We start from the raw sequence: 71295 nt of genomic DNA on the forward strand, positions 1-71295 counted from the left end.
TTCTCATCTGAAATCTGTTTCGCTCTTCCATGTTTTCGCAGAAGAATCGCCGCTGCCATGTTTCCGCCGAGGTGCATTCTGGGAGTTGTGGTCCTGCTCTCCGTGTCCGTCTGGGCAGAGCGAGAGGTGAGAGTTCGTTCTACTCACAACTACTGACTTTAAATAACTGTATGTTTGTTTCCTCCGTGCTCGTCTGAAATCTGCAAAAACACGTGAGTTTGTTTTATTCTTGTCATGAAGCTGATTCTGAAACTGATTAGTTTTTTATCTTTAGGGGAACGAAGGCGCTGTCGACCGGAGAGCGGATCGAACGAGTGAACAGAGGAGCAGGTGAGAAAACACAACATTTCATTTAAATCAATCAGCCACTCTACCACAGTATCAGGTGCTACCACTCTACCACAGTATCAGGTGCTATCACTCTACCACAGTATCAAGTGCTACCACTCTACCACAGTATCAGGTGCTACCACTCTGCCACAGTATCAAGTGCTACCACTCTACCACAGTATCAGATGCTACCACTCTACCACAGTATCAGATGCTACCACTGTACCACAGTATCAGGTGCTACCACTCTACCACAGTATCAAGTGCTACCACTCTACCACAGTATCAAGTGCTACCACTCTACCACAGTAAAAGGTGCTACCACTCTACCACAGTATCAGGTGCTAACCACTCTACCACAGTATCAAGTGCTACCACTCTACCACAGTAAAAGGTGCTACCACTCTACCACAGTATCAGGTGCTACCACTCTACCACAGTATCAGATGCTACCACTCTACCACAGTATCAGGTGCTACCCACTCTGCCACAGTATCAGGTGCTACCACTCTACCACAGTAAAAGGTGCTACCACTCTACCACAGTATCAGGTGCTACCACTCTACCACAGTATCAAGTGCTACCACTCTACCACAGTATCAGATGCTACCACTCTACCACAGTATCAGATGCTACCACTGTACCACAGTATCAGGTGCTACCACTCTACCACAGTATCAAGTGCTACCACTCTACCACAGTATCAAGTGCTACCACTCTACCACAGTAAAAGGTGCTACCACTCTACCACAGTATCAGGTGCTACCACTCTACCACAGTATCAGATGCTACCACTCTACCACAGTATCAGGTGCTACCCACTCTGCCACAGTATCAGGTGCTACCACTCTACCACAGTATCAGATGCTACCACTCTGCTACAGTATCAGATGCTACCCACTCTACCACAGTATCAGGTGCTACCACTCTACCACAGTATCAGGTGCTACCCACTCTACCACAGTATCAGGTGCTACCACTCTACCACAGTATCAGGTGCTACCACTCTACCACAGTATCAGGTGCTACCACTCTACCACAGTATCAGGTGCTACCCACTCTACCACAGTATCAGGTGCTAACCACTCTACCACAGTATCAGGTGCTACCCACTCTACCACAGTATCAGATGCTACCACTCTGCTACAGTATCAGATGCTACCACTCTACCACAGTATCAGATGCTACCACTCTACCACAGTATCAGGTGCTACCACTCTACCACAGTATCAGGTGCTACCACTCTGCTACAGTATCAGGTGCTACCCACTCTACCACAGTATCAGGTGCTACCACTCTGCCACAGTAACAGGTGCTACCACTCTGCCACAGTATCAGGTGCTACCACTCTACTACAGTATCAGGTGCTACCACTCTACCACAGCAACAGGTGCTACCACTCTACCACAGTAACAGATGCTACCACTCTGCTACAGTATCAGATGCTACCACTCTACCATAGTATCAGGTGCTACCCACTCTACCACAGTATCAGGTGCTACCACTCTGCTACAGTATCAGATGCTACCACTCTACCACAGTATCAGGTGCTACCACTCTACCACAGTATCAGGTGCTACCACTCTACCACAGTATCAGGTGCTACCCACTCTACCACAGTATCAGGTGCTACCACTCTACCACAGTATCAGGTGCTACCACTCTACCACAGTATCAGGTGCTACCACTCTACCACAGTATCAGGTGCTACCCACTCTACCACAGTATCAGGTGCTAACCACTCTACCACAGTATCAGGTGCTACCCACTCTACCACAGTATCATGTGCTACCACTCTACCACAGTATCAGGTGCTACGACTCTACCACAGTATCAGGTGCTAACCACTCTACCACAGTATCAGATGCTACCACTCTACCACAGTATCAGATGCTACCACTCTACCACAGTATCAGATGCTACCACTCTACCACAGTATCAGGTGCTACCACTCTACCACAGTATCAGGTGCTACCACTCTACCACAGTATCAGGTGCTACCCACTCTGCCACAGTAACAAGTGCTAACCACTCTACCACAGTATCAGGTGCTACCACTCTACCACAGTATCAGATGCTAACCACTCTACCACAGTATCAGATGCTACCACTCTACCACAGTAACAGGTGCTACCACTCTACCACAGTATCAGATGCTACCACTCTACCACAGTATCAGGTGCTGCCACTCTACCACAGTATCAGGTGCTACCACTCTACCACAGTATCAGGTGCTACCACTCTACCACAGTATCAGGTGCTACCACTCTGTCACATTATCAGGTGCTACCACTCTACCACAGTATCAGGTGCTAACCACTCTGCCACAGTATCAGGTGCTACCACTCTACCACAGTATCAGGTGCTACCCACTCTACCACAGTATCAGATGCTACCACTCTACCACAGTAACAGGTGCTACCACTCTACCACAGTATCAGGTGCTACCACTCTGCCACAGTATCAGGTGCTACCACTCTGCCACAGTATCAGGTGCTACCACTCTGCCACAGTATCAGGTGCTACCACTCTGCCACAGTATCAGGTGCTACCACTCTGCCACAGTATCAGGTGCTACCACTCTGCCACAGTATCAGGTGCTACCACTCTGCCACAGTATCAGGTGCTGCCACTCTGCCACAGTATCAGGTGCTACCACTCTGCCACAGTATCAGGTGCTACCACTCTACCACAGTATCAGGTGCTACCACTCTGCCACAGTATCAGGTGCTGCCACTCTGCCACAGTATCAGGTGCTGCCACTCTGCCACAGTATCAGGTGCTACCACTCTGCCACAGTATCAGGTGCTAACCACTCTACCACAGTATCAGGTGCTACCACTCTGCCACAGTATCAGGTGCTACCACTCTGCCACAGTATCAGGTGCTACCACTCTACCACAGTATCAGGTGCTACCACTCTACCACAGTATCAGGTGCTAACCACTCTACCACAGTATCAGGTGCTACCACTCTACCACAGTATCAGGTGCTACCACTCTACCACAGTATCAGATGCTACCACTCTACCACAGTATCAGATGCTACCACTCTACCACAGTATCAGATGCTACCACTCTACCACAGTATCAGGTGCTACCACTCTACCACAGTAACAGTTGCTACCACTCTACCACAGTATCAGATGCTACCACTCTACCACAGTATCAGGTGCTACCACTCTGTCACAGTATCAGGTGCTACCACTCTACCACAGTATCAGATGCTACCACTCTACCACAGTATCAGGTGCTAACCACTCTACCACAGTATCAGATGCTACCACTCTACCACAGTATCAGATGCTACCACTCTACCACAGTATCAGGTGCTACCACTCTACCACAGTATCAGATGCTACCACTCTACCACAGTATCAGGTGCTACCACTCTACCACAGTATCAGATGCTACCACTCTACCACAGTATCAGGTGCTAACCACTCTAACACAGTATCAGATGCTACCACTCTACCACAGTATCAGGTGCAAACCACTCTAACACAGTATCAGATGCTACCACTCTACCACAGTATCAGGTGCTACCACTCTACCACAGTATCATGTGCTACCCACTCTACCACAGTATCAGGTGCTACCACTCTACCACAGTATCAGGTGCTACCACTCTACCACAGTATCAGGTGCTAACCACTCTAACACAGTATCAGATGCTACCACTCTGCCACAGTATCAGGTGCTACCACTCTGCCACAGTATCAGGTGCTACCACTCTACCACAGTATCAGGTGCTAACCACTCTAACACAGTATCAGATGCTACCACTCTGCCACAGTATCAGGTGCTACCACTCTACCACAGTATCAGATGCTACCACTCTACCACAGTATCAGGTGCTAACCACTCTAACACAGTATCAGATGCTACCACTCTACCACAGTATCAGGTGCTAACCACTCTACCACAGTATCAGGAGCTACCACTCTACCACAGTATCAGGTGCTACCACTCTACCACAGTATCAGGAGCTACCACTCTACCACAGTATCAGGAGCTACCACTCTACCACAGTATCAGGAGCTACCACTCTACCACAGTATCAGGTGCTACCACTCTACCACAGTATCAGATGCTACCACTCTACCACAGTATCAGGTGCTAACCACTCTAACACAGTATCAGATGCTACCACTCTACCACAGTATCAGATGCTACCACTCTACCACAGTATCAGGTGCTAACCACTCTAACACAGTATCAGATGCTACCACTCTACCACAGTATCAGGTGCTAACCCCTCTTTCACAGTGCGTACAGAGGACGAGCCGCTGGTTGAGGATGACGTGGCGTTCGACTCTGAGTCCGAGCGTAACGCCGACCCCTGCACCTCCAGCTCCTGCAAGTGGCCCAAGTCTGCGGACGGGAGAGTCTACGTGCCCTACATCCTCTCCTCCGCCTTCTGTGAGTACTTCTACTACTGCTACTACTACTACTGCAGCATCAGAGTACTTCTACTACTACTACTGCAGCATCAGAGTATAACCACCTATTACCACTGCTGCACCTTTAACTGGGATTGTATTTGGTTTCTTATTGTTGCCCCTGAACCTGAATAAAGCAGAAGTGAATGTCTCAAGTCCAAAGTGTAACTCCAGATGTTTGAACCTCTGTGATCCGCAGCCTCCAGAGAAGTTTCCATCATCGAGCGAGGCCTGTTCTCCTTCCACGACGTGTCCTGCATCCGCTTCGTCAAACGCACCAGTCAGCGGGATTACATCAACATCCAGTCTCTGAACGGGTCAGTGATGGGTTTACTTATATGCAGCTGAGGGAGCGCTGACGTCCCTGTCGTCTCCGCCCACAGGTGCTACTCGTACATCGGGCGCCGCGGGTACTCCCAGAACCTCTCGCTGCAGCGCTCCGGCTGCGTCTACCACGACACGGTGCAGCACGAGCTTCTCCACGCGCTGGGCTTCCACCACGAGCAGAAGAGGTCGGACCGAGACCAGTACATCCGGGTCCGGCTGGAGAACGTCATCTCAGGTACAGAGGCTTTAACGAGGAGGACGGAAACACAATCACAACAAACACAGAGAGAATGGAGGCTTTAACGAGGAGGACGGAAACACAAACACAACAAACACAGAGCTAACGGAGGCTTCAACGAGGAGGACGGAAACACAAACACAACAAACACAGAGAGAATGGAGGCTTTAACGAGGAGGACGGAAACACAAACACAACAAACACAGAGCTAACGGAGGCTTTAACCCCTTAACTCCCACCTGAACCGAGCACATTTTCTTCAGTTTGGCTTTACCCCAATCCAAAAGCTTCTGACGAAAACAATGATGGAAATGTGACAAAAAAGTGAGAAAAAAGTGACAAAAAAATGACAAAAAAATTACAAAAATGTGACAAAAAAATGACAAAAAAATGACAAAAAAATGACAAAAATGTGACAAAAAAGTGAGAAAAAAGTGACAAAAAATTGATGAAAAATAAATAGTCATTTATTATTTTTAGTGACAAAAAATGACAAAAAAAATGACAAAAAATTACGAAAAAGTGACAAAAAAAAAAGACCAAAATGTAACAAAAAAGGAAAAAAAGTGACAAAAAATGTCAAAAAAAAAAAAAGAGACAAAAATTTGACAAAAAAAAATTACAAAAATTTGAAAAAAAAATGATGATAAAATGTACGGAAAAATGACAATAACGTGACAAAAAAGTTACAAAAATGAGTTGAATACCCAACAAAAAAAGAGGTTAACGAGGAGGACGGAAACACAAACACAACAAACACAGAGAGAACGGAGGCTTTAACCCCTTAACTCCCACCTGAACCGAGCACATTTTCTCCAGTTTGGCTTTACCCCAATCCAAAAGCTTCTGGAAAAAAGCTGTGAAAATAGCAACAAAACTGAGACGAAAACAATGATGGAAATGTGACAAAAAAGTGAGAAAACATTGACAAAAAAGTGACGAAAAATGGATGAAAAAGTGGTAAAAATGTCACAAAAATGTCACAAGAAATTGACATAAAATGGACAAAAAAATAACAAAAATGTGATAAAAAATGACAAAAAATTGACAAAATGTGAGAAAAAAATGAAAAAAGTGACAAAAATTTGACAAAAATTTGACAAAAATTTGACAAAAAATTGACAAAAATTTGACCAAAAAAATACAAAAAATTGACAAAAAATGACATAAAATGTGATAAAAAAAAATTGACGGAAAAATGACAAAAAAGTTACAAAAATGAGTTGAACACCCAACAAAAAAATGCTGGGAAAAAAATCTGCTGACGTGAGGAAAAAGATCCTCTAGGTTCAGGCGGGAGTTAAGAGGTTAACGACGAGGACGGAAACACAAACACAACAAACACAGAGCGAACGGAGGCTTTAACCCCTTAACTCCCGCCTGAACCGAGCACATTTTCTCCAGTTTGGCTTTACCCCAATTCAAAAGCTTCTGACGAAAACAATGATGGAAATGTGACAAAAAAGTGAGAAAAAAGTGACAAAAAATTGATGAAAAAGTGATGAAAAAGTGGCAAAAATGTCACAAAAAATGGATAAAAAATTGACGTAAAAATAAATAGTCATTTATTATTTTTAGTGACAAAAAATGACAAAAAAATGACAAAAAAATTACAAAAATGTGACAAAAAAATTACAAAAAAGTGACAAAAAATGTCAACAAAAAAAAAAGAGACAAAAATTTGACAAAAAAAATTACAAATATTTGACAAAAAATGATGATAAAATGTACGGAAAAATGACAATAATGTGACAAAAAAGTTACAAAAATGAGTTGAATACCCAACAAAAAAATGCTGGGAAAAAAATCTGATGACGTGAGGAAAAAGATCCTCTCGGTTCAGGCGGGATTTAAGAGGTTAACGAGGAGGACGGAAACACAAACACAACAAACACAGAGAGAATGGAGGCTTTAACCCCTTAACTCCCACCTGAACCGAGCAGATTTTCTCCAGTTTGGCTTTACCCCAATCCAAAAGCTTCTGGAAAACAGGTGTGAAAATAGCAACAAAACTGAGACGAAAACAATGATGGAAATGTGACAAAAAAATGAGAAAACATTGACAAAAAAGTGACGGAAAATGGATGAAAAAGTGGTAAAAATGTCACAAAAATGTCACAAGAAATTGTGAAAAAATTGACGAAAAAAATGACAAAAAATTGACAAAATGTGAGAAAAAATGTTGCAAAATGTGACAAAAATTGATGAAAACTGTGACAAAAAAAGGACAAAAATTTGACAAAAAATTGACCAAAAAAAACCAAAAAATTGACAAAAATGAGAAAATGTGATTAAAAAAAATTGACGGAAAAATGACAAAAAAGTTACAAAAATGAGTTGAATAACCAACAAAAAAATGCTGAGGAAAAAATCTGATGACGTGAGGAAAAAGATCCTCTAGGTTCAGGCGGGAGTGAAGAGGTTAACGAGGACGGAAACACAAACACAACAAACACAGAGCGAACGGAGGCTTTAACCCCTTAACTCCCACCTGAACCGAGCACATTTTCTCCAGTTTGGCTTTACCCCAATCCAAAAGCTTCTGGAAAACAGATGTGAAAATAGCAACAAAACTGAGACGAAAACAATGATGGAAATGTGACAAAAATGTGACAAAAATTGATGATAACTGTGACAAAAAAATGACAAAAATGTGGAAAAAAAATGACAAAAATTGACGAAAAAATGAAAAAAGTGACAAAATTTGACAAAAATTTGACTAAAAAAATACAAACATTTGATGGAAATGTGACAAAAAAGTGTGAAAAAAGTGACAAAAAATTGATGAAAAAGTGGCAAAAATAAATAGTCATTTATTATTTTTAGTGACAAAAAATTACAAAAAATGACAAAAAATTGACAAAAAAATTACAAAAATGTGACAAAAAAATTACAAAAAAGTGACTAAAAAATGACAAAAAAGTGACAAAAAAATGACCAAAATTGACGAAAAAATGAAAAAAATGACAAAAAAGTTAGAAAAATGAGTTGAATACCCAACAAAAAAATCTGATGACGTGAGGAAAAAGATCCTCTAGGTTCAGGCGGGAGTTAAGAGGTTAACGAGGAGGACGGAAACACAAACACAACAAACACAGAGCTAACGGAGGCTTTAACCCATTAACTCTCACCTGAACCGAGCACATTTTCTTCAGTTTGGCTTTAACCCAATCCAAAAGCTTCTGACGAAAACAATGATGGAAATGTGAGAAAAAAGTGAGAAAAAAGTGACAAAAAATTGATGAAAAAGTGGCAAAAATGTCACAAAAAATTGATGAAAAATTGACGAAAAATAAATAGTCATTTATTATTTTTAGTGACAAAAAATGACAAAAAAATGACAAAAAAAATACAAAAAAGTGACAAAAAAAAAAGACCAAAATGTAACAAAAAATGAAAAAAAGTGTCAAAAAATGTCAACACAAAAATTTGACAAGAAATGATGATAAAATGTACGGAAAAATAACAATAATGTGACAAAAAAGTTACAAAAATGAGTTGAATAACCAACAAAAAAATGCTGGGAAAAAAATCTAATGACGTGAGGAAAAAGATCCTCTCGGTTCAGGCGGGAGTTAAGAGGTTAACGAGGAGGACGGAAACACAAACACAACAAACACAGAGCTAACGGAGGCTTTAACGAGGACGGAAACACAAACACAACAAACACAACAAACACAGAGAGAACGGAGGCTTTAACGAGGAGGACGGAAACACAAACACAACAAACACAGAGCTAACGGAGGCTTTAACCCCTTAACTCCCACCTGAACCGAGCACATTTTCTTCAGTTTGGCTTTACCCCAATCCAAAAGCTTCTGACGAAAACAATGATGGAAATGTGACAAAAAAGTGAGAAAAAAGTGACAAAAAAATGACAAAAAAATTACAAAAATGTGACAAAAAAATGACAAAAAAATGACAAAAAAATGACAAAAATGTGACAAAAAAGTGAGAAAAAAGTGACAAAAAATTGATGAAAAATAAATAGTCATTTATTATTTTTAGTGACAAAAAATGACAAAAAAAATGACAAAAAATTACGAAAAAGTGACAAAAAAAAAAGACCAAAATGTAACAAAAAAGGAAAAAAAGTGACAAAAAATGTCAAAAAAAAAAAAAGAGACAAAAATTTGACAAAAAAAATTACAAAAATTTGAAAAAAAATGATGATAAAATGTACGGAAAAATGACAATAACGTGACAAAAAAGTTACAAAAATGAGTTGAATACCCAACAAAAAAAGAGGTTAACGAGGAGGACGGAAACACAAACACAACAAACACAGAGAGAACGGAGGCTTTAACCCCTTAACTCCCACCTGAACCGAGCACATTTTCTCCAGTTTGGCTTTACCCCAATCCAAAAGCTTCTGGAAAAAAGCTGTGAAAATAGCAACAAAACTTAGACGAAAACAATGATGGAAATGTGACAAAAAAGTGAGAAAACATTGACAAAAAAGTGACGAAAAATGGATGAAAAAGTGGTAAAAATGTCACAAAAATGTCACAAGAAATTGACAAAAAATGGACGAAAAAATGACAAAAATTTGATAAAAATGAAAAAAAAATTGACCAAAAAAATGACAAAAATTTGACAAAATGTGAGAAAAAATTTTACAAAATGTGACAAAAATTTATGAAAACTGTGACAAAAAAAAATACAAAAAATTGACAAAAAATGACATAAAATGTGATAAAAAAAAATTGACGGAAAAATGACAAAAAAGTTACAAAAATGAGTTGAATACCCCCAAAAAAATGCTGGGAAAAAATCTGATGACGTGAGGAAAAAGATCCTCTCGGTTCAGGCGGGAGTTAAGAGGTTAACGAGGAGGACGGAAACACAAACACAACAAACACAGAGCTAACAGAGGCTTTAACGAGGAGGCTTTAACCCCTTAACTCCCACCTGAACCGAGCACAGTTTCTCCAGTTTGGCTTTACCCCAATCCAAAAGCTTCTGGAAAAAGCTGTGAAAATAGCAACAAAACTGAGACGAAAACAATAATGGAAATGTGACAAAAAAGTGAGAAAACATTGGCAAAAAAGTGAGGAAAAATGGATGAAAAGGTGGCAAAAATGTCAAAAGAAATTGATGAAAAATTGATGAAAAAATGACAAAAATGTGACATTTTTTTTTTTTTTATTGACACAAAAAAAGACCAAAAATGTGACCCAAAAAAATGACAAAAAATTGACAAAAATTTGACAAAAAAACACAAAAAATTGACAAAAAATGTGATAAAAACCGACAAAAAAATGTGACAAAAAAATGACAATTTTTTTTTACAAAATTATGAAAAACTGACAAAAAAATGTGACAAAAAAAATACACAAATTTGACAAAAAAAATGACAAAAATGTAACAAAAAAGAGTTGAATACCCAACAAAAAAATGCTGGGAAAAAATTCTGATGACGTGAGGAAAAAGAGGACGGGAACACAAACCCAGAGCTAACGGAGTCTTTCTGTTTCAGGGAAGGAGCATAACTTTGACAAAGTGAACACTCTGAACCAGGGAACCAGCTACGACTACGGCTCCGTCATGCACTACAGCAAGTAAGTCCTTTTGCAGGCTTTACCCAAATCTAACACTTTCATACAGGCAAATCTAACACTTTCTAATCCTGCAAACACAATCAGTCTGTGCACATTTTAGTTCTTAAGAGGAATAAGGGGTAATAATGAATAATTTACCATTTGATGTCGCCCATATTATACATGCCGTTCAGTCATGTGACTTTTGTTGTTATGGCGGCCATTTTGAATACCGAAGTAGAATTATGCAGTACTACAACATGTAACAATATCTCTACTCAGGAAATAAAAGGCTGACAGTGTTATTTTTATGTACTCGTAATCATCGCACGGCTCCAGAGACGCACGTTTATGTGAAGAAACCAGTGAGTCAAGACTATAGCATGCTACCGGTTAGCATTTAGTTTCAACAGCTCAGCTCTGACCTCTGAACCAGACTCCAAAAAATCTAGCCTTGGATACACCATGTGACAGAGGTCTGAGCTGTTACTATAGTGTTTCCTCAGTGTCACACATGTGAGCCACACATGTGTTTATCTTGTTCATTGTCATTAGCATTGACAGTTGCTAACCGGTAGCATGCTAACGTCTTGAGCAGCTTAAACACTGACTCAGACTGCGACTCTGTTGACAGGACAAACTGTAAAGATAATAGAGAACGTTTTTTCCTCTTTGATGACAGTTGCTAACCGGTAGCATGCTAACGTCTTGCAGATTTTTAGTAAATCCTGCTGTGCTACATTTGTTGGTTATATCACATAACAGTGAAAACACGGCCCCAGAGACGCACGTTTATGTGATTTAACCAACAAATGTGTCTCAGACGTATCAGCTCTGTCTGTCGAGCTACAGCAGGATTTACTGAAGCTCTGCAAGACGTTAGCATGCTACCGGTTAGCAACTGTCAATGGCTTCAACACTCTATGAACACTGGTTTTCTCCTGGTTTATTCCTGGTTTAGTCCTGGTTTTCTCCTGGTTTAGTCCTGGTTTAGTCCTGGTTTAGTCTTGGTTTTCTCCTGGTTTAGTCCTGGTTTAGTCCAGGTTTAGTCCTGGTTTAGTCCTGGTTTAGTCCTGGTTTTCTCCTGGTTTTCTCCTGGTTTAGTCCTGGTTTAGTCCTGGTTTTCTCCTGGTTTAGTCCTGGTTTTCTCCTGGTTTTCTCCTGGTTTTCTCCTGGTTTAGTCCTGGTTTTCTCCTGGTTTTCTCCTGGTTTTCTCCTGGTTTAGTCCTGGTTTAGTCCTGGTTTAGTCCTGGTTTAGTCCTGGTTTCGTCCTGGTTTAGTCCTGGTTTTCTCCTGGTTTTCTCCTGGTTTAGTCCTGGTTTAGTCCTGGTTTAGTCCTGGTTTAGTCCTGGTTTAGTCCTGGTTTAGTCCTGGTTTAGTCCTGGTTTAGTCCTGGTTTTCTCCTGGTTTTCTCCTGGTTTAGTCCTGGTTTTCTCCTGGTTTTCTCCTGGTTTTCTCCTGGTTTAGTCCTGGTTTTCTCCTGGTTTAGTCCTGGTTTTCTCCTGGTTTAGTCCTGGTTTAGTCCTGGTTTAGTCCTGGTTTAGTCCTGGTTTCGTCCTGGTTTAGTCCTGGTTTTCTCCTGGTTTTCTCCTGGTTTAGTCCTGGTTTAGTCCTGGTTTAGTCCTGGTTTAGTCCTGGTTTAGTCCTGGTTTAGTCCTGGTTTTCTCCTGGTTTAGTCCTGGTTTAGTCCTGGTTTAGTCCTGGTTTAGTCCTGGTTTTCACCTGGTTTTCTCCTGGTTTAGCCCTGGTTTAGTCCTGGTTTAGTCTTGGTTTTCACCTGGTTTAGTCTTGGTTTTCTCCTGGTTTAGTCCTGGTTTAGTCCTGGTTTAGTCCTGGTTTTCTCCTGGTTTAGTCCTGGTTTAGTCCTGGTTTTCTCCTGGTTTAGTCCTGGTTTAGTCCTGGTTTTCTCCTGGTTTAGTCCTGGTTTTCTCCTGGTTTAGTCCTGGTTTAGTCCTGGTTTTAGTCTTGGTTTTCTCCTGGTTTAGTCCTGGTTTAGTCCTGGTTTTCTCCTGGTTTAGTCCTGGTTTAGTCCTGGTTTTCTCCTGGTTTAGTCCTGGTTTAGTCCTGGTTTTCTCCTGGTTTAGTCCTGGTTTTCTCCTGGTTTTCTCCTGGTTTAGTCCTGGTTTAGTCCTGGTTTAGTCCTGGTTTTAGTCTTGGTTTAGTCCTGGTTCAGTCCTGGTTTTCTCCTTGTTTAGTCCTGGTTTAGTCTTGGTTTTCTCCTGGTTTAGTCCTGGTTTAGTCCTGGTTCAGTCCTTGTTTAGTCCTGGTTTAGTCTTGGTTTAGTCTTGGTTTAGTCCAGGTTTAGTCCTGGTTTAGTCTTGGTTTAGTCCAGGTTTAGTCCTGGTTTTAGTCCTGGTTTAGTCCTGGTTTAGTCCTGGTTTAGTCCTGGTTTAGTCCTGGTTTAGTCCTGGTTTAGTCTTGGTTTAGTCCTGGTTTAGTCCTGGTTTAGTCCTGGTTTAGTCCTGGTTTAGTCCTGGTTTAGTCTTGGTTTAGTCCTGGTTTAGTCCTGGTTTAGTCCTGGTTTAGTCCTGGTTTAGTCTTGGTTTAGTCCTGGTTTAGTCCTGGTTTAGTCCTGGTTTAGTCCTGGTTTAGTCCTGGTTTAGTCTTGGTTTAGTCCTGGTTTAGTCCTGGTTTAGTCCTGGTTTAGTCCTGGTTTAGTCTTGGTTTAGTCCTGGTTTTAGTCCTGGTTTAGTCCTGGTTCAGTCCTGGTTTTCTCCTGGTTTAGTCCTGGTTTAGTCCTGGTTTAGTCTTGGTTTAGTCCTGGTTTAGTCTTGGTTTTCTCCTGGTTTAGTCCTGGTTTAGTCCTGGTTTAGTCCTGGTTTAGTCTTGGTTTAGTCCTGGTTTAGTCTTGGTTTTCTCCTGGTTTAGTCCTGGTTTAGTCCTGGTTTTCACCTGGTTTTCTCCTGGTTTAGTCCTGGTTTAGTCCTGGTTTAGTCCTGGTTTTCTCCTGGTTTAGTCCTGGTTTAGTCCTGGTTTCGTCCTGGTTTAGTCCTGGTTTAGTCCTGGTTTTAGTCCTGGTTTAGTCCTGGTTCAGTCCTGGTTTTCTCCTGGTTTAGTCTTGGTTTAGTCCTGGTTTAGTCCTGGTTTAGTCCTGGTTTAGTCTTGGTTTAGTCTTGGTTTAGTCCTGGTTTAGTCTTGGTTTTCTCCTGGTTTAGTCCTGGTTTAGTCCTGGTTTAGTCCTGGTTTAGTCTTGGTTTAGTCCTGGTTTAGTCTTGGTTTTCTCCTGGTTTAGTCCTGGTTTAGTCCTGGTTTAGTCCTGGTTTAGTCCTGGTTTAGTCCTGGTTTAGTCCTGGTTTAGTCTTGGTTTAGTCCTGGTTTAGTCCTGGTTTCGTCCTGGTTTAGTCCTGGTTTAGTCCTGGTTTTAGTCCTGGTTTAGTCCTGGTTCAGTCCTGGTTTTCTCCTGGTTTAGTCTTGGTTTAGTCCTGGTTTTCTCCTGGTTTAGTCCTGGTTTAGTCCTGGTTTAGTCTTGGTTTAGTCCTGGTTTAGTCTTGGTTTTCTCCTGGTTTAGTCCTGGTTTAGTCCTGGTTTAGTCCTGGTTTAGTCTTGGTTTAGTCCTGGTTTAGTCCTGGTTTAGTCCTGGTTTAGTCCTGGTTTAGTCTTGGTTTAGTCCTGGTTTTAGTCCTGGTTTAGTCCTGGTTCAGTCCTGGTTTTCTCCTGGTTTAGTCCTGGTTTAGTCCTGGTTTAGTCTTGGTTTAGTCCTGGTTTAGTCTTGGTTTTCTCCTGGTTTAGTCCTGGTTTAGTCCTGGTTTAGTCCTGGTTTAGTCTTGGTTTAGTCCTGGTTTAGTCTTGGTTTTCTCCTGGTTTAGTCCTGGTTTAGTCCTGGTTTTCACCTGGTTTTCTCCTGGTTTAGTCCTGGTTTAGTCCTGGTTTAGTCCTGGTTTTCTCCTGGTTTAGTCCTGGTTTAGTCCTGGTTTCGTCCTGGTTTAGTCCTGGTTTAGTCCTGGTTTTAGTCCTGGTTTAGTCCTGGTTCAGTCCTGGTTTTCTCCTGGTTTAGTCTTGGTTTAGTCCTGGTTTAGTCCTGGTTTAGTCCTGGTTTAGTCTTGGTTTAGTCCTGGTTTCGTCCTGGTTTTGTCCTGGTTTTCTCTTGGTTTAGTCCTGGTTTCGTCCTGGTTTTCTCCTGGTTTAGTCCTGGTTTAGACCTGGTTTTTTCCTGTTTTTTTCCTGGTTTTCTCCTGATTATCTCCTGGTTTAGTCCTGGTTTCGTCCTGGTTTGTGTGGCTCTATGAACACTGAGGAAATACTACAGTAACAGCTCTCATGTTTGGAGTGTGGTTCAGGGCTTTCTCTTGGAGAGGTCAGAGCTGAGCTGTTGAAACTAAATGCTAACCGTTAGCAGGCTAGCATCTAACACTGACTCCCTGTTTTTTACTGTTTTCTTCTTGAGTAACGAATACGAGTCCATAAAAATGCCACTGTCGATCAGTCGTCTTTTATTTTCATCCCGAGTAGAGCTATTGCTACATGTCGAAGTACTGCATAATTCTACTTCTGTATTCAAAATGGCCGCCAGAATGATGCGTGATGTCACTGGAAACGCATGTATAATATCAGGCCCCCAAATCTGAAGCGTAATCAAGCACGCTTAGTTTGAATCAGGGCTGGGTACAGAAGGAAACTTTGATTTGATGCCAGTTCGAACCCATTACTACCAATACTACTACTAATACTACTACTACTACTACTACTAACTGCAGTACCGGCTGATTTCTTTGCAGATACGCGTTTTCCAAGAACAACCAGCCGACGATGGTGGCCATTCCCGACTCGAGCGTGGAGTTCGGACGCGCCACGGAGATGAGCAGCAAGGACATCCAGCGCCTCAACAGCCTGTACAAGTGTTAGCTCCAGCGTCAGGCAGCAGGGGGCGCTAAATATCACACGTTTAATGATAATATCTAAACATTTACTTCCCCCAAACACTTTAGAACAAACATTAAACCGAGGAATGAAGCAGAATGTGACACAATGGGCGACTTGTTCAGTATTTTGGACGATTTTCAAATGAAATCTTATCAGGAAGTAAACACAACCTTCATATCCCCCAGGAAACTGTTCAGAGAATAAACATCTGCATTGTTTAATTAAAAAAGCAGTTTGTGCATAAAACCGTGTCCGTGGTTTCTGATTTCACACACTGACACATCTGTAGTTCAGCATTTGTGAAAGTCCCGATCAAACGATTATAGTAAATAGTAAAAAAAACAACTTCTCAAGGTTTGATCTTAAGGCTCCAAGTAGAACTTCAATATTCAACAAGAAGAAGAGAAAAGAAACCTGAAGCTCCTTATGGCGCCCCCTAGGAAACATCTCAGGTGGATCAGTAACCGTTTTTTGATTTCTTATGAACCAAGTTTGAAATCATAAATGCGTAGTTGTAAATTAGTAAAATCAATAAAAAAAATCCCGATTACACGCAACCCAAAAAATGCAATAGCAGGCTGTAAAGTAAATATATAATTTATTCATAATGATGTATTAAGGGTTCCTTTTACTTTCTGTGGCAAATTATTGCATATTTTAATTTTAAAGAATCTTGCCTGGACACTCTTGAGATTTTTGATCTCAACGAGTTTTATCCTGGATAAATAAAGGACAAAAAAAAAAAAAAAAAAGTATGGCACCATTATTAAAGGAATAGGCCACCGTTTTTACATACTGAGATATGTTCTTACCTAACCTTAGTCGAGTTAATATATCCCCGTCTGGTCTTTGTCCGTGCGCTCACACATACGCAGCCTCTCCCACATGTCATATAGCTCCAAAAAAGCTCACGATAGAAGCTACCAAGCTCTTCCACGTGTTCCCTATTTAAATAAAGTTACGTGAAGTGTTTTCATGCGAAGTATATTTACACAGAAATGTAACATGTGGATTTTATAAGCAAATAAAAAGGGGGACTATATTGTGAGGCGTAATGATACGAGGAGCAAAACGTCCGCGCAGTAACTCCTAAAGACTTCCCCGCTCACTTCCGTCAATAACCTTTAGGAGTTACTGCGCGGCCATTGTGCTCCTGTATCATTAGGCTGGACTCTCCATTTTTCTGGAGTTGCCCGCGGGGAGAAGCGGCGGGCTGGGGTGGGTTTGCTCATATCCCCCCAGCTCAGCCGCCACGTGTTGGAGTTCACCCCGGTGGACGAGAGGGTCGCGTCCCTACGCCTTCGGGTCGGGGACAGGTCTCTCACCGTTGTCTCGGCCTACGGGCCCAACATCGGTGCAGAGTACCCGGCCTTCTTGGAGTCCCCTGGGAGGGGTACTACTCTCAGACTTTCTTCACCTTCAGTGTCCCACGTTTGGTCTCAGTTCTGAGGCTCTTTGTGTCTGAAGCTTCAGTCGCAGATGATGAACCTCTGATGGTTACTGAGATCCTCCAGGTCCTTCTGCTCCATCACCCTCAGGATCCGACTGTGTTACTGCGTCTCTCAGCAGCTCAACACCACCACCTGAACCTTCACATCAGGACAAAGGCTTGTGCTCTTTGTTGTTAAGATGTGAATTTTTAACTGGTCTCAAACTCGCTGTAGTTCAGTGAAAGAGTTTTTTTCCTCTTGAACATTTGTGGGTGAGGTTTCCATAAGCTGCCGTCTGCATCCATTTCTTTGATTCCTGACTTATTCATCATAAGAACTTATTTACACAACGACTTTAAAAGACTCCAGACAGATTCAAACACAAACACAGACTCAGGCGTGTGGCTGAAAACCACGTTTTTTTAATGCTCAGGAAAAAAGGAAACTAATTAAGGATTTCAGACACATGCAGTGACTCCCACCACCAGGAGGATTCAAAGGATCAGAATGTTTAGATTATTGAGATTATGGACTTGTTTTCACAGGAGCGACACGGCACAGTCTGGGTTTAGTCCAGACTCAGTGATGCCTTTAAGTTCCTGAAGGCGTGTAAAGACCTGACCCGTGCCGCTCCGTGTAAACATGTTTGACCCGGGGATTATCTGCAGTACAGGCGGTTGACCCGTATGATGTCCCACCGGCTCATCCTCTTGGCTCTTCCGAAAGTCACGTTACGGCGACGAGCCACCAGAGTGGGTCTGCCGTTCTTGGAGAAGCTCGTCCTGAAAAACCCCAGAGGACACGTCAGACCCGGGAACACGAACCCGTGACTGACAGGCTGTGACAGTGTTTACCTTCTGTAGTGCATGACAGAGCTGTAGTCGTACGGAGTCCCCAGGTTCCGAGTGCAGATCTTCCTGAAGTTATGGACGTACTCTGAAACACACACAGACTTTAGGACCTTCTCCAGATCAGGAGGATCTTCTACTTCATACAGATGGGATTATACAAAGACTGGTCGGGATTGTACAGTTGTAGTACTTTGAAGAAGTAGTAGTATCTGAATGGAGCAGCGACACAACAGCCACAAAACTGTTTTGTTTTGTCTGAGACTGTTTTTATGTTCAGTGCATCAAAGATGAGTTTCTTCCTTCCGTAGTAGCAGTAAGTCAGACCTGTTGGCCTCAGGGCTGCCCTTTGTCACCAGTTCTGTTCATTACATTAAAAACAGATTTCTAGGCACAGCCAGAGGCTGCAGAGAGGATACAGGGTCATCTCTGTTTGCAGATGCTTGTTTTGCTCGCTAGTATTAGCAGTAGTATTAGCAGTAGTATAAGCAATAGGAGTATTAGCAGTAGCATTAGCAGTAGCATTAGCAGTAGCATTAGCAGTAGTATAAGCAATAGGAGTATTAGCAGTAGTATTAGCAGTAGTAGCAGTAGCATTAGCAGTAGCAGTAGTATTGGCAGTAGCATTAGCAGTAGCATTAGCAGTAGTATTAGCAGTAGTATTAGCAGTAGTAGTATTAGCAGTAGTATTAGCAGTAGTATTAGCAGTAGTATTAGCAGTAGTAGTATTAGCAGTAGTATTAGCAGTAGCAGTAGTATTAGCAGTAGCATTAGCAGTAGAATTAGCAGTAGTATTGGAAGTACTTCTTTTGATGTTGTTCCACAGGACTCGGACGTATTTGTCGCGGTCAGATCTCTTGTGCTCGTGGTGGAAGCCCAGCGCGTGCAGCAGCTCGTGTTGGATGATTCCCAGGTAAACACATCCGTTCTTGTTCAGAGAGAGCTTCTGTCGCCGTCCTCGCCGCCCGATGTACGACGAGCAGCTGCTCGAGAGAGTCAAAGACGCTCAGTCAGTCAGTTAGCAGAGTCATAATGATACGGGAAAGAAAAGAAGACTTTTAGTGGAGGCGCCGTCGCTGATCGATCAAAACACTTGATCCAATGGAAAGATGATTATTGATTACAGTAATAGTAATGTGACAGTAGTAGCTCATACCCCTTAGAGGAGTGGATGTACAGATAATCCCGTTGCCTGCAGCGGGGGACGAAGCGAATGCAGGTCCTCCTAGTGAAGGATCTGAAGGCTCGATGGATTCTCCTCCGCTGAGCAGACGCTGCAACACAACGTTACAACAACACTCTCAGAGTCAGGCACATTGCACTGCCATAATACACCGTCAGTATTTATGTATTTATTCCACTTTCAAAACCACTGCAGGTCGCACAAAACTGCTCTCAACAAAGCCCTGAAGAATCACTGCATGTGGAACCGAGTTCTCCAGCTGCTGGTTAGGTTTAGGGTGGGGATCAGATAAACTCACAGTGACAGTGTTTGGGTTTTTGATGCCCCTCTTTCGATTTAAGAGCAGAACTTTATCAAAACCAGGCTGGAGATGGACTGCTAATTTACAGCTTTATGAGCATAACCACGGGTCGTCTTTTCAGTCTTTGTCTTCGTGAGCGAAGACCTCGATTCAACAACAATGCAGTGATCAATTAATCGTGTCTCATCTTCTTCCTGATTAGTGATACTGTCGTACATTGGCCCATCCCCATGTGCTCTGTTTTCAGAATGGCTTCCTGAACTCGTGTGTGCCGTTATTGGAAGTATAAAGTCGTAGTCATAGAGTTACTCACAGTAGTGGTTGGCGATGACGTAAGGCACGTAGACTTTCCCGTTCCTCGATCGGCGCCACCTGCAGCCCCGTCTCGTGCAGGGGTCGGCGTTTCTCTTCCGCACATGGGACTTCGGGACCACCACGTCCCCGTCCTCGATCTCACTGCCCTCGTCCCCCACTGGAGCAACAACAACAGCAAAGCTCAGAAACTCTGTGACAACAACCGGCGGGGGTTTAGTTTGAGTATAACTGAGTTTAGTGATGGAGAAGTTTTCTGACCCAGGTTCTTGTTGACCATCTCCAGACGCTCAGACACGCTCAGAACATCCTCGTCCTCTTCCTCTGCAGAGGCGTCGTCCTCTGGGGGATCGTCGGTCTCCTCTGGGGGCTCGTCGGTCTCCTCTGGGGGCTCGTCGGTCTCCTCTGGGGGCTCGTCGGTGTCCTCTGGGGGCTCGTCGGTCTCCTCTGGGGGCTCGTCGGTCTCCTCTGGGGACTCGTCGGTCTCCTCTGGGGGCTCGTCGGTCTCCTCTGGGGGCTCGTCGGTGTCCTCTGGGGGCTCGTCGGTCTCCTCTGGGGGCTCTTCAGTAGCCCCTTCGTCCAGGTCCATATCTTCATCTGTGTCTGAGAAAATAAACAGTGGAACGTCTCTCAGAACTTTCTGCCGACTGCTTTAAAGTGGACGTCATAAGAAAAGATCGAACTTAATTAATCTCACACTGGAGGAATTCACTTAATACATCATAATTTAAGTCAAAGTAATTTCACTCAATCTAAGTAATTCACGAGCTTAAAAGCGATTGAAATCTCATGTTCCCCTGATCCAACTAAGAACCTTTGGGGATGGATGGCGAGGGAAACACAAGTGGACAGACAGTTCCAGACAGTAGACGCCCTTCAGGAGGACGTTATCACTTAGAGAAATGTTCCCACTCACCTCCTTAGTCGACGAAACCTCCAGTAAAACTTAAAGAACTGTGTGACTAAATCTTGACTAAAACCAAACTAAAATATCTAAGTTACCGAGGCTCTCATCCTCAGTAGTTGTATTAGCAGCACTCATGGATCTATTATATTAAACTGGATAAGACACTCCCCCTTCCCCGCGCGCCGGTCGGCGGACGGCCACTCGATGGTACTGCAGCAGCAAATTCCCATTGGGCCCAGAAAGGATTTTGGCCATAGAGCGGTCGTGCGAAAAAAAACTGTCCGTATTCGGCTGACAGGACGCCTACAATTTTCACAAAGGTCGGATTTAGTGTTGATTATAATCTACATTAACATCATGTACTTTTTTGCTTACTTTTTTTAGCTGCGGAGCTCGCTCTCGTCGCGCTGAGAATCATGGGCATGGGCAATAAACATCCAGGCTTCTTTGTGTTTTTTATTTGAAATGATAAAAGACCACTAATATGGCCATAACAATTAATAATATAAATTATACAAGCACATAATAGCCGTTAAAAGTAAAAGTTTCTCTGGGCCCAATGCACAAGGAGCTAACGCGGAAGTAAGAATTTTTTCTGGCTCGTTGCACCAATGATCACAGGTCATTGAAATCAACAGGCGGCCATATTGGAAGCCCGGGGCTTGGCAGCACTAGTATTAGCAGTAGTATTAGCAGGAGCATTAGCAGTAGTAGTATTAGCAATAGTAGTATTAGCAGTAGTATTAGCAGGAGCATTAGCAGTAGTATTAGCAGTAGTAGTATTAGCATTAGTATTAGCAGTAGTAGTATTAGCATTAGTATTAGCAGTAGTAGTATTAGCATTATTATTAGCAGTAGTAGTATTATCAGTAGTAGTATTAGCATTAGTATTATCAGTAGTAGTATTAGCATTAGTATTAGCAGTAGTAGTATTATCAGTAGTATTAGCATTAGTATTAGCATTAGTAGTATTAGCAGTAGTAGTATTAGCAGCAGTAGTAGTATTAGCATTATTATTAGCAGTAGTAGTATTATCAGTAGTAGTATTAGCATTAGTATTAGCATTAGTATTAGCATTAGTATTAGCAGTAATATTAGCATTAGTATTATCAGTAGTAGTATTAGCGGTAGTATTAGCATTAGTATTAGCAGCAGTAGTATTAGCAGCAGTAGTATTAGCAGTAGTAGTATTAGCATTAGTATTAGCAGTAGTATTAGCATTAGCATTAGTATTAGCATTAGTATTAGCAGTAGTATTAGCAGTAATATTAGCATTAGTATTGTCAGTAGTAGTATTAGCAGTAATATTAGCATTAGTAGTAGTATTAGCATTAGCATTAGTATTAGCATTAGTAGTAGCAGTAGTATTATCAGTAGTAGTATTAGCAGTAATATTAGCATTAGTATTATCAGTAGTAGTATTATCAGTAGTAGTAGCAGTAATATTAGCATTAGTATTATCAGTAGTATTAGCATTAGTATTAGCAGTAGTAGTATTAGCGGTAGTATTAGCATCAGTATTAGCAGTAGTAGTATTAGCATTAGTATTAGCAGTAGTAGTATTAGCATTAGTATTAGCAGTAGCATTAGCAGTAGTAGCATTAGCAGTAGTATTAGCAGTAGTATTAGCATTAGTATTAGCATCAGTATTAGCAGTATTAGTATTAGCAGTATTAGTATTAGCAGTAGTAGTAGCAGTAGTATTAACAGTAGTATTAGCATTAGCAGTAGAATTAGCATTAGTATTAGAAGTAGCATTAGCAGTAGTAGTATTAGCATTAGCATTAGTAGTATTAGCATTAGTAGTAGCAGTAGTAGTATTAGCAGTAGTATTAGCAGTAGTAGTAGTAGTAAAACCAAACTAAAATATCTTACCGATGCTCTCATCCTGATCAGGGTCCGGGTCCTGCGTTGGGTCCAGGTGCGTGTCTTGGTCCAGGTCCGGGTCCTGTTTTAGGCCCAGGTGCGTGTCTTGGTCCGGGTCCTGTTTTAGGTGCGTGTCTTGATCCGGGTCTGGGTCCTGTTTCAGGTGCGTGTCTTGGTCCAGACTGAGGTCGACTTGTTTCTTGACTTGTTTCTCTGATGCTTTTCCGGCGTCAGTTCCATTTCCCAAATCCTGCACAAGAACAACACTTTAGACACGACATTTATAACCAGGGCTGGGCTTTTTTTCCCTGATACCTGTACATTAACGGAAGCAGGATTTTGTTTTCGGTTCCTTTTGATGCTTTAAGTTTTCCGAAACCAGCAGAACCTAAACCTAAAACCCCCTGTTGTCGTTTAAAGGTGCCCAGCCCTATTCAAAAACCGGGATCAGAGAAAACTCACCGCAGAGACGCTCCAAACGGAGACCGAGAGCAGGACGACGACTCCCAGAATGCACTTCAGCAACGCCATGGCAACACCGGCTGTAACAGGGACCGCCGTCAGGACATGTGTTATACAGGTGAGGCTGCGGTGCTTCCTTACCTGTCTGCGCCGCTGCAGTGATGCCGACCTCACCGACTCGCTCCTCTTTAAACCGAACTGCCGGACCTCCACATCCGTGTACTGCATGTACTGCGTGTACTGCGCGTACTCCATCTGTGTACTCAGTGTAGAGTTGTAGTAAAGCGATACTCGGAGATGATCAGAAAGTTTGCTCAGATTATTTGACCGAGTTTCGAGTTTCCGGGAGTTTCCTGGAGCAAAACAAACAAATATTTACTCAGGATGGATTCTGTCGCCGATCACAGACAGAACAAACAGACTGAGGTGAATCAGAGTTATTGCAAAGTGGAATCTCTCCATTAAGATACATTGAGATGCTGCCAAAACTGACGCCAAATATTTTGAAGTCTACAAACTGTAAAATCTATGCTTTCCATGTCGATTACTGCATTAGACACAGGAAGTGGGCGAGATGCGAGAACAAGGCTCTGTTGCAGAGAAAAGGTGAGTATCCACCGTCTGGAATTTGGTCACTAAATTTGGTCTGATCTTCATCAAAATCACAGGAATGATTAACCTCTTACCACTCGCCAAGCCATTGTCGTCACTTTTTTATTATTTTTTGCTGCTCTTTTGTCACTTTTTTGCTGGATTTTTGTCTTTTTTTGATGGATTTTTGTCTTTTTTTTTGCTGGATTTTTGTCTTTTTTTGCTGGATTTTTGTCTTTTTTTGCTGGATTTTTGTCTTTTTTTTTTGCTGGATTTTTGTCTTTTTTTGCTGGATTTTTGTCATTTTTTTGCTGGGTTTTTGTCATTTTTTTGCTGTATTTTTGTCATTTTTTTTCAAGATTTTTGTCCTTTTTTTTCTAGATTTTTGTCCTTTTTTCTAGATTTCTGTCGTTTTTTGCTGGATTTTTGTCATTTTTTTGCTGGATTTTTGTCTTTTTTTGCTGGATTTTTGTCGTTTTTTGCTGGATTTTTGTCATTTTTTTGCTGGATTTTTGTCTTTTTTTTGCTAGATTTTTGTCATTTTTTTTGCTAGATTTTTGTCCTCTTTTTGCTGGATTTGTGTCAACAGAACAAACAGACTGAGGTGAATCAGAGTTATTGCAAAGTGGAATCTCTCCATTAAGATACATTGTGATGCTGCCAAAACTGACGCCAAATATTTTGTAAATGATGTCTAGAAACTCTAATATCTATGCTTTCCATGTCAATTACTGCATTAGACACAGGAAGTGGGCGAGATGCGAGAACAAGGCTCTGTTGGAATAAAAACACAGCGTATCCATCATCTGGACCACTAAATTTTGGTCCTTTTCAAGGACTTTTGAAATAGTTGGCTAAAATATCAGGATCAAGACTAGGTTTTTTCAAAAGTGGTTTGATAACAGCGTATTTAAAGGACTTTGGCACATAACCATTTTCTAAAGACGTCATGTTAGCATTCTCTGTTTTTCTAATGTATTTATGGGCTGTTGAACCACTTTGCTCCTCTCCATGTCTTTGTATCTTCATTTAGTAGAAAACTATATTGATAATTCAACGTTTGTTACAGTAGTTTTTGAATAATTAGAGAAAATTTTAATTTTTTCAAAATTGTTTTCCCCTTTAACTGTTTTCAAAAATGACCATATATGGGCGATTCCAGAGATGCCGTCTGTATCTATACACTGCGTTCCAAATGATTATGCAAATGACATTTTTCTAAGATTTTCTAAATTGTCAACTCAAATGAGAGTCAGCATAATTTTCAAGTCTTTATCTGGTCGAGGATCATTTAAATGTGGTGGAAAAAATCTCCCGGTGAAAACAGAATTTTTTTCAAAAATAAATATAGTAAAAACCTCAAAATCCACTGTTCCAAATTATTATGCAACTCATCGTTTCAATACATTTTAAAGCTTGTAATTAACTGAAAATGGTCATTTGTTGTATTTGTAGCATTAGGAGGTCGTATTTACTGAAATCAAAAGCTATTTCAATCAAAAACATCTTAACAGGTCAAGTTATATTTTAACATAGGAGCCCTTGTGTGATGCAGCTTCAAAATTCTTAAATCCATTAAAATTGTAAGTTTTTGGACAGTTTCTGCTTGGATTTGTTTGCAGGATGTTAGAATAGCCTCCCAGAGCTGCTGTTTGGATGAAAACTGCCTCCCACCCTCATAGATGTGTTTTTTGTTGAGGCTCCAAAGGTTCTCAATAGGGTTGAGGTCAGGGTAGGAGGGGGTCCACATCATGAGTTTCTCTCCTTTTATGCCCATAGCAGCCAGTGATGCAGAGGTTTTCTTTACAGCATGACATGGTGCGTTGTCATGATGAAGAGGATTTTGTTCGGGAAAACACGGCTCTTCTTTTTGTAGCATAGAAGACAGTGGTCAGTCAGAAACTCCACATATTTTTCAAAGGTCATTTTCACACCTTCAGGGAGCCTAAAAGGGCCTAAAGGGGCCGACCAGCTCTCCCACCATGATTCTGGCCCAAAACATGACTCCGCCCCCTCCTTACTGACGCCACAGCCTTGTTGGGACATTGTGGCCAATCACCAAACATCCACTACTCCATTGATCTGACCATCCAGGGCTACACGGCCTCATCAGTGAACAAGACTGTTTGAAAATGAGTCTCATGTATTTCTGAGCCACTGCAGCCGTTTCTCTTCATCAGCTTCAATTAACAGTTTAGGGGAGGCCGGGACAGAAGGTTTATGCACAACTGCAGCCTCTGGAGGGTCCGACACCTTCATGTTTGGGGGACTCCAGAGGCACCAGCAGCTTCAAATACCTGTCTGCTGCTTTGTGACATCTGTTCTCCTAATCTGATGTGTTTGTCTGGCAGAAACCGTCCATATTGTGCCTTTATCGGCACAAAACGGAGTGTGCTCTGAATCATCCACAAATCTCTTATCAGTTCGATGATTACACTTAATCTTTCATGAAATATCGAAGGTTTTCATACCTAGACCAAGGCATTCAACTATTTCACGCTTTTCATCAGCAGAAAGACACTTTTTCTTTACCATATTGCTTGAAAATGATGATCTGCATAATACAGTGGAACACCCTTTTTCAGTAGTTTTTCCCTTAACTGGGCTTAACCCGACAACTAATCCCAGATCTCTGAGATTTATGTCAGTGATTCATTGAGCCCCAAGACACGATACCATCCATGAGTTTCATTATTATTGCTTTTTTTTTTACCTTTTTGACACAAAAATCCAATTTGCATAATAATTTGGAACGCAGTGTAGTTTAACATTGTGGTGGAGCGACTGATGGTAACTGTGGTAACTGACAAAATGCATATTTTTATGTCTTTGTTCTTTGGCTCACATCTCAGTCATTACTGGAGGAATCCAAACACAAACTGTCACATAGTTCATTATCTCTGTCAGCTCATATGAACTAATGTGCAATTATTTTCTCCGAAGAACGTCAAAAAAGTGGTGACAATATGCGAAAACATGAGCGGGATGTTGTCCAATAGAAAGGACTTAGGACTTAGGACTGTAGATATCGACAAAAGAATGGTTCAGATATCGATATCGTTAAAGTACTGGTGTCGAAAAAGATGTAACGGTACACAGCCCTTGTGTTTTGTAGCTTTACAGTGGCCTAACGTTTTCTGACGGACTCCTATTGCTCTCCAAAAGAAAAGTTCCTTCATAACTCGTCTGAATCACTGACACTGAGCTGTTTGTGGAATGACAGTATGAATCACCAGCCACAAGACGCCGTCTGTATCTATTTCACTGATTCCGATTAGCCTGAACTTTGCATTGTCTTATTTACGGCTCTGTTTTATTGCCTTTGGTGAAGCTGTGAGGAAACTCCTGTTGTGATATTGGGCTATGCAAAACCATTGATTGATTGATGTAAGAACTTATCTATTATATATATTATATATGTAGCCAGAGCCGTGGGAAGATGTTTTAGTTAGGGGGCGCTGAGGGACAAAATTTACCCCCAAAATACTTTTCACAACTCACATCAGATTTTTTTCATCACTTTTTTGTTGGGTAGTCATCTCATTTTTGTCAAATTTTCGTGACTTTTTTGTCACTTTTTCGTCCATTTTTTCTAAATTTTTTGTCACTTTTTCGTCAAATTATTCGCATTTATTTTTTTCAAATTCTTATCACTTTTTCGTCCTTTTTTTTCTCTCAGTTTTTCGTCAAATTTTTGTCCATTTTTGTCATTTTTAGTAAATTTTTTGTCACTTTTTCGTCAAATTATTCGCATTTTTTTTTCTCAATTTTGTGTCAAATTTTTCTCATTTTGATGTCAAATTTTTGTCAATTTTTGTCATTTTTTTAAAAATTTTTGTCACTTTTTCGTCAAATTATTTGCATTTTTTTCGTCAAATTTTTCTCACTTTTTCGTCAAATTTTTGTCCATTTTGTCATTTTTTCTAATTTTTTTTGTCACTTTTTCGTCAAATTATTCGCATTTTTTTTGTCAAATTTTTCTCACTTTTATGTCAAATTTTTGTCAATTTTTGTCATTTTTTCTAAATTTTTTGTCACTTTTTCGTCAAATTATTTGCATTTTTTTTGTCAAATTTTTCTCACTTTTTTGTCAATTTTTTGTCAATTTTTATCATTTTTTCTAAATTTTTTGTCATTTTTTTGTCAAATTATTCGCATTTTTTGGTCAAATTCTTTTTTTTCTCGCAATTTTTCGTCAAATTTTTGTCCATTTTTGTCATTTTTTGTAAATTTTTTGTCACTTTCTCGTCAATGTTTTCTCACTTTTTTCACATTTTCATCCTTGTTTTTGTTTTCGTCTCAGTTTTGTCGCTATTTTCACACCTTTTTTCCAGAAGCTTTTGGACTGGGGTAAAGCTGGGGAAAATGTGCTCGGTTCAGGTGGGAGTTAATATTGCCTGCAGTTCACAAACTATCCACCAAACTATCCGCCCTCAGCACCCTGGGTTCCCACGGCCTTGTACGTAAAAACTTTAAATGACTCTAGACAGATCTGAACACAAAGACAGACTCAGGTGTGCGGCTGAAAACCACGTTTTTTAATGCTCAGGAAAAAAAGAAACAAATCAAGGTTTTCAAACACTTGACTCCCACCACCAGTGATTCAGTAGGCCTACCGAGGATTCAAAGGATCAGAATGTTAAGATTTTTGAGATTATGGACTTGTTTTGGCAGGAGCGACACGGCACAGTCTGGGTTTAGTCCAGCTTTGACTTTTTGCTGTGACTAAACAATGACCTGCTGAGTGTAAAGACCTGACCCGTGCCGCCCCGTGTAAACATGTCTGTTTGACCCGTGGATTATCTGCAGTACAGGCGGTTGACCCGTATGATGTCCCACCGGCTCATCCTCTTGGCATTTCCGAAAGTCACGTTACGGCGACGAGCCACCAGAGTGGGTCTGCCGTTCTTGGAGAAGGCCGTGCTGAAAAACCCCAGAGGACACGTCAGACCCGGGAACACGAACCTGTGACTGACAGGCTGTGACAGTGTTTACCTTCTGTAGTGCATGACAGAGCCGTAGTCGTACGGAGTCCCCAGGTTCCGAGTCCGTGTTCGCCGGAAGTTATGGCGTTTCTCTGAAACACACACAGACTTTCAGACCGTCTCCTGGTCAGGAGGATCTTCTACTCTGGTCACAGGTCGAACTAAAAACTTTATTAACCCCATTGTGAGTTAAAGAATGTCGGCACTCGCTCGGCACATAAACGCGACCCAAACAAAAGCACACAGAGTTGCCTTGTGTACGAAATGCGCGGTATAAATAAACATGCCTTGCCTATTAGCAGTAGCATTAGCAATAGTAGTAGTAGCATTATTAGCAGTAGCAGTAGTATTAGCAGTAGTAGCAGTAGTAGTATTAGCAGCTGTAGTATTAGCAGTAGTATTAGCAGTAGTAGTATTAGCAGTAGTAGTATTAGCAGTAGTAGTATTAGCAGTAGTATTAGCAGTAGTGTTAGCAGTAGTAGTATTAGCAGTAGTATTAGCAGTAGTGTTAGCAGTAGTAGTATTAGCAGTAGTAGTATTAGCAGTAGTAGCAGTAGTAGTATTAGCAGCTGTAGTATTAGCAGTAGTGTTAGCAGTAGTAGTATTAGCAGTAGTAGTATTAGCAGTAGTAGTATTAGCAGTAGTAGTATTAGCAGTAGTAGCAGTAGTAGTATTAGCAGCTGTAGTATTAGCAGTAGTATTAGCAGTAGTAGTATTAGCAGTAGTGTTAGCAGTAGTAGCAGCAGTAGTAGCAGTAGTAGTATTAGCAGCTGTAGTATTAGCAGTAGTATTAGCAGTAGTAGTATTAGCAGTAGTAGTATTAGCAGTAGTAGCAGTAGTAGTATTAGCAGCTGTAGTATTAGCAGTAGTATTAGCAGTAGTAGTATTAGCAATAGTATTAGCAGTAGTGTTAGCAGTAGTAGCAGCAGTAGTAGTATTAGCAGTAGTAGTATTAGCAGCTGTAGTATTAGCAGTAGTATTAGCAGTAGTAGCAGTAGTAGTATTAGCAGCTGTAGTATTACAAGTAGTATTAGCAGTAGTATTAGCAGTAGTAGTATTAGCAGTAGTATTAGCAGTAGTAGTATTAGCAGTAGTAGTATTAGCAGTAGTAGCAGTAGTAGTAGTAGCAGCTATAGTATCAGCAGTAGTATTAGCAGTAGTAGTATTAGCAGCTGTAGTGTTAGCAGTAGTATTAGCAGTAGTAGTATTAGCAGTAGTAGTATTAGCAGTACTATTAGCAGTAGTGTTAGCAGTAGTATTAGCAGTAGTATTAGCAGTAGTATTAGCAGTAGTATTAGCAGTAGTAGTATTAGCAGTAGTGTTAGCAGCTGTAGTATTAGCAGTAGTATTAGCAGTAGTAGTATTAGCAGTAGTAGTATTAGCAGTAGTATTAGCAGTAGTATTAGCAGTAGTAGTATTAGCAGTAGTGTTAGCAGCTGTAGTATTAGCAGTAGTATTAGCAGTAGTAGTATTAGCAGTAGTATTAACAGTAGTAGTATTAGCAGCTGTAGTATTAGCATTAGTATTAGCAGTAGTAGTATTAGCAGTAGTAGCAGTAGTAGTATTAGCAGTAGTATTAGCAGTAGTAGTATTAGCAGCTGTAGTATTAGCATTAGTATTAGCAGTAGTAGTATTAGCAGTAGTAGCAGTAGTAGTATTAGCAGTAGTGTTAGCAGTAGTAGCAGCAGTAGTAGCAGCAGTAGTATTAGCAGTAGTATTAGCAGCTGTAGTATTAGCAGTAGTATTAGCAGTAGTAGTATTAGCAGCTGTAGTATTAGCAGCAGTAGCAGTAGTAGTATTAGCAGCTGTAGTACTAGCAGTAGTAGTAGCAGTAGTAGTATTAGCAGCTGTAGTATTAGCAGTAGTATTAGCAGTAGTAGTATTAGCAGTAGTAGTATTAGCAGTAGTAGTATTAGCAGCTGTAGTGTTAGCAGTAGTAGTATTAGCAGCTGTAGTATTAGCAGTAGTAGTATTAGCAGTAGTAGCAGTAGTAGTATTAGCAGCTGTAGTACTAGCAGTAGTATTAGCAGTAGTAGTATTAGCAGCTGTAGTATTAGCAGTAGTATTAGCAGTAGTAGTATTAGCAGTAGTAGTATTAGCAGCAGTAGTATTAGCAGCAGTAGTATTAGCAGCTGTAGTATTAGCAGTAGTATTAGCAGTAGTAGTAATAGCAGTAGTAGTATTAGCAGTAGTATTAGCAGTAGTGTTAGCAGTAGTATTAGCAGTAGTATTAGCAGTAGTATTAGCAGTAGTAGTATTAGCAGTAGTGTTAGCAGCTGTAGTATTAGCAGTAGTAGTATTAGCAGTAGTAGTATTAGCAGTAGTATTAGCAGTAGTGTTAGCAGTAGTAGTATTAGCAGTAGTATTAGCAGTAGTATTAGCAGTAGTAGTATTAGCAGTAGTAGTATTAGCAGTAGTAGTATTAGCAGTAGTATTAGCAGTAGTGTTAGCAGTAGTAGTATTAGCAGTAGTTTTAGCAGTAGTAGTATTAGCAGCTGTAGTATTAGCAGTAGTGTTAGCAGTAGTAGCAGCAGTAGTAGCAGTAGTAGTATTAGCAGTAGTATTAGCAGTAGTAGTATTAGCAGTAGTATTAGCATTAGTACTATTAGCAGCTGTAGTATTAGCAGTAGTGTTAGCAGTAGTAGCAGCAGTAGTAGCAGTAGTATTAGCAGCTGTAGTATTAGCAGTAGTGTTAGCAGTAGTAGTATTAGCAGTAGTAGTATTAGCAGTAGTAGTATTAGCAGCTGTAGTATTAGCAGTAGTACTATTAGCAGCTGTAGTATTAGCAGTAGTGTTAGCAGTAGTAGTATTAGCAGTAGTAGTATTAGCAGTAGTAGTATTATCAGTAGTAGTATTAGCAGCTGTAGTATTAGCAGTAGTAGTATTAGCAGCTGTAGTATTAGCAGTAGTAGTATTAGCAGTAGTAGTATTAGCAGTAGTAGTATTAGCAGTAGTATTAGCAGTAGTGTTAGCAGTAGTAGCAGCAGTAATAGCAGTAGTATTAGCAGCTGTAGTATTAGCAGTAGTGTTAGCAGTAGTAGTATTAGCAGTAGTATTAGCAGTAGTATTAGCAGTAGTATTAGCAGTAGTATTAGCAGCAGTAGTATTAGCAGTAGTATTAGCAGTAGTATTAGCAGCAGTAGTATTAGCAGTAGTGTTAGCAGCTGTAGTATTAGCAGTAGTGTTAGCAGTAGTAGTATTAGCAGTAGTATTAGCAGTAGTATTAGCAGTAGTATTAGCAGTAGTATTAGCAGCAGTAGTATTAGCAGTAGTATTAGCAGTAGTATTAGCAGCAGTAGTATTAGCAGTAGTATTAGCAGTAGTATTAGCAGTAGTATTAGCAGCAGTAGTATTAGCAGTAGTAGTATTAGCAGTAGTGTTAGCAGTAGTTGTATTAGCAGTATTATTAGCAGTAGTAGTATTAGCAGTAGTATTAGCAGTAGTAGTATTAGCAGTAGTAGTATTAGCAGTAGTATTAGCAGTAGTGTTAGCAGTAGTATTAGCAGTAGTATTAGCAGTAGTATTAGCAGTAGTAGTATTAGCAGTAGTATTAGCAGCAGTAGTATTAGCAGTAGTATTAGCAGTAGTATTAGCAGTAGTATTAGCAGCAGTAGTATTAGCAGTAGTAGTATTAGCAGTAGTGTTAGCAGTAGTTGTATTAGCAGTATTATTAGCAGTAGTAGTATTAGCAGTAGTATTAGCAGTAGTAGTATTAGCAGTAGTAGTATTAGCAGTAGTATTAGCAGTAGTATTAGCCATAGTAGCATTAGCAGTAGTATTAGCAGTAGTATTAGCCATAGTAGCATTAGCAGTAGTTTAAGCAATAGGAGTATTAGCAGTAACATTAGCAGTAGTATTAGTAGTAGTATTGGAAGTACTTCTTTGGATGTTGTTCCACAGGACTCGGACGTATTTGTTGCGGTCAGATCTCCTGTGCTCGTGGTGGAAGCCCAGCGCGTGCAGCAGCTCGTGTTGGATGATTCCCAGGTAAACACATCCGTTCTTGCTCAGAGAGAGCTTCTGTCGCCGTCCTCGCCGCCCGATGTACGACGAGCAGCTGCTCGACAAGAATTAATGAAATTACAGACACTTCTCGTCAAATATTCTCTCAACAAAAGTCAAAGACGCTCAGTCAGTTAGCAGTGTCATAATGATCTAGTAAAGAGTCAGAGAAGACTTTTTGTGGAGGAGCCGTCACTGATTGATCCAGACGCCTTGGTCCAATGGTAAAGGTGCTTATTTATTACAGTAATAGTGACAGTAGTTGCACATACCCCGTAGAGGAGTGGATATACAGATGATCCCGTTTCTTATAGCGGCGACGGCAGCGGAAGCAGCCCCAGCGGCGGCCCCAGCGGCAGCGGCGGCAGCGCCAGCCGCACTTCCAGCGGCGGCGGCGGCAGCGCAAGCGGCACTTCCAGCGGCGGCGGCGGCAGCGGAAGCGGCAACGCCAGCTGCGGCAGCGGCAGCGGCGGCGGCAGTGGCAGCGGCGGCGGCAGCGGCAGTTGCAGCGGCGGCCACAGCGGCGGCGGCAGGGGTTGCGGTGGCGCACAAAGCGGATGCAGGTCTTCTTGGCGAAGGTTCTGAAGGCTCGTTGGATTGTTTTCAGCTGAGCAGACGCTGCAACACAACGTTACAACAACACTCTCACAATCAGCAGATTAAACATACTACACCATCGGCAGTAACGTGGGAACGTTACTTTAACAAAGTTATTAGCTATAGTTACTGAATTACTCTATAGTAAAAGTAACTCGTTACCAGGGAAAGTAACTATTTGCGTTACTGTTATAAAATAGTTGCTATATGTCAAAGAATTTGGATTTTTTGTTGTTGCTGTTTTCAGTCACTTGAAATGAGTAGAACAGACAGGTGTTCAAAGATGTTCATAGTAACTGAATGAACTGAGCGGGGGGGTGAGTGGGGGGGGGGGGAGGCCACTGTGACTGAATGGTATTGACCAGTATTTGTGCCGCTGTTTTTTAAATGTAGGAATACGGCCGTATTCAAAGAAAATGTGGAGGAACAGGAGTAAAAGAAACATGTGCCAACATGTGCATGAAGGCTCTCCGTTCATTCACTTTGTTTACCCAGTAACGATCATGGCGTTGTAACGACGGGGAGAGTAATGAATTACATTACTCCGTCACTGAAAAAATAACACATTATTCCAAACAGCGACTATCAGTGTACATTCATTCATTCCACTGAGAACCACTGCATTGGATTGTACAGATCTAACATTTACGCACATTCGGTCGCACAAAGCTGCTCTCAACAAAGCCCTGAAGACCGGCTCACTGTGTTTAGATTTCCACTGAGTAAATGAAAACTATATATTTTCGGAAACCTTATAGTATAAGCAATGAGAAAAACAATGTTTCCATTTGCCCTTGTCATTTGGTAAAATTGTGCAATTATACAGTTTTTCCATGAGAGTAAATGGGGAGTCATCGCTACGGTCTCTCAATAGAGTTTGGGAATGTGATATCTCTAAGCGTAATGGGATTAGCAGCAATTGTATTTATCCCATGGTAAAAGTCCTGGAGCTGCCCTTGGAGTTACCCTGAAGAGATTGTTGTAAAAAGAAGCAGAAAAAAATATGAATGTATGGTTATTTTAAGGCCCTTTTTTGGGGCGTACACTTGGACACCACTGTGAGTTAGATGCTTTTTACCAGCAGTAACTCAGCAGCTAACGGAGCTGATCCACGGCTTTTTTCTCCACTTTTTATACTGTTTTTAGCTAATGTTAGTCAATGGAAATGTATGCTAACATTTGCAAAGATGGCGGATCTCCATGGTGACTGTGGAATTTCCCGAACTGTATTGTTGTGTAATGTTGTACATTGTCCCATCCCCATGTGAAACACAAAAAACACAAACATTGGTCCTCAGTACGTCTTCAGAATGTCTGTATGAACTCGTGTGTGCCGGATCAGTCGTAGTCATGGAGCTGTAGTACTCACAGTAGTGGTTGGCGATGACGTAGGGCACGTAGACTTTCCCGTTCTTCGATCGGCGCCACCTGCAGCCCCGTCTCGTGCAGCGGTCGGCGTTTCTCTTCTGCACATGGGACTTCAGGACCATCACGTCTCCGTCCTCGATCTCACTGTCCTCGTCCCCCACTGGAGCAACAACAACAGAAAGCTCAGAAACTCTGAGGCAACAACTGGCTTGAAATGACTGTAAAGAGGTTTAGTTTGAGAATGGCTGAATTTAGTGAGAGAGTTTTCTGACCCAGGTTCTTGTTGACCATCTCCAGACGCTCAGACACGCTCATTCCGTCTTCTTTGTCCTCTGGGGGCTCGTCGGTCTCCTCTGGGGACTCGTCGGTCTCCTCTGGGGACTCGTCGGTCTCCTCTGGGGACCCGTCGGTCTCCTCTGGGGACTCGTCGGTCTCCTCTGGGGACTCGTCGGTCTCCTCTCGGAGCTCGTCGGTCTCCTCTGGGGACTCGTCGGTCTCCTCTCGGAGCTCGTCGGTCTCCTCTGGGGACTCGTCGGTCTCCTCTGGGGACTCGTCAGTCTCCTCTGGGGACCCGTCGGTCTCCTCTGGGGACTCGTCGGTCTCCTCTGGGGACTCGTCGGTCTCCTCTGGGGACTCATCGGTCTCCTCTCGGAGCCCGTGGGTGTCCTCGGGGGGATCTTCAGTAGCCCCTTCATCCAGGTCCTCATCTACGTCTGCGTCTGAGAAAATAAACAGTGAAACTTCAGCCCCAGTCACTGCAAAAAGTATTTAACTAGATCAGTATAAACATCTCAATTTGAGCAAAATAATCCATTTTCCATAATCCAAATTTTAGTTGTTTTGACTAGTTAAGAAGTTGCATTTGTCCTAGATTATTTCACTTGTTCTGAGATGTTTCTGACTCGTTTCGATACATTTCGTCCTTATTTCAGGTCATTTTCTTTGCCAATGGGGAAAGAAAATTGTTCTTATCTCATTGCCAATTTTACTTTCTTATTTCAAGCGAGATTTACCCTAGAACTGGTCTGAAATGTCCTCAAACAAGCAAAGTAAACTCGGTCCGATCAGGAAAAGTGTCTAAATGAGTGAAAACCGCTCAAAACAATTTCCTCAATTCAAGTCATTTAAGCCATTGCTTGATATTGACTTTTTGTAGTGAGCTGACTGTTTTAAAGAGGACTGGAGGAATTCACTTAATACATCATCATTTAAGTCAAAGTAATTTCACTCACAAGCCTAAAAGCGATTAAAATCTCACGTTCCCCTGATCTAAATCCAACTAAGAACCTTTGGGGATGGATGGCGAGTTCCAGACAGTAGACGCCCTTCAGCAGGACGTCTTCACTTACAGAAATGTTCCCTCAAACACCGACATCATCATTTAGTCGACGAAACCTCCAGTAAAATGTAAAAGAACTGTGTGACTAAATATCTCATCAAAGTTACCAATGCTCTCATCTTGATCCAGGTCCTGTTTTAGCTCCAGGTGTGTGTCTGGGTCCAGGTTGAGGAGGACTTGTTTCGGTTTCTCTGACGCTTCAGCTCCATTTCCCAAATCCTGCACAAACACGACACTTTAGACACATTTATTAACCAGGGCTGGGCTTTTTTCCCCCATACCTGTACTTGAACGAAACCTATGCTAAAATACTTGCCGTCTAAAACCAGGAAATGGAACAAAAGTATGTGGGAAAATCAAGGACGAGAGAAACATAATACAAATAAAGCAATTTTGAATCTTTGAATTACTCCCCAAGACCTAAACTTACCTAAAACTACCTGGTTGTTTAAAGGTACCCAGCCCTAAACTCACCGCAGAGACGATCCAAACGGAGACCGAGAGCAGGACGACGACTCCCAGAATGCACTTCCGCAACGCCATGGCAACAACACCAGCTCAGAACATGTGTGCGGTTCTAGAGGTGAGGCTGCGGTGCTTCCCTTTCCTGTCTGCGCCGCTGCAGTGATGCCGACCTCACCGACTCGCTCCTTTTTAAACCCGACTGCCGGATCTCCACATCCGTGTACTGTGTATACTGCGCGTACTCCATCTGTCTACTCAGTGCAGAGTTGTAGTAAAGCGATACTCGGAGATGATTATCAAGATAATAAAAATTATTTCGGCGAGTTTCGAGTTTCAGGAGTTCCCTGAATAGATGAAATGGAGCAAAAACACATATTTACTCAGGATGGATTCTGTCTCTGATCACAGATATTCAGAACAAACGGACTCAGGGTGAATTAATTTATCCTATTTCAACAAGACCAATAAAAAATGTCTTTATATTCTACTTCATGAACCTAAAAGTTTGCAGTTTCCGTCCAAAAGGTTCAGCACAAAAGAAAATGTCTCTAAGAACTGAGTTTTCAATCAGAATTCAGAAGTGGCTGAAGATCCTGGCCATCAGTAATCACATGCTTTAAATGTAGGTGTTTCATGTGGGATACTGTAAATGCTCTAATATAGGGCGGGGCCTTTATTTACTCAAGGGCATCTAGGACCAGAACTTTATTGAAACCAGGCCACAATTAGAGACAGGCCTTTATTTCTATTTGAGCAAAACGGACGACCAGGAAAATGAAGAAAAACGAGATTTGTGTCCATTTGCACCTAAAATATTAAGTTCATTTATTAATGAACATTTCAAACCCTCTCCCAGCGGCTGGAACATTGACGCCTTTTATTTTGTCGGGACAACAGGAAGTGTTTCGTTGCTGTTGGCGGAGCTTTGACATCAGTGTCACTGCAGGTTTCTGTTTCGTTTTTACCGGACCGGATTATTTGTTGTTATCTTGTGTAAAAGGCGAGTTTAGACGGAGCGTTTGTGTTTGTGATCGATCATGAGACTGACCCGAGAGAAGACGAGACGCTCGCGCTGATGGGAGGAGTTAAATTTAGGGCGTGGGACTGACCTGCACACGGAGCAGCTGGACGTGCTTTGAAGACGCGATGGAGACTTTATTAAAACCCTGGAGGGTCACACAACTCTCCCTCTGTTTCCAAATATCGTCACAGGAGGTTTGAAAAGTGGCTAAATCTGTGTCAAAGTTACGCTCGGATCAGCTCCTCCGCAGCGTCGCCCTTGGCCCGGGTTCAGTTTGTTACTTCCTGCACGTGAGTTTTCATTTACACCAGTATGAGACACATTCTTAACATGGGGAATATTTCTACCGCTATAGTTTCTAATAAAAGCCCCGGCCTGTTTTAGAGACCGGCTTTTATTTGCCTCCGCCAGCCGCGAACCCGACCTCTGTTAGAGACCCGGCCTCTGTCGGAGACCCGGCCCCTGTCGGAGACCCGGCCACTGTCGGAGACCCGGCCCCTGTCGGAGACCCGGCCCCTGTCGGAGACCCGGCCCCTGTCGGAGACCCGGCCCCTGTCGGAGACCCGGCCGCAAATGGAATACAGGCCAGTATTAGAGAATTTACGGTAATCGCATTTCACAAATTAATCTATTGACAGCCATAGTAAAAATATATCGTTTTAAGCAGAAAAAAAATTGCAACTTTTCATCGTAACTTTGGGAAAAATGCCCGCGAAATCCTGGAGGGACTGGTTTATAGTGTATAAAGTAAGCCTATATAGCAGCGCCCCCTATGGATTTTTGTTTGGGGCCACAGGGCACCCTTGCTACACCACTGATGTCCGTTAGTGGGCAAGCTTTCCCTAAAGCCGGGGGCACATCGTGGGGAAGTCAAAGGTCGTACAGTGAGACAGGGACAAAGATTTCAAATACAACTGTGGTCATAGCTACGATTCTCTCTTTGGACCATCGCGGAGACGAGAGCAGCTCACCATTCTGCAATCCCCACAGTTTACTACACCTGCCATGAGATCCTGAAAGCCTGACTCATCATGTCAGAACTTTTACCGACTCTGGACTGATGTGAACACAAAGACAGACTCAGGTGTGCGGCTGAAAACCACGTTTTTTAATGCTCAGGAAAAAAAGGAAACAGATCAAGGTTTTCCAACACTTGACTCCCACCACCAGTGATTCAGTAGGCCTACCGAGGATTCAAAGGATCAGAATGTTAAGATTACTAAGATTATGGACTTGTTTTCACAGGAGCGACACGGCACAGTCTGGGTTTAGTCCAGCTTTGACTTTTTGCTGTGACTAAATAATGACCTGCTGAGTGTAAAGACCTGACCCGTGCCGCTCCGTGTAAACATGTTTGACCCGGGGATTATCTGCAGTACAGGCGGTTGACCCGTATGATGTCCCACCGGCTCATCCTCTTGGCTCTTCCGAAAGTCACGTTACGGCGACGAGCCACCAGAGTGGGTCTGCCGTTCTTGGAGAAGGCCGTCCTGAAAAACCCCAGAGGACACGTCAGACCCGGGAACACGAACCCGTGACTGAAAGGCTGTGACAGTGTTTACCTTCTGTAGTGCATGACAGAGCCGTAGTCGTACGGAGTCCCCAGGTTCCGAGTGCAGATCTTCCTGAAGTTATGGACGTACTCTGAAACACACACAGACTTTAGGACCTTCTCCAGATCAGGAGGATCTTCTACTTTATACAGATGGGATTGTACAAAGACTTGTCGGGATTGTACAGTTGTAGTACTTTGAAGAAGTAGTAGTATCTGAATGGAGCAGCGACACAACAGCCACAAAACTGTTTTGTTTTGTCCAAGACTGTTTTTATGTTCAGTGAATCAAAGATGAGTTTCTTCCTTCCGTAGTAGCAGAAAGTCAGACCTGTTGGCCTCAGGGCTGCCCTTTGTCACCAGTTCTGTTCATTACATTAACAGATGAGGGTCAGGGTCATCTCTGTTTGCAGATGGTGGTTTTGCTCGCTGGACCTTCAGCTGCACTGAAGCAGTTTGTGTGAAGAGACTGGGTTCTTCACATGGCCAGTGTTCTGGGGGAAGTAAGTGCTTTATGTATCATTGTACATTGTACAACTGTACAGCAAAATTGCGTTCCATCTATGAGATATGAGTTATGACCGAAAGGACAAGTCACCCGGGGGGAGCTCGGAGTAGAGCTGCTGCTCCTCCATGTTCAGAGCAGCAGCAGGAGCCCTATCTCCGAAAGTGTGCGTGGATCGGGAAGTCTGGGTATGTCTTCTCAGAGTGCTGCCTCTGCGCCCCGGATAAAGTGAAAGGGTAGCATGTACTGCATTAACATATACTGCATTAGCATATACTGCATTAGCGGTAGCATATACTGTATTAGCGATAGCATATACTGTATTAGTACCATGTACTGTATTAACGGTAGCATGTACTGCATTAGCGGTAGCATATACTGAGGCTAGGTTTATATATTATTATTATTATTATATATTATATTATTATTATTATTTTAAGTTCTTAGAACTTCGTGTACTACTAAAATAAGTTTGCTGCTCAAATGAATACATGAAATATAGTTTTAGCAGCAGTACTAGTATTAGCAGTAGTATTAGCAGTAGTATTAGCAGTAGCATTAGCATTAGTATTAGCAGTAGTATTAGCAGTAGTAGTATTAGCAGTAGTATTAGCATTAGTATTAGCAGTAGTATTAGCAGTAGTAGTATTAGCAGTAGAATTAGCAGTAGTAGCAGTAGAATTAGTATTAGCAGTAGTGTTAGCAGTAGTAGCATTAGCAGTAGAATTAGCAGTAGTAGCAGTAGAATTAGTATTAGCAGTAGTGTTAGCAGTAGTAGCATTACCAGTAGTATTAGCAGTAGTATTAGGAGTAGCATTAGCAGTAGTATTAGCAGTAGTATTGGCAGTACTTCTTTTGATGTTGTTCCACAGGACTCGGACGTATTTGTCGCGGTCAGATCTCTTGTGCTCGTGGTGGAAGCCCAGCGCGTGCAGCAGCTCGTGTTGGATGATTCCCAGGTAAACACAGCCGTTCTTGTTCAGAGAGAGCTTCTGTCGCCGTCCTCGCCGCCCGATGTACGACGAGCAGCTGCTCGAGAGAGTCAAAGACGCTCAGTCAGTCAGTTAGCAGAGTCATAATGATACGGGAAAGTAAAGAAGACTTTTAGTGGAGGCGCCGTCGCTGATCGATCAAAACACTTGATCCAATGGAAAGATGATTATTGATTACAGTAATAGTAATGTGACAGTAGTAGCTCATACCCCTTAGAGGAGTGGATGTACAGATAATCCCGTTGCCTGCAGCGGGGGACGAAGCGGATGCAGGTCCTCCTAGCGAAGGATCTGAAGGCCCGATGGATTCTCCTCCGCTGAGCAGACGCTGCAACACAACGTTACAACAACACTCTCAGAGTCAGGCACATTGTACGGCCATAATACATATTTATTTATTCCACTTTCAGAACCACTGCATTGGATTGTACAGTTATTGGAAGTATAAAGTCGTAGTCATAGAGTTACTCACAGTAGTGGTTGGCGATGACGTAGGGCACGTAGACTTTCCCGTTCTTCGATCGGCGCCACCTGCAGCCCCGTCTCGTGCAGGGGTTGGCGTTTCTCTTCCGCACATGGGACTTTGGGACCACCACGTCCCCGTCCTCGATCTCACTGTCCTCGTCCCCCACTGGAGCAACAAAAACAGCAAAGCTCAAACCGGCGGGGCTAACAAAACAACTCGCTTGAAATGACTGACCCTAAAGAGGTTTAATTTGAGAATAAGTGAGTTTAGTGATAGAGACGTTTTCTGACCCAGGTTCTTGTTGACCATCTCCAGACGCTCAGACACGCTCAGATAATCCTCGTCCTCTTCCTCTGCAGAGGCGTCGTCCTCTAGGAGCTCGTTGGTGTCCTCTGAGGGATCTTGGGTAACACCTGGGGGGGTGTCGGTGTCCTCTGAGGGATCTTGGGTAACACCTGGGGGGGTGTCGGTGTCCTCTGAGGGATCTTGGGTGACACCTGGGGGTGTGTTGGTGTCCTTTGAGGGATCTTGGGTGACACCTGGGGGTGTGTTGGTGTCCTTTGAGGGATCTTGGGTAATCCATGGGGGAACGTTGGTGTCCTTTGAGGGATCTTGGGTGACACCTGGGGGTGTGTTGGTGTTGGTGTCCTTTGAGGGATCTTGGGTGACACCTGGGGGTGTGTTGGTGTCCTTTGAGGGATCTTGGGTGACACCTGGGGGTGTGTTGGTGTCCTCTGAGGGATCTTGGGTAACACCTGGTGGTGTGTTGGTGTCCTTTGAGGGATCTTGGGTGACACCTGGGGGTGTGTTGGTGTCCTCTGAGGGATCTTGGGTAACACCTGGTGGTGTGTTGGTGTCCTTTGAGGGATCTTGGGTAATCCATGGGGGAACGTTGGTGTCCTTTGAGGGATCTTGGGTGACACCTGGGGGTGTGTTGGTGTCCTTTGAGGGATCTTGGGTAATCCATGGGGGAACGTTGGTGTCCTTTGAGGGATCTTGGGTGACACCTGGGGGTGTGTTGGTGTTGGTTTCCTTTGAGGGATCTTGGGTAACACCTGGGGGTGTGTTGGTGTCCTTTGAGGGATCTTGGGTGACACCTGGGGGTGTGTTGGTGTCCTTTGAGGGATCTTGGGTGACACCTGGGGGTGTGTTGGTGTTGGTGTCCTCTGAGGGATCTTGGGTGGCACATGGGGGTGTGTCAGTGTCCTTTGAGGGATCTTGGGTGACACCTGGTGGAGTGTTGGTGTCCTTTGAGGGATCTTGGGTGACACCTGGTGGAGTGTTGGTGTCCTTTGAGGGATCTTGGGTAACACCTGGGGGTGTGTTGGTGTTGGTGTCCTCTGAGGGATCTTGGGTAATCCATGGGGGAACGTTGGTGTCCTTTGAGGGATCTTGGGTGACACCTGGGGGTGTGTTGGTGTTGGTGTCCTCTGAGGGATCTTGGGTAATCCATGGGGGAACGTTGGTGTCCTTTGAGGGATCTTGGGTAACACCTGGGGGTGTGTTGGTGTTGGTGTCCTCTGAGGGATCTTGGGTAATCCATGGGGGAACGTTGGTGTCCTTTGAGGGATCTTGGGTGACACCTGGTGGAGTGTTGGTGTCCTTTGAGGGATCTTGGGTGACACCTGGTGGAGTGTTGGTGTCCTTTGAGGGATCTTGGGTAAGCCATGGGGGAACGTTGGTGTCCTTTGAGGGATCTTGGGTGACACCTGGGGGTGTGTTGGTGTTGGTGTCCTTTGAGGGATCTTGGGTGACACCTGGGGGTGTGTTGGTGTTGGTGTCCTTTGAGGGATCTTGGGTGACACCTGGGGGTGTGTCAGTGTCCTTTGAGGGATCTTGGGTAAGCCATGGGGGAACGTTGGTGTCCTTTGAGGGATCTTGGGTAATCCATGGGGGAACGTTGGTGTCCTTTGAGGGATCTTGGGTGACACCTGGGGGTGTGTCAGTGTCCTCTGAGGGATCTTGGGTAAGCCATGGGGGAACGTTGGTGTCCTTTGAGGGATCTTGGGTGACACCTGGGGGTGTGTTGGTGTCCTCTGAGGGATCTTGGGTAAGCCATGGGGGAACGTTGGTGTCCTCTGGGGGATCTTGGGTAACACCTGGGGGTGTGTTGGTGTCCTCTGGGGGATCTTGGGTAAGCCATGGGGGTGTGTTGGTGTCCTCTGAGGGATCTTGGGTGACACCTGGGGGTGTGTTGGTGTCCTTTGAGGGATCTTGGGTGACACCTGGGGGTGTGTTGGTGTCCTCTGAGGGATCTTGGGTAACAACTGGGGGTGTGTTGGTGTCCTTTGAGGGATCTTGGGTAAGCCATGGGGGTGTGTTGGTGTCCTTTGAGGGATCTTGGGTAACACCTGGGGGTGTGTTGGTGTCCTTTGAGGGATCTTGGGTGACACCTGGGGGTGTGTTGGTGTCCTTTGAGTGATCTTGGGTAATCCATGGGGGAACGTTGGTGTCCTTTGAGGGATCTTGGGTGACACCTGGGGGTGTGTTGGTGTCCTTTGAGGGATCTTGGGTAATCCATGGGGGAACGTTGGTGTCCTTTGAGGGATCTTGGGTGACACCTGGGGGTGTGTTGGTGTCCTTTGAGGGATCTTGGGTAACACCTGGGGGTGTGTTGGTGTTGGTGTCCTTTGAGGGATCTTGGGTGACACCTGGGGGTGTGTTGGTGTTGGTGTCCTTTGAGGGATCTTGGGTAACACCTGGGGGTGTGTTGGTGTCCTTTGAGGGATCTTGGGTGACACCTGGGGGTGTGTTGGTGTCCTTTGAGGGATCTTGGGTGACACCTGGGGGTGTGTTGGTGTCCTTTGAGGGATCTTGGGTAAGCCATGGGGGAACGTTGGTGTCCTTTGAGGGATCTTGGGTGACACCTGGGGGTGTGTTGGTGTCCTTTGAGGGATCTTGGGTGACACCTGGGGGTGTGTTGGTGTCCTTTGAGGGATCTTGGGTGACACCTGGGGGTGTGTCAGTGTCCTTTGAGGGATCTTGGGTAAGCCATGGGGGAACGTTGGTGTCCTTTGAGGGATCTTGGGTAATCCATGGGGGAACGTTGGTGTCCTTTGAGGGATCTTGGGTGACACCTGGGGGTGTGTTGGTGTCCTCTGAGGGATCTTGGGTAATCCATGGGGGAACGTTGGTGTCCTTTGAGGGATCTTGGGTGACACCTGGGGGTGTGTTGGTGTCCTTTGAGGGATCTTGGGTGACACCTGGGGGTGTGTTGGTGTTGGTGTCCTTTGAGGGATCTTGGGTAATCCATGGGGGAACGTTGGTGTCCTTTGAGGGATCTTGGGTGACACCTGGGGGTGTGTTGGTGTTGGTGTCCTTTGAGGGATCTTGGGTAATCCATGGGGGAACGTTGGTGTCCTTTGAGGGATCTTGGGTAACACCTGGGGGTGTGTTGGTGTCCTTTGAGGGATCTTGGGTGACACCTGGGGGTGTGTTGGTGTCCTCTGAGGGATCTTGGGTAAGCCCTGGGGGAACGTTGGTGTCCTTTGAGGGATCTTGGGTGACACCTGGGGGTGTGTCAGTGTCCTTTGAGGGATCTTGGGTAAGCCATGGGGGAACGTTGGTGTCCTTTGAGGGATCTTGGGTAAGCCATGGGGGAACGTTGGTGTCCTTTGAGGGATCTTGGGTAATCCATGGGGGAACGTTGGTGTCCTTTGAGGGATCTTGGGTGACACCTGGGGGTGTGTTGGTGTCCTTTGAGGGATCTTGGGTAAGCCATGGGGGAACGTTGGTGTCCTTTGAGGGATCTTGGGTAATCCATGGGGGAACGTTGGTGTCCTTTGAGGGATCTTGGGTGACACCTGGGGGTGTGTCAGTGTCCTCTGAGGGATCTTGGGTGACACCTGGGGGTGTGTCAGTGTCCTTTGAGGGATCTTGGGTGACACCTGGGGGTGTGTCAGTGTCCTCTGAGGGATCTTGGGTAAGCCATGGGGGAACGTTGGTGTCCTTTGAGGGATCTTGGGTGACACCTGGTGGAGTGTTGGTGTCCTTTGAGGGATCTTGGGTAATCCATGGGGGAACGTTGGTGTCCTTTGAGGGATCTTGGGTGACACCTGGGGGTGTGTTGGTGTCCTTTGAGGGATCTTGGGTAATCCATGGGGGAACGTTGGTGTCCTTTGAGGGATCTTGGGTGACACCTGGGGGTATGTGTATGTCCTCTGGAAACTCGTCGATGTCCTCTAAAGGATCTTGGGTAACACCTGGGGGTGTGTTGGTGTCCTTTGAGGGATCTTGGGTAATCCATGGGGGTGTGTTGGTGTCCTCTAAAGGATCTTGGGTGACACCTGGTGGTGTGTTGGTGTCCTCTGGGGGATCTTGGGTAACCCCTGGTGGTGTGTTGGTGTCCTTTGAGGGATCTTGGCTAACACCTGGGGGTGTGTCAGTGTCCTCTGAGGGATCTTGGGTAACCCCTGGTGGTGTGTCAGTGTCCTCTGAGGGATCTTGGGTAACACCTGGGGGTGTGTCCCCTACGGTCAGGTCCTCATCTACGTCTGTGTCTGAGAAAACAAAATATGAAACATTAGTCCCAGTTTCTGGCGACTGTTTGAAAGTGGAAATCAATAGAAAAGAAAGAATTTTGTTTCTATCTCACACTGGAGGAATTCACAGTTACTTAATAATTCAAGTAAAGTCATATTTGATCATTTCAATCAAACTACATAACAGTATTTGACGAGACTAAAAGTGATCCAGATACAGTCCTAATCTAAAGTTGAAGATCGCTAACGACGCTAACAATGCTAACATCGCTAACGACGCTAACAACGCTAACAACGCTAACGACGCTAACCACACTAACAATGCTAACATCGCTAACGACGCTAACAACGCTAACATCGCTAACATCGCTAACAACGCTAACGCTCTTACAGAGAGGATCCCTCAGGACTGAAGGTCCTCGTCTGTCGGCGACTCGGGCTGGGTACGTTACTCTAAAACAACACTTTGTTTTCGATTCCGATACCAGGTACATCAGGTATCGGCTACAAATACCGATACTGAATTGATGCCACTTTTGGCTCTCATCGCTTTAAACCTCGAGTAAAACTGAAAAGAACTGTGTGAGTAAAACTAAACTGAAATGTGTGGTCACAGTTACCGGCGCCCTCATCCTGATCCAGGTCCAGGTCCTGATCCAGGTCCGGGTCCTGATCCAGGTCCAGGTCCTGATCCAGGTACGGGTCCTGTTTGAGGTCCAGGTCCGGGTCTCGGTCCAGATCCAGGTCGACTTGTTTCAAATCCTGCACGGACACAACACTATGTTTTTACGATACTTTAACGGAACCGATACTAAAATATGTGTCGTCTAGAACCAGAAAACAGAACAATGGAAGATCTGCACGTTTACAACATCAGGTTCATCTCCAGTGTCAAGGAATGTGGGGAAACGGGGAATAATTTGGAGAAAATTGTGGCAAAAAATAAGGAAAAAATGTTAAATAAATTGGAAAAAATGGGCAAAATAGGGGAAACATTAGTAATTAAAAAATGAGCATAATGTTGTGGGAAATACGAGGGAAATGAAAAAAACGGTGAATATATTGGGCAAAAATGTAGAACCTAAAAAAAAACTGGTATTGCTTAAAGGTACCCAGAACTTTTAAAAAACCCGGATCAGAGAAAACTCGCTCCAAAACAAAAATGTAAAATAATGGGTATGAATAAGGAAAAATATTAGTAATAAAAAAATACCAAAAATGAGGGGAAAAAACGGGGACAATTTGAATTGACGAAAAATGGATGAAAAAATGGCAAAAATGTCACAAAAAATGACAAAAAAAAAGACAAAAAATTGATAAAAATGTGATAAAATTTGACCAAAAAATGACAAAACATGGACAAAAAAACAACAAAAACATGAGAAAAACACGAACAAAAAAACAACAAAAACGTGAGAAAAACACTGACAAAAAAACAACAAAAACGTGAGAAAAACATGGACAAAAAAAACAACAAAAACGTGAGAAAAACAGACAAAAAAGCAACAAAAACATGAGAAAAACATGGACAAAAAAAATGGGGAAAATTAGAAAAAAATAGGGGGCAAAAATAAGTAAAACATTGGGAAAATGAAGAAAACATTGGGAATAAATTGGGGGAAAATCTGAAAAATATTATTAAAATGAACAAAGATTGGTGGAAAAAATGGGAAAATTATACAAAAAATTGTGCAAAAATCCTGGATCTACAGTAGACAGACAGATATAATAGAATTTTCTTTTCGGTTCCTGTTTTGATGCTTAATTTGTTTTCAATAGCGGTAGAACCTAAACTTTTTGTCCTATACCAGGTATCCTTTAAAGGTGCCCCGCCCTATTTTCAGAGCAACCGTCCGGGATCAGAGAAAACTCACCGCAGAGACGCTCCAAACGGAGACCGAGAGCAGGACTACGACTCCCAGAATGCACTGCAGCAACGCCATGGCAACACCAGCTGTAGCACTGACCACCTTCAGATGGTCCTCACCCGACTGTGCCGACCTCGCCGCCTCGCTCCTCTTTATACCGGACTGCCGGACCTCCACATCCGTGTACAGTACACGCAGTACACGGATGTGGAGGTCCACCGAGTACTCCACCGAGTACACATGATGAAGTACACGCAGTTCTTCATCTGTGTACTCGGTGTAGAGTTGAGGTAAAGCGATACTTTGTGGTGATCGTAAAGTTTATTAAAATGATTTGAGTGGGTTTGGAGTTTTGGGAGTTTCCTGAACAGGTGAAATGGAGTAAAACAAACTGTTTACCCGCCGGGTACTCGGAGTTACTGCAAACAGAATTTAGAAACATCGTGATGCTGCTAAACCTCTCCGTCTACCAGGGACTGGGACTGGAAAACAGCCCTGGGCTCGGACCAGCCCGGCCCAAATTAGTGTAATTGTGACACTTCCACAAATACATATTTTAACCTTTTACCCCCCGCCTTAACCAAATGCATTCTGTCCTCTTTTGGCTATAGGCCTGTGTAACACCTCATTTGAAAGCTAAGACCCACAAAACTGACCTTTTTCTGTCACCTTTTGTATGTTTTTTTTTTCTTTTCTTTTTTTTATATTTTTGTGACATTTTTGTTGAATTTTTGTAATTTTTTTGTTTAGTTTTTGTCACATTTTTGTCACATTTTTGTCACATTTTTGTCACATTTTTGTTGCATTTTTGTCACTTTTTTGTCACATTTTTGTCACATTTTTGTTGCATTTTTGTCACTTTTTTGTTGAATTTTTGTCACATTTTTGTCACATTTTTGTCACATTTTTGTCACATTTTTGTTGCATTTTTGTCACATTTTTGTTGCATTTTTGTCACTTTTTTGTCACATTTTTGTCACATTTTTGTTGCATTTTTGTCACTTTTTTGTTGAATTTTTGTTGAATTTTTGTCACATTTTTGTCACATTTTTGTCACATTTTTGTTGCATTTTTGTCACTTTTTTGTTGAATTTTTGTCACATTTTTGTCACATTTTTGTCACATTTTTGTCACATTTTTGTCACTTTTTTGTCACTTTTTTGTCACATTTTTGTCACTTTTTTGTCACTTTTTTGTTGCATTTTTTTCACTTTTTTGTTGAATTTTTGTTGAATTTTTGTTGAATTTTTGTCACATTTTTGTCACATTTTTGTCACTTTTTTGTCACTTTTTTGTCACATTTTTGTCACATTTTTGTTGCATTTTTGTCACTTTTTTGTTGAATTTTTGTCACTTTTTTGTTGAATTTTTGTTGAATTTTTGTTGAATTTTTGTCACATTTTTGTCACATTTTTGTCACATTTTTGTTGCATTTTTGTCACTTTTTTGTTGAATTTTTGTTGAATTTTTGTTGAATTTTTGTTGAATTTTTGTCACATTTTTGTCACATTTTTGTCACATTTTTGTCACTTTTTTGTCACTTTTTTGTCACATTTTTGTCACATTTTTGTTGCATTTTTGTCACATTTTTGTCACATTTTTGTTGCATTTTTGTCACATTTTTGGTGCTTTTGTCCCAAGAATCTTTTAGATTAGGGTAAAGCCAAACTGGAGAAAATGGGATCCGTTCAAGTGGGAGTTAAGGGGTTAACCTTTTACCCGCCGCCTGAACATTAAAAAGTGCATTTTCCCCAGTTCGTCTTTTTATTATTATTTATTCGATCGGCATCATCATCAAAAAGAGCGGGAAAGGCGGTCGTAGAAACAGAAGCAAAATCATTCATATAAATAATAAATAATAATGGTCCCAAAACTGAACCTTGTGGCACACCATCCTCCACGAAATTCCTTTTAGATTCATGTTTTTTTATACTGGGCTTTACCCAAATCTAAAAGCTTCTCGACTGGAGATCAACAATGTAACGCCTCATTTGAAAGCTAAGACCTACAAAAGTGACGGAAACTTTTCGTCACTTTTGTAGGCATTTTTGTCATATTTTTGTCATTTCTTTGTCAATTTTTTTGTCAATTTTTTATCACATTCTTGTCATTGTTTTTTTCATTATTTTTTCTATCATTTGTTTGTGTTTTTCTCACGTCTTTGTAGTTTTTTTGTTTTCATGTTTTCGTCGCCTTTTCATCACATTTTTTGTCACTTTTTGTTGCTTTTCCGGCACATTTTTGCTTTGTTTTCATCCTCTTTTTCTCGCTATTTTTACGCTTCTCTTTTTAGCTTTTAGATTTGGGTAAAGCTCGGTTGAGGCGGGACCGGTGGCCCTTCTGTGCTCTTCCAGAACGGACACATGGCCAGTCCGCCCCGGCCTTTACTGTTAGTCCCAAATACTGTGTAAATGAAGTCTACGAACTCTAAAATCAAGGCTACACTGTAAAATGTAAACATTGTTTCAACTCAAAAAACGTATTCCAAGGGCTGCCAAGAAATTTTAACCAATAACAATGTAGTCGATTTGAGATTCACTTCTTCAGTTCAGTTGTAATTCTTTGACATGACTGTTTTGTCCATAGAAATAAAAAGGAGAAATGTCTTGAGTGACTTCGTTCCATTGTTGCAAAATGGCCGCCATGTTGGTTCGGCGTATGTTATTATACAGCCAATGTAATGTAATGGAACTGTTGGCGTTTCTCTGATATAACCATCATAACAACACGTGTGATCATAAGGATTAAAGGGCACGTTGCTCATTTTTATACTCACTACTGCCACCTCAGGTCATACGTGTAACTGCAGGTTCTATATTAAACTTCGGACCCGAATTAACACCTTCCTGAGTGATTTTAGAGGCAGTTGTGGTGAACAGGTCTGAGCTCATTCTACACATTAGGACATGGAGGAACATGTAGGGGGAGGAAAATACTTATTTTTTACATTTTTAAACTCTGTATAGTCCCTTTAAGGATAGCTACTAATCACAGTTTGATATTTTAGCAATATTCTTGCCACATTTTAAAATTATAGATATACCGTAAATGCTCTAATAGAGGCCGGGGCCTTTATTTACTCCAGGGCATCAGGACCAGGCCTTTATTGGAACCAGGCCACAATTAGAGACAGGCCTTTATTTCTATTTGAGCAAAACGGACGACCAGGAAAACGAAGAAAAACGAGATTTGTGTCCATTTGCACCTAAAATATTAGGTTCATTTATTAATGAACATTTCAAACCCTCTCCCAGCGGCTGGAACATTGACGCCTTTTATTTTGTCGGGACAACAGGAAGTGTTTCGTTGCTGTTAGCGGAGCTTTGACATCAGTGTCACTGCAGGTTTCTGTTTCGTTTTTACCGCGGACCGGATTATTTGTTGTTATCTTGTGTAAAAGGCGAGTTTAGACGGAGCGTTTGTGTTTGTGATCGATCATGAGACTGACCCGAGAGAAGACGAGACGCTCGCGCTGATGGGAGGAGTTATTTTGAGGCGTGGGACTGACCTGCACACGGAGCAGCTGGACGTGCTTTGAAGACGCGATGGAGACTTTATTAAAACCCTGGAGGGTCACACGACATTTGCCCTGTTTCCAAATATCGTCACAGGAGGTTTGAAAAGTGGCTAAATCTGTGTCAAAGTTACGCTGGGATCAGCTCCTCCACAGCGTCCCCCTCGGCCCGGGTTCACTTTGTTACTTCCTGCACGTGAGTTTTCATTTGAGACAAATTCCTAACATGGGGAATATTTCTACTGCTATAGTTTCTAATAAAAGCCCCGGCCTGTTTTAGAGACCGGCTTTAATTTGCCTCCGCCAGCCGCGAACCCGGCCTCTGTCGGAGACCCGGCCCCTGTCGGAGACCCGGCCCCTGTCGGAGACCCGGCCCCTGTGGGAGACCCGGCCCCTGTGGGAGACCCGGCCCCTGTCGGAGACCCGGCCTCTGTCGGAGACCCGGCCTCTGTCGGAGACCCGGCCCCTGTGGGAGACCCGGCCCCTGTCGGAGACCCGGCCCCTGTCTTAGACCCGGCCCCTGTGGGAGACCCCGGCCCCTGTCGGAGACCCGGCCCCTGTCGGAGACCCGGCCCCTGTCGGAGACCCGGCCCCTGTGGGAGACCCGGCCCCTGTCGGAGACCCGGCCTCTGTCGGAGACCCGGCCCCTGTCGGAGACCCGGCCCCTGTGGGAGACCCGGCCCCTGTCGGAGACCCGGCCTCTGTCGGAGACCCGGCCCCTGTCGGAGACCCGGCCCCTGTGGGAGACCCGGCCCCTGTGGGAGACCCGGCCCCTGTGGGAGACCCGGCCCCTGTCGGAGACCCGGCCCCTGTCGGAGACCCGGCCCCTGTCTTAGACCCGGCCCCTGTGGGAGACCCCGGCCCCTGTCGGAGACCCGGCCCCTGTCGGAGACCCGGCCTCTGTCGGAGACCCGGCCCCTGTGGGAGACCCGGCCTCTGTCGGAGACCCGGCCCCTGTCGGAGACCCGGCCCCTGTGGGAGACCCGGCCTCTGTCGGAGACCCGGCCTCTGTCGGAGACCCGGCCCCTGTCTTAGACCCGGCCCTTGTCGGAGACCCGGCCCTTGTCGGAGACCCGACCTCTGTCGGAGACCCGACCTCTGTCGGAGACCCGGCCTCTGTCGGAGACCCGGCCTCTGTCGGAGACCCGGCCTCTGTCGGAGACCCGGCCCCTGTGGGAGACCCGGCCCCTGTGGGAGACCCGGCCCCTGTCGGAGACCCGGCCGCAAATGGAATACAGGCCAGTATTAGAGAATTTACGGTAATCGCATTTCACAAATTAATCTATTGACAGCCATAGTAAAAATATATCGTTTTAAGCAGAAAAAAAATTGCAACTTTTCATCGTAACTTTGGGAAAAATGCCCGCGAAATCCTGGAGGGACTGGTTTATAGTGTATAAAGTAAGCCTAGTTAGCAGCGCCCCCTATGGATTTTTGTTTGGGGCCACAGGGCACCCTTGCTACACCACTGATGTCCGTTAGTGGGCAAGCTTTCCCTAAAGCCGGGGGCACATCGTGGGGAAGTCAAAGGTCGTACAGTGAGACAGGGACAAAGATTTCAAATACAACTGTGGTCATAGCTACGATTCTCTCTTTGGACCATCGCGGAGACGAGAGCAGCTCACCATTCTGCAATCCCCACAGTTTACTACACCTGCCATGAGATCCTGAAAGCCTGACTCATCATGTCAGAACTTTTACCGACTCTGGACTGATGTGAACACAGAGACAGACTCAGGTGTGCGGCTGAAAACCACGTTTTTTAATGCTCAGGAAAAAAAGGAAACAGATCAAGGTTTTCCAACACTTGACTCCCACCACCAGTGATTCAGTAGGCCTACCGAGGATTCAAAGGATCAGAATGTTAAGATTATTAAGATTATGGACTTGTTTTCACAGGAGCGACACGGCACAGTCTGGGTTTAGTCCAGCTTTGACTTTTTTGCTGTGACTAAATAATGACCTGCTGAGTGTAATAATAATTCAAGCCATTATTGTTAGTATTTTAAAGCTCCAATCGTCTAACTCTTTGTTTGATGCCTTTGAAGGCGTGTAAAGACCTGACCCGTGCCGCTCCGTGTAAACATGTTTGACCCGTGGATTATCTGCAGTACAGACGGTTGACCCGTATGATGTCCCACCGGCTCATCCTCTTGGCTCTTCCGAAAGTCACGTTACGGCGACGAGCCACCAGAGTGGGTCTGCCGTTCTTGGAGAAGGCCGTCCTGAAAAACCCCAGAGGACACGTCAGACCCGGGAACACGAACCCGTGACTGACAGGCTGTGACAGTGTTTACCTTCTGTAGTGCATGACAGAGCTGTAGTCGTACGGAGTCCCCAGGTTCCGAGTGCAGATCTTCCTGAAGTTATGGACTTACTCTGAAACACACACAGACTTTAGGACCTTCTCCAGATCAGGAGGATCTTCTACTTCATACAGATGGGATTATACAAAGACTTGTCGGGATTGTACAGTTGTAGTACTTTGAAGAAGTAGTAGTATCTGAATGGAGCAGCGACACAACAGCCACAAAACTGTTTTGTTTTGTCCGAGACTGTTTTTATGTTCAGTGAATCAAAGATGAGTTTCTTCCTTCCGTAGTAGCAGTAAGTCAGACCTGTTGGCCTCAGGGCTGCCCTTTGTCACCAGTTCTGTTCATTACATTAAAAAGATCATTTCTCGGCGCAGCCAGAGGCTGCAGAGAGGATACAGGGTCATCTCTGTTTGCAGATGGTGGTTTTGCTCGCTGGACCTTCAGCTGCACTGAAGCAGCTTGTGTGAAGAGACTGGGTTCTTCACATGGCCAGTGTTCTGGGGGAAGTAAGTGCTTTATTTATCATTGTACATTGTACAACTGTACAGCAAAATTGCGTTCCATCTATGAGATATGAGTTATGACCGAAAGGACAAGTCACCCGGGGGGGAGCTCGGAGTAGAGCTGCTGCTCCTCCATGTTCAGAGCAGCAGCAGGAGCCCTATCTCCGAAAGTGTGCGTGGATCGGGAAGTCTGGGTATGTCTTCTCAGAGCGCTGCCTCTGCGACCCGGATAAAGTGAAAGGGTAGCATGTACTGCATTAGCATATACTGCATTAGCATGTACTGCATTAGCATATACTGCATTAGCATATACTGCATTAGCATATACTGCATTAGCATATACTGCATTAGCGGTAGCATATACTGCATTAGCATATACTGCATTAGCGGTAGCATATACTGTATTAGCATATACTGCATTAGCGGTAGCAAAAACTGTATTAGCGATAGCATATACTGTATTAGTACCATGTACTGTATTAACGGTAGCATGTACTGCATTAGCGGTAGCATATACTGAGGCTAGGTTTATATATTATAAGTTCTTAGAACTTCGTGTACTACGTTTGAGAACAACTGTATTGTTTTTTCTGTAAAATAAGTTTGCTGCTCAAATGAATACATGAAATATAGTTTTAGCAGCAGTACTAGTATTAGCAGTAGTATTAGCATTAGTATTAGCAGTAGTATTAGCAGTAGTATTAGCATTAGTATTAGCAGTAGTATTAGCAGTAGTAGTATTAGCAGTAGAATTAGCAGTAGAATTAGCAGTAGTAGCAGTAGAATTAGTATTAGCAGTAGTATTAGCAGTATTAGCAGTAGCATTAGTATTAGCAGTAGTATAAGCAATAGGAGTATTAGCAGTAGTATTAGCAGTAGCATTAGCAATAGGAGTATTAGCAGTAGCATTAGCAGTAGTAGCATTAGCAGTAGTATAAGCAATAGGAGTATTAGCAGTAACATTAGCAGTAGTATTAGTAGTAGTATTGGCAGTACTTCTTTTGATGTTGTTCCACAGGACTCGGACGTATTTGTCGCGGTCAGATCTCTTGTGCTCGTGGTGGAAGCCCAGCGCGTGCAGCAGCTCGTGTTGGATGATTCCCAGGTAAACACATCCGTTCTTGTTCAGAGAGAGCTTCTGTCGCCGTCCTCGCCGCCCGATGTACGACGAGCAGCTGCTCGAGAGAGTCAAAGACGCTCAGTCAGTCAGTTAGCAGAGTCATAATGATACGGGAAAGAAAAGAAGACTTTTAGTGGAGGCGCCGTCGCTGATCGATCAAAACACTTGATCCAATGGAAAGATGATTATTGATTACAGTAATAGTAATAGTGACAGTAGTAGCTCATACCCCTTAGAGGAGTGGATGTACAGATAATCCCGTTGCCTGCAGCGGGGGACGAAGCGGATGCAGGTCCTCCTAGTGAAGGATCTGAAGGCCCGATGGATTCTCCTCCGCTGAGCAGACGCTGCAACACAACGTTACAACAACACTCTCAGAGTCAGGCACATTGTACGGCCATAATACATATTTATTTATTCCACTTTCAGAACCACTGCATTGGATTGTACAGATCCATCCCCATGTGCTCTGTTTTCAGAATGGCTTCATGAACTCGTGTGTGCCGTTATTGGAAGTATAAAGTCGTAGTCATAGAGTTACTCACAGTAGTGGTTGGCGATGACGTAGGGCACGTAGACTTTCCCGTTCTTCGATCGGCGCCACCTGCAGCCCCGTCTCGTGCAGGGGTTGGCGTTTCTCTTCCGCACATGGGACTTCGGGACCACCACGTCCCCGTCCTCGATCTCACTGTCCTCGTCCCCCACTGGAGCAACAAAAACAGCAAAGCTCAAACCGGCGGGGCAAACAGAACAACTCGCTTGAAATGACTGACCCTAAAGAGGTTTAATTTGAGAATAACTGAGTTTAGTGATAGAGACGTTTTCTGACCCAGGTTCTTGTTGACAATCTCCAGACGCTCAGACACGCTCAGATCATCCTCGTCCTCTTCCTCTGCAGAGGCGTCGTCCTCTAGGAGCTCGTTGGTGTCCTCTGAGGGATCTTGGGTAACACCTGGGGGGGTGTCGGTGTCCTTTGAGGGATCTTGGGTGACACCTGGGGGAGTGTTGGTGTCCTCTGAGGGATCTTGGGTAACACCTGGGGGGGTGTCGGTGTCCTCTGAGGGATCTTGGGTGACACCTGGGGGTGTGTTGGTGTTGGTGTCCTCTGAGGGATCTTGGGTAATCCATGGGGGAACGTTGGTGTCCTTTGAGGGATCTTGGGTGACACCTGGGGGTGTGTTGGTGTCCTTTGAGGGATCTTGGGTAATCCATGGGGGAACGTTGGTGTCCTTTGAGGGATCTTGGGTGACACCTGGGGGTGTGTTGGTGTTGGTGTCCTTTGAGGGATCTTGGGTGACACCTGGGGGTGTGTTGGTGTCCTTTGAGGGATCTTGGGTGACACCTGGGGGTGTGTTGGTGTTGGTGTCCTTTGAGGGATCTTGGGTGACACATGGGGGTGTGTTGGTGTTGGTGTCCTTTGAGGGATCTTGGGTGACACCTGGGGGTGTGTCAGTGTCCTTTGAGGGATCTTGGGTGACACCTGGGGGTGTGTTGGTGTCCTTTGAGGGATCTTGGGTGACACCTGGGGGTGTGTCAGTGTCCTTTGAGGGATCTTGGGTGACACCTGGGGGTGTGTTGGTGTTGGTGTCCTTTGAGGGATCTTGGGTGACACCTGGGGGTGTGTTGGTGTCCTCTGAGGGATCTTGGGTAACACCTGGGGGTGTGTTGGTGTCCTTTGAGGGATCTTGGGTAACACCTGGTGGTGTGTTGGTGTCCTCTGAGGGATCTTGGGTAATCCATGGGGGAACGTTGGTGTCCTTTGAGGGATCTTGGGTGACACCTGGGGGTGTGTTGGTGTCCTTTGAGGGATCTTGGGTAATCCATGGGGGAACGTTGGTGTCCTTTGAGGGATCTTGGGTGACACCTGGGGGTGTGTTGGTGTCCTTTGAGGGATCTTGGGTAATCCATGGGGGAACGTTGGTGTCCTCTGAGGGATCTTGGGTGACACCTGGGGGTGTGTTGGTGTCCTTTGAGGGATCTTGGGTGACACCTGGTGGAGTGTTGGTGTCCTTTGAGGGATCTTGGGTAACACCTGGGGGTGTGTCAGTGTCCTTTGAGGGATCTTGGGTGACACCTGGGGGTGTGTTGGTGTCCTTTGAGGGATCTTGGGTGACACCTGGGGGTGTGTCAGTGTCCTTTGAGGGATCTTGGGTGACACCTGGTGGAGTGTTGGTGTCCTTTGAGGGATCTTGGGTGACACCTGGGGGTGTGTCAGTGTCCTTTGAGGGATCTTGGGTGACACCTGGTGGAGTGTTGGTGTCCTTTGAGGGATCTTGGGTGACACCTGGGGGTGTGTTGGTGTCCTTTGAGGGATCTTGGGTGACACCTGGGGGTGTGTCAGTGTCCTTTGAGGGATCTTGGGTAACACCTGGGGGTGTGTTGGTGTCCTTTGAGGGATCTTGGGTAACACCTGGGGGTGTGTTGGTGTTGGTGTCCTTTGAGGGATCTTGGGTAATCCATGGGGGAACGTTGGTGTCCTTTGAGGGATCTTGGGTGACACCTGGGGGTGTGTTGGTGTCCTCTGAGGGATCTTGGGTAATCCATGGGGGAACGTTGGTGTCCTTTGAGGGATCTTGGGTGACACCTGGGGGTGTGTTGGTGTTGGTGTCCTTTGAGGGATCTTGGGTGACACCTGGTGGTGTGTTGGTGTCCTCTGAGGGATCTTGGGTAATCCATGGGGGAACGTTGGTGTCCTTTGAGGGATCTTGGGTAACACCTGGGGGTGTGTTGGTGTCCTTTGAGGGATCTTGGGTGACACCTGGGGGTGTGTTGGTGTCCTCTGAGGGATCTTGGGTGACACCTGGGGGTGTGTTGGTGTCCTTTGAGGGATCTTGGGTGACACCTGGGGGTGTGTTGGTGTCCTCTGAGGGATCTTGGGTGACACCTGGGGGTGTGTTGGTGTCCTCTGGGGGATCTTGGGTGACACCTGGGGGTGTGTTGGTGTCCTTTGAGGGATCTTGGGTGACACCTGGGGGTGTGTTGGTGTCCTTTGAGGGATCTTGGGTGACACCTGGGGGTGTGTTGGTGTCCTCTGAGGGATCTTGGGTGACACCTGGGGGTGTGTTGGTGTCCTCTGAGGGATCTTGGGTGACACCTGGGGGTGTGTTGGTGTCCTTTGAGGGATCTTGGGTGACACCTGGGGGTGTGTTGGTGTCCTTTGAGGGATCTTGGGTGACACCTGGGGGTGTGTTGGTGTCCTCTGAGGGATCTTGGGTGACACCTGGGGGTGTGTTGGTGTCCTCTGAGGGATCTTGGGTGACACCTGGGGGTGTGTTGGTGTCCTCTGGGGGATCTTGGGTAACACCTGGGGGTGTGTCCCCTACGGTCAGGTCCTCATCTACGTCTGTGTCTGAGAAAACAAAATATGAAACATTAGTCCCAGTTTCTGGCGACTGTTTGAAAGTGGAAATCAATAGAAAAGAAAGAATTTTGTTTCTATCTCACACTGGAGGAATTCACAGTTACTTAATAATTCAAGTAAAGTAATATTTGATCATTTCAATCAAACTACATAACAGTATTTGACGAGACTAAAAGTGATCCAGATACAGTCCTGATCTAAAGTTGAAGATCGCTAACGACGCTAACAATGCTAACATCGCTAACATCGCAAACAACGCTAACGACACTAACAATGCTAACATCGCTAACAACGCTAACAACGCTAACGACGCTAACGACACTAACAATGCTAACATCGCTAACAACGCTAACAACGCTAACGACGCTAACGACACTAACCACACTAACAATGCTAACATCGCTAACAACGCTAACAACGCTAACGACGCTAACCACACTAACAATGCTAACATCGCTAACGACACTAACAATGCTAACATCGCTAACAACGCTAACAACGTTAACGACACTAACGACGCTAACCACACTAACAATGCTAACATCGCAAACAACGCTAATGACACTAACAATGCTAACATCGCTAACATCGCTAACGACGCTAACCACACTAACAATGCTAACATCGCTAACGACGCTAACGCTCTTACAGAGAGGATCCCTCAGGACTGAAGGTCCTCGTCTGTCGGCGACTCGGGCTGGGTACGTTACTCTAAAACAACACTTTGTTTTCGATTCCGATACCAGGTATATCAGGTATCGGCTACAAATACCGATACTGAATTGATGCCACTTTTGGCTCTCATCGCTTTAAACCTCGAGTAAAACTGAAAAGAACTGTGTGAGTAAAACTAAACTGAAATGTGTGGTCACAGTTACCGGCGCCCTCATCCTGATCCAGGTCCAGGTCCTGATCCAGGTACGGGTCCTGATCCAGGTACGGGTCCTGATCCAGGTCCAGGTCCTGATCCAGGTACGGGTCCTGTTTGAGGTCCAGGTCCGGGTCTCGGTCCAGATCCAGGTCGACTTGTTTCAAATCCTGCACGGACACAACACTATGTTTTTACGATACTTTAACGGAACCGATACTAAAATATGTGTCGTCTCGAACCATAAAACAGAACAATGGAAGATCTGCACATTTACAACATCAGGTTCATCTCCAATGTCAAGGAATGTGGGAAACGGGGAATAATTTGAAGAAAATTGTGGCAAAAAATAAGGAAAAAATGTTAAATAAATTGGAAAAAATGGGCAAAATAGGGGAAATATTAGTAATTAAAAAATGAGCATAATGTTGTGGGAAATACAAGGGAAATGAAAAAAACGGTGAATATATTGGGCAAAAATGTAGAACCTAAAAAAAAACTGGTGTTGCTTAAAGGTACCCAGAACTTTTAAAAAACCCGGATCAGAGAAAACTCGCTCCAAAACAAAAATGTAAAATAATGGGTATGAATAAGGAAAAATATTCAGAAAATTTGAAAAATATTAGTAATAAAAAATTACCAAAAATGAGGGGAAAAAACGGGGACAATTTGAATTGACGAAAAATGGCAAAAATGTCACAAAAAATGACAAAAAAATGACAAAAATACAGCAAAAAAGTGACAAAAATACAGCAAAAAAGTGACAAAAATACAGCAAAAAAAGTGACAAAAATACAGCAAAAAAGTGACAAAAATACAGCAAAAAAGTGACAAAAAATCCAGCAAAAAAAGTGACAAAAATACAGCAAAAAAAGTGACAAAAATACAGCAAAAAAGTGACAAAAATACAGCAAAAAAAGTGACAAAAATCCAGCAAAAAAGTGACAAAAATACAGCAAAAAAAGTGACAAAAATACAGCAAAAAAAGTGACAAAAATACAGCAAAAAAGTGACAAAAATACAGCAAAAAAAGTGACAAAAATACAGCAAAAAAGTGACAAAAATACAGCAAAAAGTGACAAAAAATCCAGCAAAAAAGTGACAAAAATACAGCAAAAAAGTGACAAAAAATCCAGGAAAAAAGTGACAAAAATCCAGGAAAAAAGTGACAAAAATACAGCAAAAAAAGTAACAAAAATACAGAAAAAAATGACAAAAATACAGCAAAAAATGACAAAAATACAGCAAAAAATGACAAAAATACAGCAAAAAAGTGACAAAAATCCAGCAAAAAATGACAAAAATACAGCAAAAAATGACAAAAATACACCAAAAGAGTGACAAAAATCCAGCAAAAAAAGTGACAAAAATCCAGCAAAAAAGTGACAAAAATACAGCAAAAAATGACAAAAATACAGCAAAAAAGTGACAAAAATACAGCAAAAAAGTGACAAAAATACAGCAAAAAAAGTAACAAAAATACAGCAAAAAATGACAAAAATACAGCAAAAAAGTGACAAAAATACAGCAAAAAAAGTGACAAAAATACAGCAAAAAAAGTAACAAAAATACAGCAAAAAAAGTGACAAAAATACAGCAAAAAATGACAAAAATCCAGCAAAAAATGACAAAAATACAGCAAAAAAATGACAAAAATACAGGAAAAAAGTGACAAAAATACAGCAAAAAAAATGACAAAAATACAGCAAAAAAGTGACAAAAATACAGCAAAAAAGTGACAAAAATACAGCAAAAAAAGTGACAAAAATACAGCAAAAAATGACAAAAATCCAGGAAAAAAGTGACAAAAATACAGCAAAAAAGTGACCAAAAATACAGCAAAAAAAGTGACAAAAAATCCAGCAAAAAAAGTGACAAAAATACAGCAAAAAAGTGACAAAAATACAGCAAAAAAAGTAACAAAAATCCAGCAAAAAAAGTGACAAAAATCCATCAAAAAAGTGTCAAAAATACAGCAAAAAATGACAAAAATACAGCAAAAAATGACAAAAATACAGCAAAAAATGACAAAAATACAGCAAAAAAGTGACAAAAATACAGCAAAAAAGTGACAAAAATACAGCAAAAAAAGTGACAAAAATACAGCAAAAAATGACAAAAATCCAGGAAAAAAGTGACAAAAATACAGCAAAAAAGTGACCAAAAATACAGCAAAAAAAGTGACAAAAAATCCAGCAAAAAAAGTGACAAAAATACAGCAAAAAAGTGACAAAAATACAGCAAAAAAAGTAACAAAAATACAGCAAAAAAAGTGACAAAAATCCAGCAAAAAATGACAAAAATACAGCAAAAAAGTGACAAAAATCCAGCAAAAAATGACAAAAATCCAGCAAAAAATGACAAAAATACAGCAAAAAAATGACAAAAATCCAGGAAAAAAGTGACAAAAATACAGCAAAAAAAATGACAAAAATACAGCAAAAAAGTGACAAAAATACAGCAAAAAAGTGACAAAAATACAGCAAAAAAAGTGACAAAAATACAGCAAAAAATGACAAAAATCCAGGAAAAAAGTGACAAAAATACAGCAAAAAAGTGACAAAAAATCCAGCAAAAAAAGTGACAAAAATACAGCAAAAAAGTGACAAAAATACAGCAAAAAAGTGACAAAAATCCAGGAAAAAAAGTAACAAAAATCCAGCAAAAAAAGTGACAAAAATCCATCAAAAAAGTGACAAAAATCCAGGAAAAAAGTGACAAAAATACAGCAAAAAAATGACAAAAATACAGCAAAAAAGTGTCAAAAATACAGCAAAAAATGACAAAAATACAGCAAAAAATGACAAAAATACAGCAAAAAATGACAAAAATACAGCAAAAAATGTGACAAAAATACAGCAAAAAATGACAAAAATACAGCAAAAAATGACAAAAATACAGCAAAAAAGTGACAAAAATACAGCAAAAAAAATGACAAAAATCCATCAAAAAAGTGACAAAAATACAGCAAAAAAAAGACAAAAATCCATCAAAAAAGTGACAAAAATCCAGGAAAAAAATGACAAAAATCCAGCAAAAAAAGTGACAAAAATCCAGCAAAAAAAGTGACAAAAATCCATCAAAAAAAGTAACAAAAATACAGCAAAAAATGACAAAAATACAGCAAAAAAGTGACAAAAATACAGCAAAAAAAGTGACAAAAATCCAGCAAAAAAAGTAACAAAAATACAGCAAAAAATGACAAAAATACAGCAAAAAAGTGACAAAAATACAGCAAAAAAAGTGACAAAAATCCAGCAAAAAATGACAAAAATCCAGCAAAAAATGACAAAAATACAGCAAAAAAAGTGACAAAAATACAGCAAAAAAAGTGACAAAAAATCCAGCAAAAAAGTGACAAAAATACAGCAAAAAAGTGACAAAAAATCCAGGAAAAAAGTGACAAAAATCCAGGAAAAAAGTGACAAAAATACAGCAAAAAAAGTAACAAAAATACAGAAAAAAATGACAAAAATACAGCAAAAAAGTGACAAAAATACAGCAAAAGAGTGACAAAAATCCAGCAAAAAAGTGACAAAAATACAGCAAAAAAAGTGACAAAAATACAGCAAAAAATGACAAAAATACAGCAAAAAAGTGACAAAAATACAGCAAAAAAGTGACAAAAATACAGCAAAAAAAGTAACAAAAATACAGCAAAAAATGACAAAAATACAGCAAAAAAAGTGACAAAAATACAGCAAAAAAGTAACAAAAATACAGCAAAAAAAGTGACAAAAATCCAGCAAAAAATGACAAAAATACAGCAAAAAAGTGACAAAAATCCAGCAAAAAATGACAAAAATCCAGCAAAAAATGACAAAAACACAGCAAAAAATGACAAAAATACAGCAAAAAAAGTGACAAAAATACAGCAAAAAATGACAAAAATCCAGGAAAAAAGTGACAAAAATACAGCAAAAAAGTGACCAAAAATACAGCAAAAAAAGTGACAAAAAATCCAGCAAAAAAAGTGACAAAAATACAGCAAAAAAGTGACAAAAATACAGCAAAAAAAGTAACAAAAATCCAGCAAAAAAAGTGAGAAAAATCCATCAAAAAAGTGACAAAAATCCAGGAAAAAAGTGACAAAAATACAGCAAAAAAATGACAAAAATACAGCAAAAAAGTGTCAAAAATACAGCAAAAAATGACAAAAATACAGCAAAAAATGACAAAAATACAGCAAAAAATGACAAAAATACAGCAAAAAATGACAAAAATACAGCAAAAAATGACAAAAATACAGCAAAAAAGTGACAAAAATACAGCAAAAAAGTGACAAAAATACAGCAAAAAAAGTGACAAAAATACAGCAAAAAATGACAAAAATCCAGGAAAAAAGTGACAAAAATACAGCAAAAAAGTGACCAAAAATACAGCAAAAAAGTGACAAAAAATCCAGCAAAAAAAGTGACAAAAATACAGCAAAAAAGTGACAAAAATACAGCAAAAAGTGACAAAAATACAGCAAAAAGTGACAAAAATACAGCAAAAAATGACAAAAATACAGCAAAAAAAGTGACAAAAATACAGCAAAAAAAGTAACAAAAATACAGCAAAAAATGACAAAAATACAGCAAAAAAAGTGACAAAAATACAGCAAAAAAAGTGACAAAAATACAGCAAAAAGTGACAAAAATACAGCAAAAAGTGACAAAAATACAGCAAAAAATGACAAAAATACAGCAAAAAAGTGACAAAAATACAGCAAAAAAAGTAACAAAAATACAGCAAAAAATGACAAAAATACAGCAAAAAAAGTGACAAAAATACAGCAAAAAATGACAAAAATACAGCAAAAAAAGTGACAAAAATACAGCAAAAAATGACAAAAATACAGCAAAAAATGACAAAAATACAGCAAAAAATGACAAAAATACAGCAAAAAAGTGACAAAAATACAGCAAAAAAAATGACAAAAATCCATCAAAAAAGTGACAAAAATCCATTAAAAAAAAGACAAAAATCCATCAAAAAAGTGACAAAAATCCAGGAAAAAAATGACAAAAATCCAGCAAAAAAAGTGACAAAAATCCAGCAAAAAAAGTGACAAAAAACCATCAAAAAAGTGACAAAAATCCAGGAAAAAAGTGACAAAAATACAGCAAAAAAGTGACAAAAATACAGCAAAAAAGTGACAAAAATACAGCAAAAAAAGTTACAAAAATACAGCAAAAAAAGTGACAAAAATCCAGCAAAAAATGACAAAAATCCAGCAAAAAATGACAAAAATACAGCAAAAAAATGACAAAAATACAGCAAAAAAGTGACAAAAATACAGCAAAAAAGTGACAAAAATACAGCAAAAAAGTGACAAAAATCCAGCAAAAAAAATGACAAAAATACAGCAAAAAAGTGACAAAAATACAGCAAAAAAAGTGACAAAAATACAGCAAAAAAAGTAACAAAAATACAGCAAAAAAAGTGACAAAAATCCAGCAAAAAAAGTTACAAAAATACAGCAAAAAAGTGACAAAAATCCAGCAAAAAATGACAAAAATACAGCAAAAAATGACAAAAATACAGCAAAAAAATGACAAAAATCCAGGAAAAAAGTGACAAAAATACAGCAAAAAAAGTGACAAAAATACAGCATAAAATGACAAAAATCCAGGAAAAAAGTGACAAAAATACAGCAAAAAAAATGACAAAAATACAGCAAAAAAAGTGACAAAAATACAGAAAAAAATGACAAAAATACAGCAAAAAAGTGACAAAAATACAGCAAAAAAGTGACAAAAATACAGCAAAAAAAGTGACAAAAATACAGCAAAAAATGACAAAAATCCAGGAAAAAATGACAAAAATACAGCAAAAAAGTGACAAAAATACAGCAAAAAAAGTGACAAAAATACAGCAAAAAATGACAAAAATCCAGGAAAAAAGTGACAAAAATACAGCAAAAAAGTGACCAAAAATACAGCAAAAAAAGTGACAAAAAATACAGCAAAAAAAGTGACAAAAATACAGCAAAAAAGTGACAAAAATACAGCAAAAAAGTAACAAAAATACAGCAAAAAATGACAAAAATACAGCAAAAAATGACAAAAATACAGCAAAAAAAGTGACAAAAATCCAGCAAAAAATGACAAAAATACAGCAAAAAATGACAAAAATACAGCAAAAAAGTGACAAAAATACAGCAAAAAAGTGACAAAAATACAGCAAAAAAATGACAAAAATACAGCAAAAAAGTGACAAAAATACAGCAAAAAAGTGACAAAAATACAGCAAAAAAATGACAAAAATACAGCAAAAAAGTGACAAAAATACAGGAAAAAAGTGACAAAAATACAGCAAAAAAATGACAAAAATACAGCAAAAAAGTGACAAAAATACAGCAAAAAAATGACAAAAATACAGCAAAAGAGTGACAAAAATACAGCAAAAAAATGACAAAAATACAGCAAAAGACTGACAAAAATACAGCAAAAAAATGACAAAAATACAGCAAAAGAGTGACAAGAGCAACAAAAAATGTGACAAAACAGCAACAAAAAAGTAATAAAGTGACAAAAACACATAAGGGAAATGAAAAGTGACGACAATGGCAAAGAGGAGAGAATGCATCTGGTTTTGGTGGGTGGTAAGAGGTTAAGGCGGGGGGTAAGAGGTTAAGGTGGGGGGTAAGAGGTTAAGGTGGGGGGTAAGAGGTTAAGGTGGGGGGTAAGAGGTTAAGGCGGGGGGTAAGAGGTTAAGGCGGGGGGTAAGAGGTTAAGGCGGGGGGTAAGAGGTTAAGGTGGGGGGTAAGAGGTTAAGGTGGGGGGTAAGAGGTTAATATGTATGTTTAGAAGTACGTATTTATGCAAATTTGGGCCTGGCTGGTCAGATGTTCACACGTTTGGAATATAACTGACCTGAGGGACTACTTTCTCTCAGATCCCTCCGCCGGCGCTGTGTAGCTTATACAACCAGGAAGCTGATGCTGCTCAAACATAAGTTACTTTAAATGATTCCCGAACACACGTCTGGCTCGTGTCCAGAGAGTTACTGTAAAGGTAAATGATTCTCCATGATTAAACCTTCAATAACAGACGTGTTGGTGAGACACCGCGGCGGCGTCGGGTTCCAGTTTAAATACAGGCGTGACTCATGTGACGGAGGAGGTTATTCATGATACACTTCAACCTCAGGGATCAGTTTCACACTAAACAATCTTCATTTCATCAGAGGGGAGTTCAGGGACGGCTCAGTCATCAGAACTCTATTTTTCATAAGGGGCCACATAAGAAGCCTGAATAACTCACAAACTCACAAACTTATTCTACAACTTTGTCCTCTGCTACATTACACTAAATTGTGTATTTTGAGTATTTCCTTCTACCATCGTATCCCATGAAGCGAGAGCAGGGTCTCAAACATACATGGGGGTCCATTAACCCCTTAACTCCCACATGAACCGAGCACATTTTCTCCAGTTTGGCTTTACCCCAATCCAAAAGCCTCTGGAAACAAAGGTGGGAAAATAGCGACAGAACTGAGACGAAAACAATGATGGAAATGTGACAAAAAAGTGAGAAAACATTGGCAAAAATGTGACAAAAATGTGACAAAAAATGAAAAAAAAATTATTAAAAAATTGAAAAAAAATGAAAAAATGTGACAAAAAATGACAAAATTAGATAAAAAATTGACCAAAAAATGACAAAAATTTGGCAAAATGTGACAAAATGTGACAAAAAAAATACATAAATATGGCAAAAATGTGATAAAAATGTGACATAAAAATGACAAAAATTCTATAAAAAAATGACAAAAAAATGACAAAAATATTGACAAAAAATTGACAAAAAATTGACAAAAAAAATATATCTATATTTTTAAAAAAAATGTGACAAAAAATGACAAAATTAGATAAAAAATTGACCAAAAAATGACACAAATTTGGCAAAATGTGACAAAAAAATGAGAAAAATTTGATAAAAAATTGACAAAAAAATGACAAAATGTGAAAAAAAACATAAATAAATCATTTAAAAAATGTGACAAAATGTGACAAAAAAAAAATGACAAAAAAGTTACAAAAATGAGTTGAACACCCAACAAAAAAATGATGGAAAAGAAATGTGATGACTCTCGGTTCAGGTGGGAGTGAAGAGTTTAACAAAAGCTCTTATATAAAAATATGTTGAAAATACTATTGAGGAAACTTTTTTCAATAAATGAAAAACAATGAGCCTGACGACGACTGCAGCCCATGTGTTGTTTGTGTCCTGATCTGTCATTATGTCAGCGCCCTCTGCTGGACACGTGTGTATTTCAGCAGCCCCCTAGTGGCTGGAGTGAGCATTCAGGTACTTTCTTTAAAAAAAAATCCTAACTCTGCAACAGAATGGGGAGAGACTTAGTTTTTTTTTACATATTATTATTATCATTATTATAATTTATTTTTTTATTCATGCTCTACAAGTCGTGGGCCGGATTCAATCATCTCGAGGGCCGGATGTGGCCCGCAGGCCTGTCATAACTAATAAATAACCTCTTAACTCCCGCCTGAACCGAGAGGATCTTTTTCCTCACGTCATCACATTTCTTTTCCATCATTTTTTTGTTGGGTATTCAACTCATTTTTGTCACTTTTTTGTCACATTTTTGTCATTTTTTCATCAACTTTTTGTCAATTTTCTATCACTTTCTTGTGTCATTTTTTTTGCCATTTTTTCGTCAAATCTTTATAAATTTTTTGTCACATTTTTGTCATTTTTTGTTGGGTATTCATCTAATTTTTGTAACTTTGTCATTTTTTGTCCCATTTTTTATTTATTGTTTTATTCATTTTTTTGTCACATTTTGTCCAATTTTAAAAAAAATATTTGTGTCATTTTTTCAACTTTTTGTCAATTTTCCATCGCTTTTTTGTATTTTTTGTCACTTTTTTGTATTTTTTTGTCACTTTTTTGTCATTTGTTTTGTATTTTTTTGTCATTTATTGTCATTTTTTGTTGGGTATTCAACTCATTTTTGTAACTTTGTCATTTTTTGTCACATTTTTGTCTTTTTTTGTCATTTTTGTATTTTTTGTCCCATTTTTTTAAAATATTTTTGTGATTTTTTCATCACTTTTTTGTGTCATTTTTTTGGTCAAATTTTTATCACATTTTTGTAATTTTTTGTCACATTTTTGTAATTTTTTCGTAAATTTTTTTATCAATTTTTTGTCTTTTTTTGTCAAATTTTTATAAATTATTTTTCATTTTTTGTCTTATTTTTGTACAATTTTGGTCATTTTTTTGTCACATTTTTGTCTTTTTTTGTCTTTTTTTTTTTGCCATTTTTTGGTCAAATTTTTGTAAAATTTTTGTCACTTTTTTGTCATTTTTTGTCCCATTTTTGTAAAAATATTTTTGTCATTTTTTCGTCAACTTTTTGTCAATTTTCTATCACTTTTTTGTGTCATTTTTTTTGCCATTTTTTGGGTCAAAATTTATACCATTTTTGTCACATTTTTGTAATTTTTTCGTCACTTTTTCATAAACTTTTCTCACTGTCTTGTCACATTCCCATCATCGTTTCCGTCTCAGTTTTGTTGCTTTTTCTCAGCTTTTCTCCAGAAGCTTTTGTCTAAACGGATCATTTTAGGTTTGGTTTCCTCGGCGTTAACTGCAGACTTCCCTCACACTCCTCCCTTCCTCATCCTGGACACAAACCTGCACGCTTTCACCTCCGCCATCTTGGAACGCTCGCCGCCCGTCCCCGACCTCCGACCCCTCGTTAACGCCGCCGTCGGAGGAGAGGAAGACGAGGAAGAGCCGCTCCCGTGGATCAGGAAGGGGAGGTCAAAGGTCAGGAGTCTGGTCTTTGGTCCAAAACAAACAGCGACACCTGGAGCTGCGAGGACAGAGCGGACACCAGGGGGCGCTGTGGTCAGACTCCTGTGTCCCTGAAGGAGAGGAGGTGCGGGTTAGAGCCACGACAGCAGGATTTCATATCAAATCACATGAGGCCTGAAGAGCAGAGGCCCAACTTGGAGAAGAGTCTGAGTCCTGACGTCTCCACGAGTCCTGAGAACATCAGTGACTCACAGTTATCCAAAGAGTTTCCCCTTAACGCCGAGTGTCGCTAATTCACTACAAACCTCTGCCTGAATTCAGCAAAAGCACGTCCAGCCTGTGAGTCAGAGGCGGGACGTCCACACTGCAGGACTGACAGTTCCTCTGCACCTTCATAACTCAGACCCTCCTGGAGACCATCTGCAGCCGAGAAGAGCCACACAAACATGAAACATCTTTAATCCCACAAGCAGCGGCTGTTTCCCAATGTCCAGGATCCTCGGCGTCTCGACCACGTCATCACGGCGCCGCCGAGTGGTTCCATCTCACCTGGACCCCTCGCCCCCTCGCCCCCTCGCCCCCTCGCCCCCTCGCCCCCCTCGCCCCCTCGCAGCTCCACTCCTCCGTTTGGCTCATTTACGAAGGATTCAGCTGTGGAAATTACCCATGATGCACTGCAGCATAGTTTCTTTTCTTTTATCGCAAAACTTTATTAGTTTTAACTCACTGTTAAAGAGTTTTGTTCCACATGTGTGCAAAAAAAAAAATGGAATAATAAAATCATGGGTAGAAGTGTTGTAGGCAAGTAAAGATGTATAAAAGAGGTTTATATTTTAATTTAATTTATTTATTTGAAAAGGAGGAACAATACATATTAATGAACATTTTTACAAATGTAAATATGCCAGATTATAGCCTTAGAATAATTTCCATCTGCAGACGGCCTGGCAGGTTGATGTTACACACGAGTTAGTAAAAACATACAGAGACAAGATATACAGACTATATACAGACTATATACAGACTATGTACAGACTATATACAGACTATATACAGACTATATACAGACTATGTACAGACTATATACAGACTATATACAGACTATATACAGACTATATACAGACTATATACAGACTATATACAGACTATATACAGACTATGTACAGACTATATACAGACTATATACAGACTATATACAGACTATATACAGACTATATACAGACTATATACAGACTATATACAGACTATATACAGAGAGACAGGGATGAGAACAGTGCTCACATCATGTTAAAACAAATAACAATAACAAGAGTGGACAGAGGAGAATATAGAAAATAGTAAATGCATCGACTGTTTTGCACACACCTCACTAATGCTCATGCCCTGACAGACCTGATATTGCACTGACCCATATTGCACCATTATATATTACACTGACCCGCATTACACTGACCCATATTGCCCAACCCATGTTATGGGACCCTTATTGCACAACCCGTATTACACTGATAATTGTATCTCTTTTTTTTATAATGCACTAAACGTGATCACATGTTTGTTTGCCTCAGCCACACTTTTAAATGACTCCTGAATGTAGGGAGACTCGTGCTTTCCCTCACTGATAGTGGAAAACTATTCCAGAAGCTCATCCCTGATGTGACAGGACGTCCTGTGAAAAGGAGCTCCGCTTAAATGCCAATTCACAATCACCTCGAGACCCCGCAGCACTGCTAGACTTTTGTTTAATAAAATCACTCAATGGTGGAGGCGCCAGATCATGTATAACCTTATAGATTAGACAGGCTGATTTAAATAATTTGAAATTAGCAAAGTTTAAAAATGTATATTTATCTAAAATTTGACAATGGTGGTATGACGAAGGTTTCTTGTCTAATATTTTCAACGCTCTTTTGTAGCTTCGATTGGCCCGATGGCAGCATGACGTGTATAGGACCAACTTGTGATGCAGTACTCAATATGAGCCAGTATCATCATATATATATATATATCAATATCATATAAAGTTAATGAAAGGCCTCATAAATAGGCCTTATTGAGAAAGGGTTCAAAGAGTAAGACATCCAACCAAAACCAATATATAAACAGTTTCTTGGCCTCTGTTATTCATAAAACAGTTATTTTTGTAAGCATAGATTGACATTTGATTATATGTGTTTGATAAATCTGTTTCTTCTCTTGCTGTTTTTGTTCTATTATAATTGATACATATCATCAGGTTGAAAAACACTAAAAACACTGATAATATCATTTTTATTTAACTGGAAATAAATTTGTGCGTCTAGGGGTTAAAAGTCAATCAACATAAACTTTAATTTACAAAAATGTCAAAGGTAAAAAACTTGTGCTTTGATGAAAGAAGGATCTGTATCCTGCTGTTATAGCCATTCCAAAGTAAAGTATATTGTACTTCTACTATGAACCTACTGTTTTTTGTGAGAAATATAAGTATTGGATTCAGTTAACTCCGCCCCCTCCCTTGACTACAACAGGATATCGTAGGTAAGGAAAAAGAACAGGCGTGTCCAGAGTAGGTTAGAAAGAGC

General features: G+C 41.8%; 3 protein-coding genes across 3 annotated transcripts; 1 reads left to right on the forward strand and 2 right to left on the reverse strand.

The window, feature by feature from the left end:
• The first annotated feature begins 56 nt into the window (after nt 1–56).
• LOC306982662 (high choriolytic enzyme 1-like) lies at nt 57–15744 on the forward strand. The gene is made up of 7 exons (XM_079583133.1): nt 57–126; nt 285–330; nt 4599–4751; nt 4971–5088; nt 5155–5333; nt 10816–10897; nt 15592–15744. The coding sequence occupies exons 1-7, from the start codon at nt 58–60 to the stop codon at nt 15716–15718; spliced, it is 774 nt and encodes a 257-aa protein (XP_079439259.1). The 5' UTR covers nt 57; the 3' UTR covers nt 15719–15744.
• A 1856-nt stretch (nt 15745–17600) lies between these two features.
• LOC306982660 (uncharacterized protein) lies at nt 17601–23300 on the reverse strand (the record flags this gene model as incomplete). Its single annotated transcript, XM_079583131.1, has 8 exons — nt 17601–17948; nt 18021–18102; nt 18819–18997; nt 19171–19288; nt 19812–19970; nt 20072–20413; nt 22593–22833; nt 23046–23300. 8 exons carry the CDS (start codon nt 23298–23300, stop codon nt 17825–17827), a joined length of 1500 nt encoding a protein of 499 aa, XP_079439257.1. The 3' UTR covers nt 17601–17824.
• A 4853-nt stretch (nt 23301–28153) lies between these two features.
• Nucleotides 28154–36535, reverse strand: LOC306982661 (uncharacterized protein). The gene is made up of 8 exons (XM_079583132.1): nt 36402–36535; nt 36035–36146; nt 34861–35307; nt 34590–34748; nt 32896–33241; nt 32500–32678; nt 28632–28713; nt 28154–28559 (listed from the first exon to the last, which is right to left on the reverse strand). The coding sequence occupies exons 1-8, from the start codon at nt 36468–36470 to the stop codon at nt 28436–28438; spliced, it is 1518 nt and encodes a 505-aa protein (XP_079439258.1). The 5' UTR covers nt 36471–36535; the 3' UTR covers nt 28154–28435.
• Between the last annotated feature and the right edge of the window lie 34760 nt (nt 36536–71295).

Source organism: Gobius niger (assembly GCF_951799975.1).
Source record: "Gobius niger genome assembly, contig: SCAFFOLD_55, whole genome shotgun sequence".
Lineage (NCBI taxonomy): Eukaryota > Metazoa > Chordata > Actinopteri > Gobiiformes > Gobiidae > Gobius > Gobius niger.

What these genes read in the sequence shown, in the direction of transcription:
- LOC306982662 (XM_079583133.1), top strand. Translation starts at nt 58, where the DNA reads ATGTTTCCGCCGAGGTGCATTCTGGGAGTTGTGGTCCTGCTCTCCGTG. An exon ending in ACGAGTGAACAGAGGAGCAG is followed by an intron (nt 331 to 4,598) that starts GTGAGAAAACAC and finishes CCTCTTTCACAG; the next exon opens with TGCGTACAGAGGACGAGCCG. An exon ending in GCTGGAGAACGTCATCTCAG is followed by an intron (nt 5,334 to 10,815) that starts GTACAGAGGCTT and finishes TTTCTGTTTCAG; the next exon opens with GGAAGGAGCATAACTTTGAC.
- LOC306982661 (XM_079583132.1), bottom strand. Translation starts at nt 36,470, where the DNA reads ATGGCGTTGCGGAAGTGCATTCTGGGAGTCGTCGTCCTGCTCTCGGTC. An exon ending in TATATCCACTCCTCTACGGG is followed by an intron (nt 32,679 to 32,895) that starts GTATGTGCAACT and finishes CTTGTCGAGCAG; the next exon opens with CTGCTCGTCGTACATCGGGC. An exon ending in TCTGTCATGCACTACAGAAG is followed by an intron (nt 28,560 to 28,631) that starts GTAAACACTGTC and finishes GGGGTTTTTCAG; the next exon opens with CACGGCCTTCTCCAAGAACG.